Raw genomic sequence first — 66,913 nt, forward strand, 5'->3', positions numbered from 1 at the left:
CTTTAAATATCATTTCCTCCAAAAAGGAACCAGAACTTGCAGAAATGGCTGATTCCACACTTGGGGCAGGAAATGTATCAGATAAGCCTGGAACAAAATAATGGAGAAGAGGAGAGTGGGAAGAGTAATGTAAATGAAACAAGACTGACATGATTTGATAATTGTTGAAATACACTGTTGGAGTATGGGGGTTCTTTATTCTATTTTTGTATATTTTAAACTTTTTCCATAAAAATAGTTTAAGGGAAGCTAAAAATTATTCCATTTTTTAAATTGAAAAACTAATAGTACACACAGGGTAAAACAAAAATTTTCTTTTAATAATGCATACAAAGAAAAGCTAAGTGTCTCCCCTGCTCCAGACCTTCAGCCCCCTTTCGCATGTATTCATCAAGGAAATTTCTGTAAAAATATTAAAAATATATATGTACATACACATACTTGTATATAATACATATATACATAATTTTTTAAAACCACAAGGGGTAGCATATTATACACACCCTATGCCTTATGAAGTTTTTAGTAGCTCGTTCTAATACAATGAATATGTCTACACGTTACAATAGCGTGGATTTTTATGCTTCACATATTAGGCTTCTTTCAAGTTTCTTTGATCTAATCAAGAGATAAAAGGCCCACACTTTCACATTCCTCAGAATGGCTCAGGCAAGGATAGATAGGTTGCAGTCCTAATGTTGAAATATTTTTCAAGTTTGCGTTTCAGTTTTGGAGCCATTACTGTTATCTTGAAAAATGTCATGTTCGAAAACACTTCACATCCTCTACTACAGATTGGATCTTGAAAGATGTGGTTGGGGAGAGGATCAACGCAAGAATCCTCGTAACCTTTGCTCTAGCGGGTAACTGGGAGGACTGCAGAAAGCCTAACCGCTGTGATGAACTCAGAACTACCTCCCTTCACCAGACAGTGAGCACCGGGGCATGGGATCCACCTGTCTGATCTCGGTTATCACCAGCACCCTGGACATAATAAAGGTCCATGGAAAGAAGGAAAGTTGAGTTTTGAAGCGAATAATTGAAGGAGCCAAAAGAGGTCGATTTAGGGTGGCAGCATGGTGTCTGTGCTACTGGATTCTAATTTAGAATAAACGTGGTGGCGGGAGGTGCGAGAAGCCACAGGCAAAAAAAAGTGACATATCTGCAAATAAATTTCACTTGATTATTTTAAGGGAAGAAGCACTACGTATGAAAACATATCACGGGACTACAGAATACGAAACCCACATGGATTCGCAACACAAAACTGGCCGCCCAAAGACACGTCCGCGGTGGCCCGACAGTTCCGGCCACGCAAGCGGGCTGCAAGACTGGCAGCGTCGGTCACTCCCCTTGGTTACCCGGGGTGCTTGGGCGGGAACGGGGAGCGCCCAGGAGAGCCAGGCTTCCTTGCGAGGGCCGTGTCTTCGTTCCGCTGCTTCCTAGCTCGCGGGGTCCGCGTCTCGGCACTGCCCCGGGGCGTCAGCGTGACCCGGGGCTTTGTGAGCCGCGAACTCCCGGGCCAGGTCTGCCCCGCGGGCACCAGTGACAGCCGACTGCGCTTTCTCGTGCACGGGAAGTGGGGCTTTTTCCGGCTGTTCGGGCAGCAGCCAGAGGGACTAAGATGGTGTCCGTTGGGCTCCCTGGGACGGCTCCCTGGGGGATTCGTGGGCCACGATAGGAGGGCCTGCCCAGCCCCGTGTCCGGCACAGGTAGATGGTGGGGAGCCCAGAAGTTTCGAGCCGCAAGGGCTGAAGCACAGACAACTAAACCATAGGACCAAACAAATGTTTGAGGGGAGAACGCCGAAAGCGCGGGGAGGCGGGGCTGGCTCGCAGTCACCATCTCGCGACATTTAAGAGACGGCGCACAGCAAACGCGCCTTCTTTCACCTTCAGTCAGCCTCCTCTGTATACGGGCCTAGCCCTTTAAGCAAGTGATGGACAGTTATTTCAGCCTATCAACTTCGTCGTCAACATCCAATCAGATTTAAACTTCTTTCAGCCGCCGGAGGTGTTGGAAGAAAGGGGTCGAAAGAGGGCGCTTTCTGTTTCTTGCGAGATCGATGTGAGCCGGCCTCTCAGAAAAAAAAAAAACGCCAGAATGGATGGCCTGACTTCCCAAATAGTGTGTTAACGGACGGGATCACAAGCCAATGAAAGGGATGAGGAGGTGTGCTCGCTGCCTTCACCGCGCACGAAGTACCGTTACAGGGTAGACTTTTTGTCCAATCAGCGCCTCCAATCTTTGGGTCAGGTGACTACAGTGCGAGGGGCAGAGCTACAGCCTGGCGCGAGGAACCGTTAAGATAGACAACGAATGTAACCAATGAGGTACTCTAACTAAGGCGTTGGGAACCCAATAACAGTGGTCGGGCGGGCGCCTTCCCGGAGCGCGGGGAGATGTTAAGACAGACAAATAGTTTTTCCAATGATACTGTAGAAGAGAGAGCTGATTGACCAATGAAGGCTGCAGGGCGGGATCCTTTGCCGCGGCGGAGTCCAAGATGGCGGCGTGCGGTTCCCCTGTGTGAAACGAGTGCGGGGCGGCGGGTTAATCAGCTCCGCGCAGACGACCTCCGACGACCCGTAACAATGAAGGGGAAAGAGCGCTCTCCAGTCAAGGCTAAACGCTCCCGTGGTGGTGAGGACACGACTTCCCGCGGGGAGCGGAGCAAGAAGTTAGGGGGCTCTGGTGGCAGCAATGGGAGCAGCAGCGGAAAGACCGACAGCGGCGGCGGGTCGCGGCGGAGTCTTCATCTGGACAAGTCGAGCAGCCGAGGTGGTAGCCGCGAGTATGACACTGGTGGGGGTAGCTCCAGTAGCCGCTTGCATGGTTACAGCTCCCCAAGCACCAAAAATTCCTCGGGCGGGGGCGAGTCGCGCAGCAGCTCCCGGGGTGGAGGCGGGGAGTCACGTTCCTCTGGGGCCGCCTCAGCTCCTGGCGGCGGAGATGGCGGGGAATACAAGACCCTAAAGATAAGCGAGTTGGGGTCTCAGCTGAGTGACGAAGCAGTGGAGGACGGACTGTTTCACGAGTTCAAACGCTTCGGTGATGTAAGTGTCAAAATCAGCCATCTCTCGGGTTCTGGCAGCGGGGATGAGCGGGTAGCCTTTGTGAACTTCCGGCGGCCAGAGGACGCGCGGGCGGCCAAGCATGCCAGAGGCCGCCTGGTGCTCTATGACCGGCCTCTGAAGATAGAAGCTGTGTATGTGAGCCGGCGCCGCAGCCGCTCCCCTTTAGACAAAGATACTTATCCTCCGTCAGCCAGCGTGGTCGGGGCCTCTGTAGGTGGTCACCGGCACCCCCCTGGAGGCGGTGGTGGAGGCCAGAGATCACTTTCCCCTGGTGGCGCTGCCTTGGGATACAGAGACTACCGGTTGCAGCAGTTGGCTCTTGGCCGCCTTCCCCCTCCACCTCCGCCACCATTGCCCCGAGAGCTGGAGAGAGAGCGAGACTACCCGTTCTATGAGAGAGTGCGCCCAGCATACAGCCTTGAGCCAAGAGTGGGAGCTGGAGCAGGTGCTGCTCCTTTCAGAGAAGTGGATGAGATTTCACCCGAGGATGATCAGCGAGCTAACCGGACGCTTTTCTTGGGCAACCTGGACATCACTGTGACAGAGAGTGATCTAAGAAGGGCTTTTGATCGATTCGGAGTCATCACAGAAGTAGATATCAAAAGGCCTTCTCGCGGCCAGACCAGTACCTATGGCTTTCTCAAATTTGAGAACCTAGACATGTCTCACCGGGCCAAACTAGCAATGTCTGGAAAAATTATAATTCGGAATCCTATCAAGATTGGTTATGGTAAAGCTACACCCACCACCCGCCTCTGGGTAGGTGGCCTGGGACCTTGGGTGCCTCTGGCTGCCCTGGCACGAGAGTTTGACCGATTTGGCACCATACGTACCATAGACTACCGAAAAGGTGATAGTTGGGCGTATATACAGTATGAAAGCTTGGATGCAGCTCATGCTGCCTGGACCCATATGCGGGGCTTCCCACTTGGTGGCCCAGATCGTCGCCTTAGAGTAGACTTTGCAGACACAGAACATCGTTACCAGCAGCAATATCTGCAGCCTCTGCCCTTGACTCATTATGAATTGGTGACAGATACTTTTGGACATCGGGCACCTGATCCTTTGAGGGGTGCTAGGGATAGGACACCACCCTTACTGTACAGAGATCGTGATAGGGACCTTTACCCTGACTCTGATTGGGTACCACCCCCACCCCCAGTTCGAGAACGCAGCACTCGGACTGCAGCTACTGCTGTGCCTGCTTATGAACCACTGGATAGCCTGGATCGCAGGCGGGATGGCTGGTCCTTGGACCGGGACAGAGGTGATCGAGATCTGCCCAGCAGCAGAGACCAGCCTAGGAAGCGAAGGCTGCCTGAGGAGAGTGGAGGACGGCATCTGGATAGGTCCCCTGAGAGCGACCGTCCACGAAAACGTCATTGTGCTCCTTCTCCTGACCGCAGTCCAGAATTGAGCAGTAGCCGGGATCGCTACAACAGTGACAATGACCGATCTTCTCGTCTTCTTCTCTTGGAAAGGCCCTCTCCTATCAGAGACAGACGAGGTAGTTTGGAGAAGAGCCAAGGTGACAAGCGAGATCGTAAAAACTCTGCATCAGCTGAACGGGATAGAAAGCACCGGACAACTGCTTCCACTGAGGGAAAAAGCCCTTTGAAAAAAGAAGACCGATCTGATGGGACTGCACCCAGCAGCAGCACTGCTTCCTCAAAGCTGAAGTCCCCTGCCCAGAAACAGGATGGGGGGACAGCCCCTGCAACAGCAGCCTCTCCCAAACTCTGTTTGGCCTGGCAGGGTATGCTTCTACTGAAGAACAGCAACTTTCCTTCCAACATGCATCTGTTGCAGGGTGACCTCCAAGTGGCTAGTAGTCTTCTTGTGGAGGGCTCAACGGGAGGCAAAGTGGCCCAGCTCAAGATCACTCAGCGCCTCCGTTTGGACCAACCCAAGTTGGATGAAGTAACTCGACGCATCAAAGTGGCAGGGCCCAATGGTTATGCCATTCTTCTGGCAGTGCCTGGAAGTTCTGACAGCCGGTCCTCCTCTTCTTCAGCCACATCAGACACTGCCACATCTACTCAGAGGCCACTTAGGAACCTTGTGTCCTATTTAAAGCAAAAGCAAGCAGCTGGAGTGATCAGCCTCCCTGTGGGGGGCAACAAAGACAAGGAAAACACCGGGGTCCTTCATGCCTTCCCACCTTGTGAGTTCTCCCAGCAGTTCCTGGATTCCCCTGCCAAGGCACTGGCCAAATCTGAAGAAGATTACCTGGTCATGATCATTGTCCGTGGTGCGTCCTAAAGTCCATGTGTAACTTGTATTTACTGCTTTGACATGGTTCCTGTTTTGTGATGTGTAATAGGATATAGTATCAGATGAAATTTTCTTTTTAATTAGTTTAATTGTAGTTTTTTCTTTTTTATATTTTTATAAACCTCTTTAAAATAGAAGTCAGGACTGTTTAGCTTTTATTTTAAGTGAAAGGGATGCCCTGAAGGTAGCAGACAGATAGATTTGCTCTAATTAGGAGAGCCCATCCTTATGAATAACTTTTTTCTCTGTTTTGTTTTTCTTTTTTAACCTTGAGCTTAAAAAAATCCTCAAACCAAAATTCAGAAAAATCAGAATTTGGAGAAAAGAGCCCACTGACTATAAACATGGTAATACACACCTAAAAAATGGCTTGATTGCTATGTAGGTAAATAATTCTTGTACCAGAAATGCTATTTGGTTAAAATTTGATAAGGGATTTCAAAAGTGTATGCTGGTAAATTGTATAGCAATGTACTTCTTTTAATCAGGTATTTGAATATTTCTCTTAAAATACAGTTTATTCTCAGATAGTTTGCTTTAACACGCATTTTTACCATTAGTTTTTGAATTTTGTATCCCGCATATGCACTTTTGGTTTGTAGCTGTAAATTTGGTAAAAATTGAGGACTATGTTACAAACCATATGTGTCTTATGCTTACACTAGTATGCAAGAAGTGAGTGGGTGCTTTTAAAATCAGGATTCTTTGGTCAGTTATTGGTGTGTGGTGGTGATTTTACTGATTTTTTCAGAGAGGTATAGCAGGTACAGTTCTAATTGTGCGTATTTCAGAACTAAGTGTTCTTCATCAAAGATGAGTTTTTGTTTTTGTATCCATTCAAATTTCTGGTTTCAATAATAGAAAGAAGAGTTGTCTGCGGGCTCATAAGTCATCTTTTGTTTCACTGGGCATCAATCAGCCATATCTGGATTGCAGAATTAAAAAAAAAAGTAATCATAAAATGCCTTTGACATGCGCTTTTAAAATTTTGCTTGTATTTTTTATTTTTATATTTAAATAGTAGTGCTGACATTATATTACTGAAAATGTTTTGAATATCTTTGAAATTTCATGTTTAATATTTTCACTGCTGTCCAGCCACAGAGAATTGAAATGTCAGTGTCAGAAAACCCTTTTTTGTTTTATTTTCCCAGATCCCTGGAATTAATACAAAATAATTTAACCCACCCTCATGGTTTTGTTTTTTTTCCACATGCTGGGGATGATATTGACTTCTGGTTCTGAACAGAGGCTTTTGCTGCCTAACAGTAAAGGATGATTTTTTTTATTTTGTTTTTTCACCTATCCCTTTGCCCCTACCCCTAGTTTCTCAGGTCATGAGTAAGTATATTTTTCTCCCTTGATTTAAATGCTGAGGACTTCATCTAAGGCCCTCGATATTTAATTATGATTAGAAACTTTAGGACTTTCTGGTTCATAGTCATGTTTCTATTCTGTGAAAGTGACTTATTCAAAGCCTGGCAGAACCCAACTGTTTTCTTTCTGTTATCAAAGCTGGTAGTTTTGAAATAGCACCAATAATAACCCAGGGAAATGTCATGTAACTTTTATTTTTCGTTACTACAGGTGTCTAATGCATGTCAGCACCAAAGCCTCATCACTACTGTGTTATCCTTTTTGATTTTCATTGTGCATTTATAAATTTTTTTTTTTTATTTGGAGATTTTTGTGTTTTTGTTTTTAAACTGGAAAAACGAGCCATTTTGAGAGAAGGAAGGAACTAGGCTTTGAGCACAAAGGTCCTTGGTGTGCCTGTAGGGAAAATATCTGAAATCCTACAAACAAGACTTTTGGGTGCTTTTTGCTTTTGAAAAGCAGTTCTTGGCATGGAGTAGACACCTTTTCAGAAACTAATGTAAGTGTGAAGTCTGTGTATACATGGGGTCAAAGTACAATTTGTGGCTAGATACATTTTTCCAGTTTAAATAATCTCACTAACCATTAACTTTTGATTATCTTTTGATAAGGTAGTTGGACAAATGATTTTACTCTTTTGGAGAGAGAAGTCCATGACAACTAATTTTTCTATAATCCAAAATTTGTGTGGTTTTTTCTCTTTTTTTTAAAGGTCGGTGTGAAAGTTTATCAGAGAGTACTGTGGTTTTTGCTCCATGTTTGAATCTTTTTCTGACATTGCTGCTTATGTTAGATCTGGGCAATTTGTGCTTCACTGTTTTTGAAGCAATGGCTTGATACCATTTCTAAATGTATGTATTGAAAAAAAAAAACTAATTATGTTTAGTTTGGTGCTTACCTGCAAGGTGCCATCGTCCAGAGCAATCTCTTATTTATGTTGCCCATTCCATTGTTCAGGTTCATGATATCCATAAACGATCTACTTAACTCTTCAGAATTTGAATGAAAGCAGTCTAAAACTGATTCTAATTCTCATTAGCCAGAATTTCATAATTCCAACATTGGGTGTTCTTTGTTACAACCAATTTTTTTCTGTTTTTTCTGTAATTACTTTAGCGTAGTTGATTTTTCTGGAACTCAGTTAAAGTGAACGGAAAGAAAATTTAAGTATGTCATTTAATGACTTATTAAGTATTACTGGTAAAAACATCAAGAGAATTAAGACTTTTAGATAAACAACTTCAAAGTTTATGGAAAATTAAGCAGTCACTCAGCTCTTAGCCAGTACTTATTTTTTTGGTATTATTTTGTTAACTGTAACTGGGATTCCTGTAAAGAATTTTCCACATGAAAATTTAAATTTCTGGTTTAAAATGTGTACTTTGACTCTCAACTAGGCATAGATAGAGTTTTCCTTTAAGGATTACATCTTAAAATGTCCATTCTCTGGCTAGTACCGGCTTTTGTCACATTTCGAAGGTGATATACTCTGGCCTTTGACTCGCTGAGATCATTTGAGGTACAGTAGTAAAAGTCAGGTGTTTGGTTGTTTTCAGAGTCAGACATTATTCAGTTTTATTTAAAAACTATTTTATGAGCAGGTTTTCACTGAGAATACTTTAACAAAAACTTAAATCCACTTTTTTAAAGGAGTAAAATTGCTCATTATGCAGGCACAGCTTGAACTGCAGTTTGGGTCCATATGGGAACTGTGCCCTGAAAACTCTGTGGTAACAGAATTAGGAAATCCTCTTGAGAAGAGGGCCTTAATGACCTCTTATGTGAAAAAAAATTTTTTGGAGAGATTTTCTAGACTTTTTTTTTTTTTTTTTTTTTTTTTTGTCTCTGCCACAGTGTTTGGTTTTGAAATAGGAGTTAGGTATGAGAACAAGAAGAGAAGTGGAGCTGAACCTGTTAACATTCTGGTTATAGCAATGTCTCTAAAGGGAGAAAATGATTTCAGGTAACCACAGTGAATGTTAAGCTAATGATTAGAGTTTTATATGTATGATTTAAACAGAGTTGAAAAGTGAGAATCCGTAAGCGTTCTTTGGCTATGTAGCAATTGTATGAGTGTTTTCTTAAAATAATAGCTGCTGTCTTTGGTAACACAGATGAAGGTGGATTTTTAAATGGCTTTTTATCTTGACCCCTTTCTGCAATAATGGAGTAATCTGTGTTGCTCCAATAATGGAGTAGTCTGTGTCACTCCATGTAAGTTACAGGATGAAAAGAAAGGGGGTAAAAATTTGACTAAACTCCACCTTTTTGTAATTTCACTTTTTAAGTTATATTTAGAATATAGTGATTATAAATTGATTGTAAACTTGCTTTTTTCCGAATTTTTTTGACATGTTTTACTCAGTTACATGAGTATAAAGGATATTTTTCAGTCCTATAATCCTCAATTGCAGTCTTTTAAAAAAACCCACCCTATTGTTCTACTTGTTATTTGTCTATTCATATAGTAAATTCATTTCAAGGTTTGTGCCAGTGGGTATTATTGGTGCTTTTTGAAGTCAAGGTGGACTATCCAGGAAGGTCTCGTTAATGTTATGTTCATCTATAATGGCATAGGGGAAATATATATATTTTTAATATTGTAAACATTTGTACTGAATAACCTTTCTTTCCCCCCCTGCAAGCAAAACTGGTGAACAGTGGATGAAGATACGGAATTCAAAGCTCTAATGGACCTTTTTGAAGAGAAGTTGTGGCTTATGTGGAGTTTACATGGGCCTCTGATGGAAGAAATCTAATCTGTTTAGTATTTGTGCATTTTACTAAAATGGCAGCTTAAAGTTGTGTATCTGCTATTGTGATGCCAATGCCGGTGTTTTAAGTGGAAAAAAAATGACCTCTTTGCTTTGTGCTGTGTACACAAGATTTCTGGAAAAGTAAAGAAAAACCCTTTTTATGGCTCACACAGCTTAAAAGTAGCTGTCACTCAAACGTGCGCTCACAGTTGAGCTGCTTTTGTTTTATTCTAAATAAATTGTTTCTTTTGAGGAAAGTGTTTTTCTGCCTGGAAGTGAATTGACGGCAAACCTTTGACCCCTTTGTTTGCAGCCAAGGGGGTACTTGCTGCTGCTCAGATCTTGTATGTCTTGAGCAAGAAGCAGGGAGACCATCAATTTCATGTTGACTATCACGGTGTGTCAATTCTGAAGGATCACTAGTGTTACTGTGACCCCCTTTGTTTGCAGTGAAGGGGATCATTTGCTTCTCGGTCCTCAACGTGATGAGGAAATGGTGCTGTTGGCTGGCACACAAGAAGCCGGGGCAAGCACCCTAAGCCTCACCACAGTGCACGAGTCGGGGGCTTTGCTGGTTTGAAGAGCCGGAGTTGCTGAAATTTAAGTTTTGATTTATTTTGTTCACCCATCACGTTTGGCCTTAGTTTCATTTTTAATTTGAAGAAAAGTTTGAAATTGCTTTATCTTGCACTTAACATTTGCACCAAATTGCCAAAAGAAGGAGAAATGCTCCGTTTGCTTTTTAAATGTTAATGATGATGTTAATAAAGCCTTTCCTGACACACTTGAGGAGCTCCTTCTTCGTCTCCAGGGGCTTCTTACCAGAGTTATGCAGTGATGGGTTTAGTTCTGAATGGATGAAGAGTTCCTGAGAGCTAGCGTTTGTAATTAGAACCGTTACTTGGTTTCTGTACCTTATTTGACCTGTGGTTCCACATGCCTTGGATGTGTATGCACCGTGACGGTTTCATAGGTACGAACGCACACTCAGGCCCAGTCACTTCGGTTGGTAGTACAGATTGTGAGGAAAAAAATGGAGGCATCCTTAAGGAGGAAAAAGTTGTTGCCTTTAGTTCCTGCATTATCCTGTACAGGGGCTCCTGAGCTTTGGAAGCCTGTTCCCAGTACAGGAGAACAACTCCCCTGTTTGCAGCAGGAGACTTCAGTGCACAGTGACAACGCTGGAGTTCAAGAGGAAGCCAGCAATGCTGCACCATTGGCTTCAGACACCATTGTTGTTGTTTGCCAGTTTTAAACTTAACTAGTTGCAGACGAAGACCACCTTGAAATGCAGGCTTGTTGGGCTTGTTTTGAATTTTAACCTCGGATGGAAGAGCCCTAGTGCTGTCTGTCTCCATGCGGGATGATGATTGCTAGGCAACAGGTGATTATCAACAAAGGATGCCACGGTTATACTCTGCAAGGTGGTGTTCCAGTGGCAAACAGCTGTATAAACTCTTGTAAACAGGTAAGAGGGTTTTTAGAGGTCAAAAATGCATTATAATTAATAGGGTGAGGGCTTTTAATGTTTTGGGTGTGATTCTCTGGATGGAAGTCTTTAGGCACTCTGCTGCCATTACTAGCTTACTTCCCTCTCTAAAGAGTATGTTTACAAAATTCCAGACCAGAACTTTTGTTCTCCTTCATATTTTATTTTTAATTTAACATTTGAAAATTCTAATCTGGGAGCCAAAGTTGTGATTTGGATTTGGACTTATGGCCGTTATGTCCTTTAAAATTTTGACATTTTCCATTAACCTTGGCTTTTACCCTTAGTTGTGATTTAATGGTGCAGGAGGATTTACTGCTATAAAATGTTGCTCGTTTACAAACACATTTCTAAACTTCAGAGTTAAGAATATTATATTATATAACAACAACAAATGAAAGTATGCCGTCATTGGGAATGATGGATATTTTAGCCAAAATGGTTTGTTTTTTTCTTATCTCACAAAGAGATTAATTATAAAATTAGGCAACTGCAACTTTAGGGAAATGAATAGGCAGTGTTGAGAAAAGTCTGGCTTTTGTCTGTTCTTAATATTAATTTTCATAGTCTATTTAGTCTTACCAGTCTTCTGAACCCCCTCTCCCCAACATTTATCAAGTATGACGCTTTGGCACCTTACCACAAGCACAACTTTTTTAGTATATAATACAACTCAGGTTTCCTTGCTTTATTTTAAATGGGATCAAAATTTTTGAATAGAATTTTTCTTTTTCATCTCTTCCAGAAGACTTATAGTATGTGGTAACTGCAATAGTTGATCTATACTAGCTACTTTTTCTACAGGTTTGATTGTGTACCCTGGATTGTTGAGCTCACCAACTTATGTACCCATACTTTGATATAGTAAAAGGGGAAAAACAAAGTCCAGTGGGTTTTTTCAGTTCTCAGTGTATCATTTACTAGAGTTTCCAACACATCTGTTTATGAGGTGACTGCCAGTTAAGGCTTTGTGAAATGATCTCTCCCCTTACATTTTATACCTGTTGGAAATGTCAGTTTTCAGTCTATTTTTTTAAAAATCTTGCTAGTCTATACTGTAAGCCCATTAAGTAGTTTTTCCAACTAGTAAGCAAATATTTTAAGTCACTATGGGGATTTTAGGAAGATTATGTTACACTTTCTACATGTTTGGTATCTTTCTAAGGTCTCAGGCTTCATTTCTCAAGTAAGACAAGAAAAAAGTTGCAAACAGGGCATTTGTTTATTTGTATATAAGACCTTAACATGCAAAATAGGAAGATACACAGCATGAAAAATTTTGAAACTATTCGTGAAATCATTTTATTTATTCCCAGCTGTGCCATGAAGGACAAATTAATTGGTGTTAATTTGTCCAAGTGTTAGATCCAGAGTTCCGATTTTATAAATTGGGAACTTCCCTTCTGAAGTATTTGTATGGTTTTCCAGTGTCTTTCCTGTGATTTTTTAAATTTTGGGGTTCTGTAGGCCTAGCTGCTTAGTTCAGTTTGTTAGAGCACAACACCAAGGTGGAGGGTTCGGATCCCTCTACCAGCCAGCCACAAAATCAATCAACCAGTCAATAAATTTGGGGTTCTATAAAGGAAATAGTTCCAGCAACACCTCTGAATTGACTTAAGTCTCATTTTGAAAAGATTGGCTATGAGTATTAAAATTGAGAATAGGGATTACCCTGACTTAAGTAGAACAACCCAGATTTTATAAATTGCCACTTCTGTAGCTTAAATCATATAATTGTTTACAAGCTCTTTATCTCGGTAATAAATTTAGTGCTTATGGCTTATACAGCATCTATTTTTCTTTTTTGCTATAGTATATCTGATTATGGCTTCTCTGACCACTACCTCCATCTCCCACTCCAATTTACTTTCTTTGAGCTTCCCTGTTTAAAAGATCCTCCCCCCATAAAAAAATTTTAAAAATAAAAGATTCCTTTCACTTAATAACTTCAATTATAATCTAGTTTTAAATTCTTAGCAGAGGAATTTATTGAATAACAAAATGTCTTCAAACCTCAGACAAGATTGGTCTCAGTAACTAAGAAGAGATTTTTTTTTTTTTTTTTTTTAAAAGATGACTGGTAAGGGGATCTCAACCCTTGGCTTGGTGTTGTCAGCACCACGCTCAGCCAGTGAGCAAACCGGCCATCCCTATATAGGATCCGAACCTGTGGCCTTGGTGTTATCAGCACCGCACTCTACCAAGTGAGCCACGGGCCGGCCTGAAGAGATTTTAATTGACGTAAAAATACCTAATGTGCTTCAACCCAAGTAACTAATATTCAGCTTCAGTTAGGTTTTCTCTAAAATCATTTGGATGCTGGGTATATATTAGGAACTAAGGTGCTAAGAATATAGAGGAAAGTATCAAATAGTATCTAACCCCCTCAGCAACCTATACTCTTAATTGGGGAAACTAGATATAAACAAGTAAATAGCTAAATATCAGGCGGAAATTGAATTGTTTGAGACAAATATAGGAAAGATGTCACAGGCCAATATTTGATTAATAATGAATTTTTATAGGTGACATGGATATATGAATGAGTATATGAACAGATAACTTCCAGCTGGGTTGGTCAAGGAAGACTTTCCAAAAGAATTTGTTAGTTGGAGAAGGACATGTCAGGCAGATAAGCACGAGTAAGAATATAGCAGCTGTGGATCAATCAAAAAGATAGGATACAGACAAAGCCTGGAAAACAGGGAATCCTGAAGGACAAGTCAGTTTGAAGAGGGTGGGAGGGGAGATGGATGATCAGTTGGGACATATTGATATTTACTAAGTACCCACCCACTTCAGCCCAAGCATTCTTCCAGGTACCATACACACATTGTCTTATTTAAGTTTCACCACAGACCATAATCTGACAGCTAGTAAGTGATACAGCCAGGGTTTCAGCCAGGACTTTTTCCCAGCTATGGTTCTCCTGGTCACTGCATTGTTGTACCTCACTTCTTTTTTCTGGAGGGTAGGTATAGCATTAAAGCTGCAAACTTGAAAACATAGGCAGTGGATTTCAAACTATAGTGTATCAACATTTGCAGTACTTGGGAAACGTACAGGCCCTTGGCACCACCCATAGACATTTTGGGATTTGTTAGGACCAGCATGACCAAGGAGATTTTGGTTTTTTACAGGCTCCCCACATGATTCTGATATATTCTGTGGTGAGTGGGCTACATGTTGAGCAACACTGGCCCACAGATGATAAGAGTGCTGAGGTGTAAACCTGGGATGATGTTTTATTTGAGGCATGAGAAGAGAAGGTGGTATTGGAAAACAGCCTAGGTAGGAGAGCAAGAATAGTGTTTTGTCTCAGAAGCTGAGAGGAGGAGCTTCTAGAAGATAAATTCAAAGCTGCTGCAACAGACAAGAAGAATGAAACTGCAAATGCCACGGAATTCATCACTTAAAAGTGTCACTTAAGTAATAGTTTTCTAGTCATGTAATCATTTCTCTAAGGGATTCAGTCTAGTATAGTGTTTCATTTTGCCCCATAAAATTCTGAGAAGAAGGGCCACTGTTTAGTGTATGAAATGCTAAAGGGACACCAGGAAAGTTTTGTTACTTGACTAATGAATATGTAGCCAGGAACTGATTGAGATATCCTTGAGTTTTCAGATGTTAATCTAAAAATTATGTCACTGTAGTCTAAAATTAAAATTGATTCTGGGATTGAGAGAGAGAGAGAGAGAGAGAGAGAGAGAGAGAGAGAGAGAGAGAGAGAGAGAGTGTGTGTGTGTGTGTGTGTGTGTGTGTGTGTGTGTGTGTGTGTGTGTGTGTGTGTGTGTACACATGAAAGTTATTTACATTAATGGACCATGACCTATGGATCTATTACCTCCTAACTAGGTTACTAATAGGATTGAGACAGAAGGGAATTATAGGTGAATTTGAGCGTAATTTGGCCCTGTAAATGATTGAAAGATATTTTATTTTGAATTATTTTTATTGCATTTATGTTTAAGTGTAGGTAATTAGTTCTTCAAATATTTGAGTATCTGTTATATACCAGGCATTATTCTAGATCTTGGGAGTATGTTGGTGAAAAAAAAAAACAGACAAGTTTCTCTTTTCTCACGGAGCTTATATTCTGGTAGAAGAATGGAGGTGGCAAACTATAAGTTAGGGCCTTGTGGCCACAGGCAAAGAGATACTGAATGCAGTGCAAAGGCATTGGAGGTTTTAAGCAAGGGGTGTAATATGATTTGATCAAGATTTGACCACGTGTATCAAAAAAGTAACAAATTTCCTTCAAATGCTGAGGAAAATCAATTATAAGCATTTCAGATTCTCTGTAAGATTGTCAATATCAGTTCAGTAATAAAGATTTTATTTCTGGGGCTGGCTGGTTAGCTTGTTGGTTCGAGTGTGGTGGTATAATACCAGGGTGAAGGGTTTGAATCCTTGAACCGTCCAGCTGCCAAAATTTTATTTTAAATTTCTTAGGGCTCATAACTGACCACCCTGAACTTTCTTTTTCTTTTTTTGATGGCTGGCCAATATGGGAATCTGAACCCATGGCCTTGGTGTCATCAGCAACACCCTGAACTTTCAAAGCAGCCTTCCTTCTAATGCATCCTCATTTTCTCAAGTGCTGCTGATTCTCTGTGCTTTCAACAAATTTTCATGACATTGTAGTCATATATGATTTCTGATACAACACACTGGCCCTGCTTTCTGTATTTTATAACTTGCAGTTTTTCTAGTGGTATCAAACCCAACTTCTATGCTAAAAATTAATTTAGGTGGTCTTTTTGTGAAATAGCTGTCATCCTATGCAAACCAGATACATGAGTGTATACAGTTTTTAAGTGCTGAGTTTATCTGACCTTTCTCAGGTGACCAATAGGTAACCAAAATTTTTGTGCATAAGCATAAGTTGTTACATCTATAACAACAACTATCATAGGCAAAATTAACAGTTTGAGGTGCTTTATACATGTATATTTTTTATTACACATTTTAAGGCACTGGGAAAATTGATGTCCCATAAAATTGATTTGCTTTTTAGCATGTAGAAATTGACTACCGATAGTTTTACCTGGCTCCCAAGATAAGTATGTTATATACTCTAGTTTGTGTATATTTTTTACATACAGAAACACTTCAGTAAACTGGACTCCCTAATTGGAATTTATAAATGTCCTGGCTGCACATTTAGAATCACCTGAGGAACTTTAATACTAATAGCTGGGGCCCTCTCTCAGACATTCATTTAAATTGATCTAGTCGAGTGGGACTGCCAAAGGCCCAGGTATTGTTTTTGTTTTGTTTTGTCTGCAGCCAGGGTTGAGAACTACTGCTTCAGAAACAGATCTCATACTTACTCAGAAACACACACAATCAGTCTTTTAGGGATTGTTTGAGAATCAAAAACGAAAACTTTCAGAGTATCATTTGGGTTCAGTACAGTTTGTATATTGCTTAGTCTTCTAGAATTCCTCAGACCTGCAACATTGGTATTACCTGGAAGCTTGTTAGAAATGCAGAATTGCAGGGCCTTACTCCAGACACGCTGAATGGAATAAGATTCCTGGGAGATTCTGTGTACATTAAGTTTGAGAAGCATTGCTTTTCATGTAGATGTATAAATATTTTGTGATTAAAATTGATAATTAGAATCTTCCTCGCGTAAGATTCTCAGATTTGTGCATTAGTCAATGACATTTAGTTTAAGGCATTAAAAAATTTTCAACAAGAGAAGTAGGAACAGAAGAGTTCTTTTTTTTGTTTGTTTTTGTGACCGGTAAGGGGATCGCAACCCTTGGTGTGGTATCGCCCGCACCGTGCTCCGAGCGCATGGGCCATCCCTATATAGGGTCCGAACCCACGGTCGCAGCACTACCAGCGCCGCACTCTCCCGAGTGAGCCACGGGGTTGGCCCAACAAAAGAGTTCTTAAGTAAGAGTTCTTAAGTTTCTCAGGTGACCAGAAAATTACCAGAGATCTCTGTCACCAAGACAGGGAGACGAGTTACTATTGTCTACCCTAGTTGGTTGGTTCTTGATTATTTTGTTATGCTTATATTTTTTCTCTCCTTCCCATTCTGTACTGGTCCACTCTCCATTGTGAGATAGAATACATGATTTTTTTTACAGGTATCAGTGAGGATATTTGAGACACTACCAATAGGTGCCCCATGATTTAGAAAATTTGGTAGAGGTAGGTTTAGAGCTTTCTATGGGGGGATGGACATGGGCAGGATTGAGGAATGGTTTGTAATTGACTTTGTTTTTTAATCGTAATCTAATACTAGATAAACTGATTTTTCTTACATAGCAACAAGAATCAAGAATCTAATTCATATTAAAGGATAGAGTGACAAAAAATAAAATAAAGATTAGCATTCATATTTATTAAAGGGAATGTTCCAGTATTAATGTTCAGAGAATGCTCTAAACTCTAGTATATCAATTTAGATGCAGGAATAATATTTTTGATTTGTAAGTTTTTATGATGGAAGACTCTAAAATCCATATCCCCAGCAACCATGTTGGTATTAAATGAAATTGCAGTGAGATTATACTCTGGTCACACAGTTTTTTAATTTTTAAATATATATGTGGTCTGGAAGGATTTTTCACCAAGCACAGCAATGTCAACATCTCTAGAAACTTTTCGAGGGTTCATTTGTGATTTATAGATTTCTTCTGAAAAATGAGGGGTTTGGTTTTAGTGGAGACTAACCTATGTCGTCATTTATTTCTCCTGACAAATTTGATTTGTGAAGTTTGCCCTCTGCAGTGTTAGAATCTTACTGAAAATTCATTGCACAAAAGGAATGAATTTATCTGAACTTAAGGTTTGGTGATTGGTACTACTTTATTTCTGTGAGAAATGAGTACATTCTTCCTTTAATGTAGTGGTTTAAAGGTATTTTGACACTTCAAAGACAACTTTTCATCTTTTTGCTTGCTGCTCCTTAAGTTGAGTGATGTCTGAAGTCCTAATAAATTTTTTTAACATATATACTATTGGATCTCCCTCCTCTACTTTTTTAATAGCCAAGTTTAAAGGGAGCATTTCTAAGTACAGTAATTGGTTAAACATCTCTTTTCCTCCTGGGTTTCTTTTTAGGAGCTACTGACAATCAAAAACCTATAGCCGACTTTGGGATCTGGCTTTATTATTCAGCAACTAAAAGATGAGTTCTAGTTGGCAGACTTCTGGCACTGGCACTTGTCTTCCTGTTTCTGTAGAAACTGGGTTGGAAGTCAGAGCTGCACAAAGGGAAAGGGTAAGTTTCTTTTAATTCCATATTTGTAAACCCATATCTTATTAACTGGCATGGTGTCAGTTTTCAAATAAGGATATATACATCAGTGAACTACAACGCAAATACAAACTACTAATTTTCACTTGAGTGGAAACTGACATCAAGTCATTAAATATAATAGGAGGGTTTAAATATGGATTTATTTTTCTCATGACTCTGACTTCACATTTCTTGAAGCAGTGAACTCAATACTATACTTTTCACTTTCAGTTATTTTTAGTTTGGGGATCATAAAATTGATTTTTATCCTCTTAGATCTTATTTTTTATTTTTCTGGTAAGTGAAAATTGGAGTATAAAATACATACAGAGGACATTTAAAAAATCTGCATGAATTTTAAGTCTCTTTGTAGCAAAGTCTGATTCTTCTTTCTGTTATAAAATAAGTACTGTACTACTGACCAGCTTTTTTAGCCTCTCTCCTCTCTTAGCCAAGCAAGATGAGTTTGTCTGTTGGGGCACATACATTTTTGTCATCTGGGCAGATACCTATTATTCGTAGAACCTAAGACACCTGCCAGTTGGTGAGTCATCTTATTGCTATGCCTTCTGAGGGCCGCGCGGCACAACATTTAGGCTTGAAATTGTTTAATTAACTATGATAAGCAAACTTCTGATTTACAGGTTGGTGTATGTAAATAACATATTAAACTCTGACTAGCTTTGAGATATTGGAAGAAAGACAGTTTTAACTCTTGCTTTTTAAAAGTTACCTTATTTCCGTGGTCCTGATGTACTACTATTAAGGAGTGGACTTCTTTTCCCTGTTAAAAAAAACATGTTGGTTGACACAAACCAAAGAGTGGGACACCTTGATTTTATTTCCTCTCAAATTGTCGCTTGTAAAAAAATAAAAAAATGATGGAAGTTTGTCAATGGGAAAAGTAAACTCATTTTTACAAATTCCACTTCACAAGTCCTTTTGGTCAATTAATGCTTAAAAGTGGATTTTCATTAAAAATATTGTGTGCCTCCCTTGTTAGTTTTTATTTTCTTCACTGAGGCTTGCATGAGATAAAAATAGAATTGAATCTGTGAATTTCTTTTTGGAAGGTAGCTAGAAAAAAACTTTAGTTTTTAGCTGTGTGCTATCAGATATCCTGATGTGTTGTTTGCTCCTTAATAAGAGTGGCCAACTCATCCCGGTTTTTTTTTTTTTTTTTTTTTTTTTTAAAAGATGACCGGTAAGGGGATCTTAACCCTTGACTTGGTGTTGTCAGCACCAGGCTCACCCAGTGAGCTAACCGGCCATCCCTATATGGGATCCGAACCCATGGCCTTGGTGTTATCAGCACCACACTCTCCCGAGTGAGCCACGGGCCGGCCCCAACTCATCCCGGTTTTAAAACTAAAAGTCGCGTGTCTCAAGAACTCCCTTTACATGTATTGAAATATAACTCTGCACCCCATAAATTAATGTGCAATTAATACATATCAATTAAAAAAATAAATTAATTAGGAAAAAAAAAACTCCCTCATTTTCAGCTAAACCCAGACAGTAGGTTACCCTAATCTAAGTTCATTCTCTGCACCCCTGAAAAGGCCTAACTAGGTTGTTATTGATTATCATTTTGGATAAAAGGAGACTTTCACAATATACTAGCTTCTATTGGAATGCACCAGGGATTAGTTTGTTTGTTTGTTTTTTTTTTTTTTTTTTTTTTTTTTTTTAGAAATGTCTTGTTTTATTTGTTCCAGTGATCCTAGGTTTGACTCTCATAGAAATAAAACATGAAGAATTTTAAACTGATTTTAAAATTAATCCCAAGCACTTTAGTTATATTTCATTTATGTGTATATGTTAAAACAATAGGTGATAAATGTGAGGTATTTGTGGCAAATGAGTAGCCATATTAGGCAAATATATAGAAAAGCCTCATACAAGATAGTTCTGACTTAAGAGAAGCACTCAAGGTGTTAAAATGAATTAGGCTTTGGTTTTATATAGAGGTCTTCTGAGAAACCAGTGTCCAAGTTTTATGGTATGTCTGTTAAAAACAAAATAACATACTAATATATGATTTTTTTCCCCCATCATCTGGAAAAAGCTGATTTACAGTTAGGCAAGTTTATTTACTAAGGAGTTCATTTTTTGCAAACATAACATCACATACTCATATATTAATATGCCTAGATTATTTGAAAATTATTACTAAATTGTCATTTCAGTACATTTAAGTATAATTGTTGCTTTTAGTAAATTTGAACTCCTAGAGAATCATTAAAGAAGAAAAGTCAGGGGCCATTATCTAATCAGCGGTAATTAGGTTTTAGAATTGGCTTCGTTAAGGACTAGCTTTGTAACCTTAGACAAATACCTTGGTCTTAATTTGCTTTTGCTCCTTATGTACAAAGTAGGAATAATAATGTTTATCCAAACTTCCTGACAGAATTGACATGATGATAACGAGGTAATAGAAGGGGAAAAACTCCAAAAAGCCTCAAGTACGATAAAGCAGAGTTTCAGTGTCAGAAATAGTATCTTACAATCAACATATATAGAAAATTCTGTATTTTATAAACACTGGTGTGGCATTTTCTTAGAGTAAGAATAGCAAGAAATGACAATCTTAACAGTTTTAGATATAACCCAATCAGTAGCTAAGAAGAAAGTATACTGAACTGTTATTTCAAATTGTCATAGCTCTACTTTCTAGTAAGATATAATTTATATATATATATTTCAAGGCTTACAATTCATAAACATTCAAACTAATTCCGTATTAAGGAATTATAAGTGCCCTGTAGTTAGGCGTTACCTTCTTTGATCAGGTTTAGTGAATATTTGAAAACCTAAAAAAGTTAATTTTCTTAACAACTACATTGAAACTGCATTGTAGCAGATGTGTTTTATGGGTTTTTTTTCTTTTTCCTTTTTGGTGATGGGGGGTTTAGATCTTATGTTCTTTGCATTCTTTTCATTTCAATCTAGAAATTTAAATTTTAGGTCAATTTGAGTTAGAACAAATTTATTATATGATAACTGCTTTCAATTAAACTAGCTTCATAATCTGTTAGTACTGCCAAGAAGCCAGGGTAATACTATAGAGGGGAAAGTGGAGGGTTTTGTGTCTGATTGTGTTTGAATTGTGACTTCACTACTTACTGGGTATTTACTTTCTTTGACCTTCAGTTTTTTCATTTGTAAAATGGCCATTATAGTATCTGCTTCCAAAGGTGATTATGAAGATTAAGTAAGATAATATATAAAATTTGCCTTCCTCAGTGACTGGTATATTATTAGATGTTGAAATGAAGTTATTCATCACCCCAAGCATGTATACTTATATAAGTCAAGTCTAATATTTGTTTCCTCTTTGTCTCATAGGGATCTCTTGAGGGGGCAGGAAAAGGAAAATCAGTGATTATTGTGCTTTTCTTGAAACCCCATATATATCTGGGATGATATTCCTATTTTATGGATTCTTAGAAATGTGTTGTATGACATCTTTTAATATTGTCCGTGAAAATGACATTATAACAAGGGAACAGGAACATCGTAAGTTAATTGTTACTACGATGAACACATTAGTTGTAGGAGTCTTGAGCGTCCATTAGTCTCGAGATTCAGGCTTTCTTAATTCACACTACCCAGGTTTAGAGGGGTTATAACCATTGAGTGGGATGAATCCTATGCAATTCTCTGTTGCATAGGATTTATAAAGCCTAAATCAGAATTCAATTTGGAGTTCTTTAGTTGGTTCTACTTAAGATGCACAGTTGGCATAGATGGGAGGAAAGAATCCAGTTGCCCTAGGTAAAGTCCTTTTTGGAACTAATTACTGCTCAAAAGGGAAGGGGGAATTAATGCAGTTGGTTCCTAGTAAATTGTTCATTTCTTTTATCTTCTGTTTTGACATAGAGAGCAGAAGAAAGGGAATTATCGCCTACTGTGTGAAGGGTATTTTGCTTGATACAAGAACATTTTCTTTTCTTTTCTTTTTTTTTTTTTTTTTTTTTTTGTCTTTTTCGTGACCGGCACTCAGCCAGTAAGTGCACCAGCCATTCCTATATAGGATCCAAACCCGTGGCGGGAGCATCGCTGCGCTCCCAGCAACGCACTCTCCCGACTGCACCACGGGCTCGGCCCCAAGAACATTTTCATTTAATCCTCACAGTACATCTGTGAGGTAGGTTTGTGGTTTTACCTTGATTTTATGGCAGAGAAAGTTGTGGCTCAGAGCTTGAGTAACTTTCATGAGGTCATATGGTAACAGGTGGCAGATTAATTATTATTTATTATTAACTATTTTTGCTGTTTGTGTGTGTGAGAGGTGTGTCATTTTTGTTTTTTCATATTGTCTTACATGTAAAATGTAGAAAGAATATCAGACATTTACATTTTAATATAAAAACTACATTTTAAATAGGACTAGCTACTGTTTTTAAGATAACTGAGATTCGAACTCAGGTTAATTTGGTTCCAAAGATTATGGTAGGCCTTGGGAAATACAAAGATGAAGAAAACATCATCTATCTTTTGATCTTGTAGACTAATGGAAAAGATTGACAAGTGAGCTCATATAGTACTCTGTTAAAAGTTAGATGGAGGGGGCCGAGCCCGTGGCACACTCGGTAGAGTGCTGCGCTGGGAGCGCGGCGACGCTCTCACCGCAGGTTCGGATCCTATATAGGAATGACAGGTGCACTCACTGGCTGAGTGCCGGTCACGGGAAAAAAAAAAAAAAAAAGTTAGATGGAGGGCCGGACCGTGGCTCACTTGGGAGAGTGTGGTGCTAATAGCACCAAGGCCACGGGTTCGGACCCCTATATAGGGATGGCCGGTTAGCTCACTTGGGAGAGCATGGTGTTGACAACACCCAGTCAAGAGTTAAGATCCCATTACTGGTCATCTTTAAAAAAAAAAAAAAAAAGTTAGATGGGGTTCCAGAATGACAGTGCTGGGGAAGGTTTTCCAAAGGAGGTAGCTTTGAGTGAGTCAGACTGTGAATGATAAGGGAGAAACTGCCTGGTGGAGAACGGCAAGCTGGTTGGATTGTAGCAGGTGGCAAAGATTGCACAAAGACATACATAGGGAGTCACAGTGTATGGTATCTTGGAACTAAATACAGGCTTTCAGTTTAGATTTTTCTCTATAGGGAATCAATAGACATTTTAAAGCAGAGAGGAATAGAAGGGTGGAATAATGATGACAATGATGATAATTTAAGGAACATTCTGAAGGAGATTCTAAAGGAGGTTGGTCTTGCAAAGAAGTCTAGCTGTTTTTTTCTTCTTAAAGATCACCCAAATAATGAAGGGCTCTCTATTCACATGTAATTGCTTAGTCTAAGTGACATTATTAGTTAGTTAATGTAATTATTCTATATACATATAAGAAACATCTTTTTAAGTTAAATATATTTCCTATTAAAACCATCTATTTAACTTGCATATGAAACTTGTAGTTCTAAAGAGACATCTAGGTATTTAGCATAAATATTTTAGGTAATTAGTTGTAGTGAAAATGTAATATTGTTTGGATGGGCAGGAATGCTATTCAAATGATCTTGAAATAAAGAGTCTTTTATAAAGCAGTTTTTATTTATTTTTTATTACATAGCAATACATGCTTATTATAGAAATTTAAGAAACAGTAATCAAAAGAAAACAAGGATTACCTCTAATCAGTAAACAAAGATAAACTTTGTGTGTGTGTGTGTGTGGGGGGGTGCTATCCCACTCACTAAGCAAGGTTTTTAATATTCACTAAGATTCCCGAGTTCTAGTCAATCAATGGCTATATTTAATACTTCTTTAAGAAAAATGGTTTCCATTTTCACATATTTTAGTGACTGAATTACTATGGCACAATTGAGAGTTTGGATTAATTTATTTTCACTCTGATTTTCATTTAATACTTTAGGTAGTTGCTTCAACTGATTAAAATTTTAGCTTATCTGATTAAATACTAACAATTTATGTTGCTAGTACATTAGACATTAGACATTCCTCAGGATGCTAAAGCAAGAAGGAACCTTAAAAACCATCTGGTTTACTTTTCCATTTTACAAATGAGGAAACTTTTCTTCCAAACTATTGATGCTATTAGTTTAGGTTTTCTTTTTTAAAGTTCTCACTTGATTGTAGTCCTCTTTCTTTCTGTTTGAACTGTTTGTTTTTCCATCTCTCAGCCAGTGGTACAAAGAAAAAGGAAACTGAGGAGAGGAGATAGCATGTGCCAGAGAAGTAGAAAGAGCCGGTATATGTCTGGGTATAATCATATAACAAGCCTGGAAAGAAGGAATGATTTCTTTTAGTGAAACAAATCTTTCCATTAGTAATTCTCAGCCATGGACTACCAGAAGGAAGGAGCCTCCTTTACTTACCAGTCTGTAGTGTGACCCATAGGAAAGTTAGTCAGGCTTCTTACCTGTCTTATTTTTCACTGATGAGGTTGAAACAGTTCCATCTCAGTTAGGAACTTAAACCTGTGAAAAGGTCATTGTAGACTTGGAACTCATCTCCATTCTCAGATTGGAAGTTGGAGAAAATTAGGGACATATACTATCTTATTTTATGATTAATCTTATTAGAAGACCACTATTTTTACAAAGGAAATAATTACAAATTACTACTATTTTCCAAGGGAAAAATGTGAGAGAACTTATCTTTTTCCTTCACTGAACAAACACTTGAGTACTTCCTATGTTCCCAGCAATATGCAAGATATTGAAGATACAATGATGAGCCAAAACAGACATGGTCCCTGGCCTCACAGAGCTTACAGTTCAGTGGAGAGATAGATAGTAATTACATAAATTACACGTGATAAGTGATATGAAGATAAGTTTCAGGGGGCCATGAGAGCATATGAGAAGAAACCAGCTGCTTGATCAAGAAGGTTAAATGATGACCAGTTCCCCCTGAAATCTAAATGCTTTTCTAAAGCAGGAGTGGAAGGGTCCTCAAAAATCTTTTGGATAATGGCACATACTAGAACTTCAGTGAGACACTTTTGTTTTAAAACTGATTGGGTGATGGCAAAGAATATTTGTGCTAAGGCACCAGCACTTAAACATTGTTGCAAAACTCAACACTGTGGAAAAAGGCAAATAAATAGTATCGTTATGAAAATAAGTTTTGACCTATGAGCTCCCTAAAAAGTTCTCAGGAACCTCTGGGGGGGTCCACTGGCCTTACTTTGAGAAACTTTTTTAGAGTATTGTATGTGTATTATACCTGATTACTTCTCAAAAAATTTTGGTGCGGTATGCCAGCATAGTTCTGGGTTCTCATGGGATACACTCATGAACAAAATAGATGAAAATATCTGCCATTGTGGAGCTTATATTGTATCTCTCGATTTTTTTCTTCTAGCTTAGACCATGATGCCTCACTGGATGTATAGAGTATACTCCGCTCTGACATAGACCTAAATTTTTCATTGTTTTAATAGTTTTATGTTTCCTATTCTTAATGTAATAAATGAATGAATAGAATGTTTTATAGCCTGTTAAATTCAACTAACTTTAAATTGCTTTTTACTTATGGAGTCCTTGATCAGTGACCTCAATCAAATGTTTTTTGGAGTTAAGCAAGAGAGTGGAATGAAACCAACTAGGACAAGTCTTTGTATTAAGTTGATTGTGATTGACCTATATAGATCTCTTAAGAAATAGGTGACCAGTATCTGGACTCTTCTAAAAATTTCTAGAAAAGAGGGAGTTTGGAATGTACCCCCTCTTATCCCTTGTCATTCTTGCCATTCTTGGTCCCACCAGCACAGCAAATTTACTCGTATGTGTGTGTGTGTGTATATATATATAATCTGAATTATAAGACGGGTACCAGATGTAATCCTCTGGGAAAAGAGGAAGACTAGGAATTCTTGGATAAAGAGGTAGGTAGTGCTACTAAAATGTCAGGAGGGCACAGCTGAAAATAGTGAAAATGGATTGAAGATAAAACTACTTATCAACCTTTCAATTTCATACATACACACACATTTAATGTCATAATGTTGTTTCTGAAACGTTAAGGATTAAATATATTTAATATGTTTCCTTAGCAGGGCGGGGAATCATTTAGCATATTTTAGAACTATTTCCATGCAAAATTACATGAAATAATTTGTTTTAAATATGTTTCTCCCATTCATGCTTGATAATTGAGATATTAGTATTTTTTAAATTCTTATTAAGGTCCATTTACCATTCAGTAGGATAACAGTGTGCAGTTGAGTATTTAGTTTTAGAGTCCTGTTTATAATAGCAAATGTGAGGTGAAATGTAGGATGCAGAACTGTATCATATTACTGATTGTCTTATAAAAGTATTAGTTGTCATAATCAAGCTTAGGTTTAAGTGGCTATGGGGTAAGTTAAATTTTGAGCTTTGTTGATATTGAAACATCTACTCTATTTCGTTGGAATAACTAGTCTTACTTTACCACTTAAAGTAAGAGAAGATTGTATATTTGGTCTGATTTTATTAGATTTCTGTACTTTTTTTTGTAACAGCATGAAAAAGCTGTATGCAAATGCATCTCCAACCCTAAACAGTTTAATACTTCTAAGTAAACATTTTTAAAAGAAGTTATCATTGGTGGTTCAGAAGCCACTGTATTCTGTTTTGAATGAAAGCACACACATAAGTTGACATTTAAAAGACTGGACTCCTTTGTGGTCATAGCGAAAGCATTGTGAAAGTCAGAAAAAGACAGGATTATATACCAACCACAATTCAGGGTAACGAGCATGCATCTGAGTGTTCACTCCATGCTGAGTATTACTGTATGTAGCCAACACTCTGAGGACTAAACTGGCAACTGATGCAGATTTACTAAGCTGAAGAACTCTGTAAGCATTTCCTCAGTGTCTCCAGACTACCTGTATCAGATTTACTTGAGATGCATGTTAACAACGCAGATTCATTGTCTTCCCTCAAGGATACTTTGTCCTGGGTGGCACCCAGTTGATTCTGATACACAGTCAACTTATTTATTATTTAATAATATTATTTTATTTTAAATGATTATTTCAAATTATTTCCTTATATCTGTGGCTGTAACTGTTGTTTTGGGCAGGAATGTCTAATAATGTTTTCTGTGATAATTTAAAAGAAGAAGATTGGGCCGAGCTTCCTCAAACAGTTTTGCAAACCAGTTTTCTTATAGTTGGCAAAAGAGGGATAAGAATAGAATAATCTTTTCAGTTTGACATTTAATACAGTAGCCCCCCTTTCCACAGTTTCAGTTACCTGTGGTCAACTGTGGTCTGAAAACAGGTGAGTACAGTACAGTAAGATATTTTGAGAGAGAGACCACCTTCACATAATTTTTTTACAGTATATTATAATTCTATTATATTATTATTGTTAATCTCTTACTGTGCCTAATTTATAAATTAAACTTTATCATAGGTATACATGTATAGGAAAAAACATAGTATACAGAGTTCAGTACTATCCATGGTTTCAGGTATCCACTTGGTGGGGGGGTTCTTGGAACATATCCCGTGCAGATAAAGGGGGACTACTGTATAGGATTCTAAATTCATTTTTTAGAATGTCAGTATTTTTAAATCATTCTGTGTCATTTACATTTAAAAAGGAGTTTAGCCCCCTCCCCCCCAAAAAAGGTTACAGTGCAGCCTTATAACACCAAGGTTCGGATCCCCGTATCGGCCAGCTGCCAACAAAATAAAATAAAAAAGGAGTTTAACATCCTGTCTAAAAAATATTCCAGATATCTCAGAACTTGATTATTGAGTTGACTTATGAATGGTTTTTATTAGGATTACTATTGTAAGTTTACTATTAGTCATTTTGTTAAAACTTGAAATATGCCCAGAAGATTCTTAATTCCAGAGTTCTTGAAGTTGGTTCAAATAAGTGATTGAGAATCCTGTAAGTGAGTGGCCAGTGTTCAATCAGAACTTCCAGCTGTTGAGCTGTAGTGTAATGGCAGACTTCCAGGGTATACACAGACAATGATCTTCTCTTACCACTCGGGCCACTGGGGCTACCAGCTGGCTACTAGCAGCCTTGTCCTTTTACTTTGGCTGTGTTGTGCAAAAGTTTTTATGTGTGCCATGATGAAAAAAATCTTGGGAAACACGGTTTAGCAAATTTAAACCTCAGGGCTGTTTAAGATAGAAATTCACTAACTGCCCCAGGATAGAAATTTGCAATAAGATTTATTGGAAGTGCGTTAAGTATTGGCTTTCTGTTGTAAGTTTTATTAAAAGGATTGTGGTCTCTATTACGATTTGGAAGTTTGATTCCTTGGCCTTGCAAAGTGTGTTATATTTGCAAGGGAAGGACTGCTCCTCCCCACTTTTTAAACCACAATAGAGAATTATTTGGAATTTATTTACTTATTTATTTTAAAAGGATGACCGGTAAGGGGGTTTTAACACTTGACTTGGTGTTGTCAGCACCACGCTCTCCCAAGTGAGCTATCCGGCCATCCCTATATAGGGATCCGAACCCTTGGCCTTGGTGTTACTAGCACCACACTCTCCCAAGTGAGCCATGGGCCGGCCCCTAGAATTTATTTTTTATGTTTTTGTTGGTATTCATCAATCTTAGGAATACTGGATCAAAATAAAATTCTGCGAGGCTTTATTGTTTGTGGAGAAGATAATTACTAGATAAATAAATGATTTATGTTATTTTCTTTTGCCTCTTCAGGGTGTAATATTTTATTCAGAAGGCTGAGTTATTTTTGTTTGTTTGGTTGTTTTTTTTTTTCCAAATAAAATTTCAGGTCATAGAGAAATTCTCAGTTGATAGGCCAAGATGACTGATAAAACTGTAGAGGTCGTGGTTGGTAAAGGTGCATTCAGAACCAGATGGAATTTTTATTTAATGTTATGTCTGAAATGAGGAGGGAAAAGAGATAAGGAATGGCCTGTCATTTCATGAAGAGATGACTTATCTGTGTTAATGGGACAAGAGACAAGCTTAGATGGATGAATTGCCATTTTAACCATTGTCTTTTCCTATAAAACACAGAGTTGATGCAAAATTACCATTTTCACTTCATGGTATTTCTGATGAACTGTGAGATTGGCAAATAATAGCAAGAGAAAAATGTACTACTTTTTTAGGAACTAGTACAATCAATTTATAGCTATTTGGGATCATAAATGGTTTTCCTAGAGTTTGTTGGAAAAAAAAAATCACTATTGTGAAGTATCTGCTAGATTGAGTTAAACTTCAACATATTTTAAGGTCTTTCTCTTATTCCACATCTCAGAATATCTCCAATTAAAGATAAAATAAAATGGAGAGATGGGTTATAGTCGCTTAACCAAATTTTCAATTAATGAAGTGGAAGAAGATGCAAATTCTAACAGTTCTCAGTTTTAAAAGGTTCTCTAGACTGTTGCCCTTAGTATGAAGTCCCTGCAGTGTGTGTGGCAGAGTGACTGCCATGCCATGATTCATTGAGCCACAGGAGGATTTTGACAGAGTGACTTTTGTCTTCTCTCTGTTCCATGTAGCATCTAGCAGAGTGTTATGCTAATAAGTTGCTTGATCATTATTGAATGAATACTGAGTTATGATCAAATAATTATGGTGTTTTAAAGGAGTTTTCAGAAGATATTTGTGGTTGATTTAAATAAATATTTATTAGCATAATATATTACTATATATTATTTTATTATATTATTATATATATTAGCATAATATATATGATAACTGCATATGTCAGTTGGGAATGGGGACTGTATGGAGAAAAGGGAAACTACACTTAGTTTTATTTTACAGGCAGCTAATATGGGCCCTTGGTGGTTTTATTTTTAAATGAAACTGAGCCTTTAGAATTTTGAGCTCACATGTCAAATGCCGTGGAGGCAAGATTAGGAATTTCATGTCAGTAGCTTACATCTGACTTGTATATTGGAGGATATGATTATATACTTCCTTTTCTGCCCAAGGCACTATTTTATATTTATATTGCTTTCTGCAGGTTTACTTTGTTAACAGGGGTCTACTAGAAATATGCGAAGGTTTTAAAATATCAATATTTTTCATTTTTTTGCAACCTTCCAAGGCTTCCATCTTTGTACCAGTGTGTAGTTCTAGCTGCCATCGACTAGCAAAAAACATCAGTTGGGTTTGGGCAAGCCATGACCTTTGGCCTACACTTAGGTCTCCTGACCACCCTGGGTCAGGGAACCTACAACAACCCTAAAACTGACTTAGTCTAATTTAGTCCGTGTTCTTAACTCAAATTGAATTTGTCACTGAGTGTTGGAAAGGGATAGAAGGGATTGTGGGGTAGAGTGGGCAGGTTGATGCCTTACAAAGAAGGTGTGTGAGTGTCCAGGGGGTAAGTTTTAACTTTCAGTGTTTCAATACCTGTCAATGAGTTTCAGCAAAGATCTGATAAAGAATTTTGTTGCTACTGTATTTCTTATATTCACGGTTGGGAAAGGTTCGTAAATAATATTCTTGTCCATGTGCTCTATTTACATTTTTTAAAAATAAAAAATAGCTATATGATTCCTATGGATTTCCTGTTTTCTTTCCTTGAATTATTAAAATGTGTTGTATAGAACTAACTTTTTTTTCTTTTTCATTTCCATACAGGAAAGAGAAAAATATTGTTCATGTAATCAGTGTTACCATTTTTAACTAGTGTTTTGACTGAGGATTATTGTGAAAAATTTTACCATTTGCCAGATTCCTAATTAAAAATGCCTATAATCTTTTATAGGAATTTCAACTTTTGCAATTTGGTAATAACAGTTCTAGGTAAGTAAGAAATGAGAATCTCATACAGTTCAAAAGATCTAAGTTTGGTTGAGAATTTAATACTTTATTATCACCAGTAAGCCTTCCGATTTAGTTAATGCTACAGACAATAATGACTGCCCATGCCTACTGAGAACAGAGTTAATCTGTAAATCAACATTTCTGATGTTTCTTTGGTAGTTGTTGCAGGAGTCAGAAGTTAGGAACAAATCTAATAGTCTTTGTAAAGTCCTCCTTGTCATTTCACAGAAGAATGGCATACAAGAGCAAGGGCTTTCCTGAAATTTCTCTTCAACAAGAGGTTTAGCAGCACGGTTTTGTAGTCAGTGAGAAGGAAATTAAACTGAATTATATATCATCATAATCTTAAGATACTGTGACCAACTCCTGGACTAAAAATCTTTACGTAAGCTTTCAGCAACAGCCTTATCATTTCCTTTGACATTTTTGTAGAACTTATAAAATTTATGATTGTCTAAGTAATATCCTCAGAATTAGTGGGTAAAAAAATTTATCATGAGCTCTCTTTATTGTCAATCAAATACAGTACTAGGGTATTTTGTACTTTGGGTAATAAAATCTAAACTTTATTAGACTGATAATATTTTTTATATCATATATTTTACATTACATAGATGTGTGTGTGCATGAAATAAAAGTTTCACAATAAAGTGATGTGTACTGTTTTCTTATCTGCTTTGTTGTAGTCTATCATTTTGCATTAAGAAAAAGTAAGAACAGAGCCCATGGCGCACTCGGTAGAGTGCTGCGCTGGGAGCGCGGCGACGCTTCCGCCGCGGGTTCGGATCCTATATAGGAAAGACCAGTGCACTCACTGGCTGAGTGCCGGTCACGAAAAAACGACAAAAAAAGAAAAAGTAAGAAAAGATCATGACACAACAAATTGATTTCAAGACCCACATACGTACCAATAGAGTTTTCTTTTCATCTAATGGTCCTCACAAACCTGCTTTGTTTTCTCATATATTGAACTCTTTAATCATTTTTATTTTAAGAAGTATACAAAAACATATAGAACATTAAACATGTAGTTTTGTTACTTGCCTTTATCATTCGATTAAGATTATTCTCTGCCCTGGTATTGTTATCTCCCTATATTTTTGGCCTGACAGGCTTGAAAAGTTCCAAAGCACCACTGGGGATGGCCAGTGAAGAAGGATCAAGATTGAAAAAAGGTATCAGCAAACTGATCTGTTTTCTGTATCTCACTGCTCTGCTAGGCCCCTCTATTATTTGGCATCCTTTTATCAGGCCCTATATACCAATTCTGAGCTTTACTTTAAAATTATAGCCTGCTTTCCAGGTATGAAGTGTAGGCCAAGAATTAGACAACATGGTAAGTGGAGTGTTCATAAATGCAAGTAAGAGTTGCTTGTATATCTATATAAATTTTTCTTTTAGAATAAGTATGCCTAAAATGAACCTCAGATAGCGATGTGCTTTTTCCTCCCGGTAATAATTATTGTTATCCTAAGTTTATATTCTTTTTCTTTTAATATTTGCCTTTTCTAAGTCTTAAGAGGTGCAAACTTAACATCATTATAAACTTAGTTTTTAGAAAAAGGGTTGTGGGCAAGATCAGATCCCTTCTCTGTTTCACTTCAGGACTGAAAGAAGCAAAAGTGAGTTTTAGGCTAAGTTCCTTTTTGTGGATGATTTGAAATACTGTACTAATTTGTACATTCAAATATATTAAGAACCTATGGTGTATAAGAAACTAAAGTTTAAGCCTGTTCCCTAGAATATTTCTGTTTTAGTAGTCAAATTTTTAATAGTCTTGGATTAAATGTTCAGCAAGCACAAAATATCCATTAGGTAAAAAGTGAATGTAAAACTACACTTCAGTCTTAAAGTTTAATCTAAATAATCAGAACTCCCCAAATATTTACTGTACTTGTATATAATGTGTACCAGTGGCTCCAGATATCCTCTCCACAGAGATTCTGGCCCTTAGGCCAAGTATTCTCCCACCCTAGGGGAGACAGAATGTGAAGCGCCTCCATCCCTCTTTGAAAAGAACAGATACTGGGCAGCCCTAGACTGCTCTGTGGCACATTGGAAGAACAAAGGTGTCAGGCTTGCAGTTTTCAGACTCTATAAAAATGACTTGTTTAGCTAAAGACACTAGTGGTTCTATTTTTTTAAAGCATCATGGGTCTTTGAAACTCTGATAAAACTCTGGATGGGCTCCCAGACAAGTAGACATACATCCAATCCCTGCTCTAAGACTCCCAAGGAAATATAAGAATCTGCTTAGGGCAAATCTGTTGAAATGACACTCAGATTTTCCTGTATTGGTGATGAAGTGAGAGTAGGTACAGGAGGGACTGAAATAGCAGTTTCCTTTAAACTGATACTGTCATTACATTTTACCATGAATCCCAGATCAGTGTTTTCTTTTATTGCTATGGAAATTTGCTCAGAATGTGGCTAAGCTATTACCTGCTACAGGTGGTCCAGAAAGGACAGCCATTCCAGCGAAGAAACCAGCAAAGCCCAAAAACCTGTGTACTCCAGAATTCTTAGAAAGGTCAACCTGTAGGGATTAGAATTCAGTGTTAGCCATATTAAGAATGCAATTCTGTAGAGAACTATGCTTACAAAGGGACAAATACTGTTTGTCATTTCAAACTGTGAACAGTTGACTTCTAATATTATCAAAGAGAGCTGCGGTCAAATAGGCAAGAGTAACTTTGCTAGGCAAAGTTTTTAGTTTATTAGTAAGAAACATTGGTTTTTGTTTTTTAATCTTTTAGGTAGTTTGGGAGTACTTTTTTCCCCCCTAGTCTTATTGCTCTTCTCTGTTAGGAAATGGTATTTACAATCTTATCTGACAGTGACATTCTTGGCTCCACCTATGTCTGAGTACTGACCACTGGTTTTAAGAAATCAGATACCACAAGGAGTTGATTTCAGCTTTAGGAAGTTTGATTTTTGCCCAAGCCTTATATAGTATCTCGTAGCACTTATGCTAATATTGATATCAGGCTAGAAGTTTTACAGGGATTCTTTTTTTTTTTTTTCTTTTTGTCTTTTTTGTGACTGGCCGCACCGCGCTCAGCCAGTGAGCGCACCGGCCATCCCTATATAGGATCCGAACCCGCGGTGGGAGCGCTGCCTTGCTCCCAGCGCCGCACTCCCCCGAGTGCGCCACGGGGTCGGCCCCAGGGATTCTGTTCCAGCATTGAGGACCTGCTTCTAAGAAGAACCCATGGGGTTCTAAGGAGTTCCAAGAAGTCAGAAATAATTAAGTACTTCATTTTCATTTGGGTCCAGGACTTTGAGTCACCTTTGGAGTAAAAATGTAGAGGAGGTAAAAACAATGTTCCTAAAAAGTACAGAGGCTCAAGGCAATAACCTCAACAAGAGAGAAGCCACACTGGCCAGGAAAACCCTTTTTCTCTTAAAGAGTTCTCAGGGAACTCTTCAAATGAGTCTTAGAAGGAGCCAGAGAAATTTCTGGAACTGAAGGAGAGAAGTGAACACAAGCCTAACCTTTTGTGAGACTGATAAGCAAAATGGAATCCTGCTAATCCCTTTTTTGTTTTCAGTTCTTTCCTGTCCTATGTGGATAGTTTTCTCCCCAAGGTAAGATGAATAACTGGACAGGATATATATACAGGGTTTCTGAGGCTTTTGGTATGTTTTAAATTACAAAAATGCAAAATATGTACTCTCTTTTGGTCAGATTGTTACTGATACTTGCTTTTGCTAAATAGTTTAACAACGTTATGAGTGTGTCTACTCACCACTACAGGAATTATCAGTGCCAGGTAACCACCAGCGAAAATGGAAAAGAAGATGGTGTAGGTCATAAGTAGTGGAAATGTGGTGGCTAATGGAGCAAGCAGGTTAGTGATGCCACAGAGAATGAGGTAAGACTTGTAGTAATGATACTTCTTGATCCAGTTTCTATCAGCAACCCATCCAGAAATAATCTGACTGACTGCCTCAATGATACCTGGAACAGTATTGGAAAAGTCTTATGAAATCTTAATTCCATTTTTCTAGTCCCTTTGAAAAATGTGAATAAGGCATGTGTTTCCAAGTAATATGACCTCATCCTGAGTTCAGGATACGTGAGGGAAAAAATAGCTTCATTTGTCACCAAATAGGATCTCTCAATTACTTACCTATTCCAAATACATTTAATAAAATACCAAAGGCTCCTTCAGAGTTGGGTAGAAGATCCATCAAGTTGTCAGGTGTTTTTTCTGACTGTTTGGAAAGCTCATACCACCAACCTGGGAATCCCTGGTTACAGAGGACCTTGGGCTCAGAAGGCCTTTCTGTCCTTTCCCTAAGAGGTCCTGCAGGTGAGGAAGTGAGATTTTTAAGACTAGTGTGCCCTCAGGTCTGTGTACGGTGAAGACTGGAGTATAAATGAGAAAGTCTTATGTTAAAAAAAATTAAAAAATAAAATAGATGTTGGGGACTCTTTCTTGTAATTGCATATGAAGTTATGGAAATTAAGTCCTTCTCCAAAGGTCATTGTGCTTAATTTGAAAATATGTAGGAAGTCTGGAAATAGGAGATCATATTTTGAACATTGGAGCTGTGGTGTAACTTGAATAAAATTCATTTTCCACTCAGTTTCTTAACAGCATTCTTACTCTTTTCCTGTTATAAGCTATTGTAGCAGTTACGCACTGAGATTTTCACCAAGAGTAGTATGAGCTCCAGTTGTTTTGTACTTCATATTCTTCCTATGGTTCAAACATAAATTGCTCCATTAAAAAAGGAAATAAAAAATGCATACTACCATGTCTATATCTGTTTTTACAGTTATTTCCTAGGGTGCATATTGAAACTTTATTTTATGTTCTTTGCGCCCATTAAATGGCCCTAACCTGATCTAAATTGATACTACCAGACATTTTAGGAGAAAAAATTAGTTTGGCCAGGTATCTTTGTCTTGTGTATACAAGCTTTATTTGGGTGAAGTGGAGTATCTTTGCAATTGTAACATTTGAAACCGGGAGCAGTCAGTTTTGTAAGGGCTTGGTAAATCCACTTTTTGTCAGGAAATTAGTAAGAGAAAAGTTAATGTTGAAATCTTGAAAATTTCTAGATAATTAGAACAAACCAGTTCCATCTCATCCCTTTTCATTTTTTGGCTCCCTTTTTGCCAGTTGAGAGAATGCATGTATTCTGGATCAAACATTCTGTCTGCAAACATTTTTGTGAATGCTCAACTAAAATGATTGTTCTTATTTTTAATTTACATTCTAACTTATTTTAAATATCAGTCCATTAGTGAGTAGCCTTAAGTCATCTTTATCTGTCTTACTATGAGTTCCAAAGGGAGAAATTCTTAGTTACAAATATTAATAGGCCATTATTGAATGCTTACTGTGTGCATTATTCTAAACTCTACATACATTACTTTTTAATCCTGACAACCTTATGAGGGTGGGGACTATTATCCCTATAGTACAGAAAAGGAAATTAAGGCATAGAGAAGGCAAGTAACTTGCCCAAGGTCACACTGCTAGGAAATACAGAGCAAGAACTTGAACCTGGGAAGGCTAGCTCCAGAACCAATTCTTTGAACCACTGCACTATGCTGTCTACCTAGGATTGTCTGCTTCCGAGAGTGGCTGTTGCCACTGAGCACCAGCTTTTTGAAATTCAGCATTTATTCAACAAATAATTCATATCTACTGAGTCAGACACTGATATATGAAAATGAGTAAGACTTGGTTTGGGGTCCACTGTCTAGTAGGAAAGCCTGTGTGTAAGTTGCAATGACAGATCTGTGCAGGGAAATGCTCTGGTGCTCTATCTAGCCGCAAAAAACTTGCTTTTCCTGGCCCTCCCACAACTCTTGTTTTTCTTCAGCTTTTAAATAAAATTTAGTAAACTTTTGTAAAATTAAGTTCATTTTTCATTTTGGGTAGGAGGTTGAAGGTAGGCTACAGTTTCTTACCAGCTGCAGAAACGAGGTAGGAGGCATCCATGATTTCAATCCCCAGTGTTTTGGCTCTGGCTACCAGGTGAAAGGTAAGGATGAAATATGCTAACTGACTGAGGAGAAAAGACCAGGTAAATATGTAGAAGAAAGGATTCCCAAAGAGAGAAATATAGAGTTTTTGTTTGCAGCTCCATGAAATAGCCTTTTTCTGGTAACTTTCTTCATTACTTATTAGTGACAGTCTGTTCCTGTTAGGCCTATTGTTGAACTCTTCACTTTTATTTAGTGAGACTATTAAACTTTTAACAGGTTGCCCAGCTTTCTGCATAGTACTGTCCTTGATGGTAAACTCTTGTGTCTCATCGCAGTATGATGTTTCTGTCCCACACAGTTCCTCTGGACTACCTGCAGACAAACTGCTACCTTTAATATCAGAATTGTTCTCGCTTTTGATATGGATGGGTCTTAAGAGCATACTAGAAGGTACCAAATTCAATGCGATTGCTCCAAATAATATAAGGGCACCTAAATGGGAGAGAGAAATTGAGAAGTTAATAATAACCTCTTGGTTCATGATATTTTGTGTTCATAGGCTCAGAAGAGGCCTCACCACATAATCCAAAATTCTCAAAAACCTACTTGGCCCCCTGAATTTACATGAAAGCATTTTAAGTCTGTTGACATATACACTGTTGTATCTCTGTAAAAATGGAGTCCTTTGGAAATAGGAAACCAGGAAGCTGCACCAGTAGATGGGATGGAAGGAGAGGTTGTTATTGTGCTAAATGAGAAAACAATAAAAGTTTTTCTTGGAAGGTGGGGGGTGGCATTTCAAATGTTAAAAAAATTATAGTGTGTTTTAAATAAGGATTCTAAATATCCTGAAATGAGGGATTTTAGGCACAGAAAACAGAATTAGACAATAGGAATGATTTGAGAATAGTCTTAGAAAAGGGGGCAGCCTTTCATCCCATGACATTTAAAAAAATTTCCTTGAAAGAAGATAGATGCTAGTCTTGCCTTTGAGGCTGAGCCATTGCTTGATTTCATCATCTGCTGATCAAAACTGACTTGTGTATGGTGCTTCTAGAGATAGAATGGGCTGTAGGCTCTGCTGTCATGTCTTATGAATTTGTCAGCTGGTCCTATTCACCATAAGACTACTGAATAGTTTTTTTACTCAGGAAAGATTAAGCAAGACTGCTATGTAGATAGAAATAAGCATATGAACACACACACACACATGCACACGCACGCACACACACACACACACACACTTTTTCCAGTAATTTAAGATTATTTTAATCCAAATGTTATCTCAGGTACAAAGAAAATTGTGGGGTGAATGGTTTCTATTTGTGCAAATTTATAGTTGACAGTATATACAAGATTATTAAGAAACAATCATCCTTTTATTAAAGTATTTTTTTCTTTTTTGTCTATTTTAATAAGTCTGATGGAAGAGGCATTTTTTAAGTGCAAATTTTTTTCTTAAAGGGAAAATATGAAAAATGAATGCTTTGGTGGAACGAGAGGAAGGGGGGAGCCTTGTTTCCCCAGGGTGTCACTTTCATTGCAAGGTGTTTCCAGCTGCACTGAGTGACCTCCATTTCCTCAGACACTGAACACTATGGTGAATTTTGAGTTGCTTGAGTGAGTTAGCAAAGTCTGCAAGTAGTTTAAGAGCTCTTCTGCTATGTATTCTCCAAGGAAGAAGAGAAGCATGTTTCCTTTAGAAATCATGCTCATTTCCTCTCTGGCAATACCTTGTGAAATCATTTCCAGTCATCAAAGGGAGAGAGAAGAGCATTAAATCTTGCAGAGTTGATAGTTCAGAAACTTAAAATGACTCACCTGTCCAGTCGTATAGGTCTATCAGGAATTTTGTAAAAGGTGCCAACAGAAACGTCAGTCCCATTCCAGAACGGGCAATAGCTATAGAAAGAGCTAATCGTCTTTTGAAGTATTTGGTAGTTACCACAGCAGCTACTTGGTACAAGAAAGCAGAACCCACACCTAAAAGAAAAACAATAGTTTGGAATCGCTTTCACATTACGTGAATTAATGCCAAATGAAATATTCTGGATCTGAGATGATATAACTAGGCCTTTTGGACACAGGGACAGTAGAAGAGAAGGTTCCTTTTACATCTTTTATAGTCTTGTATTTACAGTGGACTCACCAGGTAAAAGTCCCATAGTCACACAAAGAAAGGGGATACTTGTAGCCCAGCTGCTGATCATATATCCACCAGTAACAAGGAGAGTCCCAAGAATGGAGGTAGTTTTTTCTCCAAGTATGTCACAAATAATGGCAGCCAGGGGACCTTAGGAGAAGAAAGAAAGGCAAATACTACATAACTATGCTCTGGCATACCTTATACTCTGATGCATGACTTAAGTCATTGAAGAAGAAAAAGAGGACTCTGGAGTACTGTGTATCCTTCAAAAAATGTGTTTGTATTGTGCTTCTAAGTAGTACCAGTCCCACGCTATTTTGCTTTTTGGAAGGAGAATGAAAAAAAAAAAAAAAAAGGATCATAAATATGTAAGCAGGTTTGGAGAGGAATCCTATGACTAGAACAAGGTTGAATCACTAATCTGCTCCTCCACCATATTACAGCTCCAAATAAAACTACAGGATGAGAAATTGGTTCTATATTTTGTTTTTGGTAAGCTTAGATGAGAAGAATTTCATGGTCTGACTTCCAGGTTGAGAGCCTAGCTCACTGAACCTATATTAAGGCATTACCAGATTGTGGAAAGAAACAAGGCATGAAAAATTGAATCATGGAATTAAATAGTTCAATTAATCAACTTTCTTTGTTTGAACCCTAGTTTTCCCATTTTAGTCTCCAAGGCAAGTGGAGGCTAAACACTGATTCCTTACTTTCTCAGTATTACATACTAGTAAATGAACCTAAATTTTAGCAATGCCCCAGTCTTAAGTGACTGACAGAGGAGTCTTCTTGGAATTGCCCTTTGTGGTCCTTCTCCTTGTACATACAGCAAGCTTATTGCCAGCTATATACCTGCAGAAAAACGAAGCGATGACATGATAGATCCAATCCAACCAGTTTGTTCTGAGGTGCCTTCAAACTCTTCTTTAAAGACCACAAAGAAAATTGCAAAAGTCTTGATCATTCCCATCACAAACACATTTACCTAAATCAAAGCAGACCAGAAGTCAGGTGAGCTATTACGGAGGAAGTTAGACATCTATTAGAGGTTATGATTCCTCCAGTACTAGTATTTGCCAGTTTAATTTATTGGTGGTTCTTTATTATACATCTTATAGAGGAGTCATCCTTTTAGGGCAGCTAGGAACTTTACATAAAAGCATCTCATTTAATCCTCATCTCAAGGCTACAGAATAGGTTTGTAAGTATTGTATTAGAGTTGACCCAGTTGGTTAGAGCATGGTGTTGATAACTACAGGGTCAAGGTTTCAGATCCCCATACCTGCTGGCCACCAGGAAAAAAAACATCAGGAAGTTGAAGTTTAGAGAGACAAAGATTTGCTTAGGATGCAGGTGCTGGAGCTGAGGTTTGAACCCAGATGGACTAGCTCTAAACCAACCAGTACTTTACAGTTGTTAAAATAGCATCTATTAAAGACAGCTAATTCTAGTTACCTTTGTGGGAAAAAAGCGTTTGTGAAAAAAAGAATTAGTCTGAGCTGGCCCCGTGGCTCACTCGGGAGAGTGCGGCGCTGGTAGCGCTGAGGCCGCGGGTTTTGATCCTATATAGGGATGGCTGGTGCGTTCACTCGCTGAGCGTGGTGCAGTCCAGCACCGTGCCAAGGGTTGCGGTTCCCTTACCGGTTTAAAAAAAAAAAAAAAAAAAAAAAAAAAAAAAAAAATATATATATATATATATATATATATATATATATATCAGTTTTTACTTTAGCTTTGCTTTAACTCTGTTCCTGAGCTGATTATTCTCCCTCACTTGATATATAAATAGGGTGACCATATAATTTTTCATCTAAATTGGGATACTCTTGAGATCAAAAGGGAGCGCTTAATTATGCCAGGACAGCAAGAGTTAACCAGGATGTATGGACACTTTATGGTTGGGTCTTGTGCCCCATCTTTTTCTCTGTCCCACCTAACCCTCCTTGCCTGCACCCCCCCACCCACCCCGGAATCGCTTCTTTTGAGGTCAGGTTTTCTTTCTTTGGAGTACTGTACCAACTTTTGTTGCTTGGAATTCTGATTAGCCTGGAGGCAGTGAAGAGCTATTGCTCTTTTCGCTTTTTGCTTAATGCCAAACTTTATCCCCAGCAGGGGTCAGGAGGGGGAAACTCAAAGGGAAACCTAGCCTGGGTCTGCACTAACTCAAAGCCTAGAAGCCACCAAATACTCACTGTTTTTAGGGGCTTCCTAGCTTCCCCTTTCTTTTACTTGTTTCAGTAACATTGGCTTTTCCAGTCCACTTTCTGTGCTTTCAACCATGCCATGCATTGCTTAATAACCTCAGAACCCTGTGTTCTCTTTCACTGATTCCATTTTCCCTGTCCTCCTGGTAAATATTTTTCCCTTGTGGTTCTGTACTCATGTCACTTGATACCTGCTCCCTGGACAATCAGTTTAATCAATTTAATTACCACTCATTCATGGGGGTGTAGTTCTGATTATGGTCTTGCAATCAGCCTGCTTTGGCTTGCATCCTGGCTCGGCTTCCTACTAGGGGTGTGACCTTGAGCAAGCTACTTTGCAGAGTTAACCTTCTTTTGTAAAGTGAGGAGAATGAAGATTACGTAGCTCATAGGACTCTGGTAAAGTACTTAATACTTGGCACTTAATACTCAACTATGATTTTGTTATTTTGTATTACCATTCTATTTTCCCAAGAGCTTCAGACTCATAACTGTCTACCAAATCTTTCCCTTATCCAGTGCCTACTCTTCAATTTTTTTGATTAGTACCATTCACCCATTCACCTGAGTCAGAGACCTGCTTCCCATTAAGACACCTCCTTTCCCTCAAACCCTACCTTCTAAATAATCATCAAGACTTCCTTTCTATTCCAATCACTAGACTCTTGTTTTCGGACCAATATTATTTCTTGTCTGGAGGTAAGGGACTAAGAATTGGTAGCAATGCACAGTGGTTGCAAAAGTTGGGGTGGTGAGGAGGAAGTCCCTTAATATGCTTTTTCCCATTCTGACTTGACAGAAGATAGAAAACTTTCCTTATTTAGAATGAACAATACTATGGACACCTGGGCTATATATTCAAAAGTGCAAAGACATTTTATCAGGCCCCGATTCAGGCAATTGAAACCATAATTTTCCTCCAAGACACTTCTGTCAGGAAATCTGGCTAGAAAATATAAATATACTCAAATCTCAACCTAGACTTGTTTGTCTTAGTTCAAAATAGAGTGGTGTTTATGTCCTCTTGTGAGCAAGGAACACCAAAGTGAGGTCATTCTGTAAAATAAGTTTCCTTTTCTGTGGATGGGGGTTCTGTGCTGGCATCTGCAGGATACTGACCTCTGTGTTCTTAGCCACCTGAATTTGGCTAGCTACTGGTCCCCTCAGTTCAGAACCTTTCCTTTTTGGTCTGTCCTTGATGTCTGGGTGTGGTAGCAGTGAATGGATATGACTTGTCTCTAATAACTGGTCTGTGTCTTCCATTCTGTGTCAGGAAGGCCAAAGGCAGAGCTTTTGTTCCCCTCCCTTAACCCTAAACCTTCCAACTTTGTTTCTGTTTTGACTCAAAGGTATTAAAAATCTGTCCTGAGGTCTAGGTTTTCCCTTAGTTAACTAAGCAAACTACATAAATCTGTAATCCTACATAATCCATGCGTAGGACCAAGCTTGGTGGTTTTAAGTCCTGTCACCAGAGTCCACATCAGACATTGTAAATGGGTTCACCCCAAAATAAAGCAAAAACCCTAAAAATTTTCTAAAAGTTTCCTCATTTCCTCTTTAAGAGCAGTTAATTAGTTGAACTGGGTAGGAACACCTTAAGCAGGCCTCCCTCCCCCAGCGAGAGCTCCCTCACCAGATCATTCTAATTGTGTCCGGAAAGGGGGCTGGATCAGCCTCATGGCCTGTTTTGTATACAGACAGAGCACTAGGCTTTGTCGCAGTTACTTTTATTTAATAGCAAATAGCTTCTTCCTACCCTGTGCCCCTCTCTAGTATCACCTTAGCTCTTCCTGCCCTTCATAGACAAGCTTCTTTAAGGATAATCTTGCTCTTCTCTTACCAGTCCACTGGAAACTTAAGTCCACTAACTTCAGCCCCCACCACTCCACTGTGACGGCTCTTATCAAAACTATTAGAGACTTCTTTGTTGCTAAACCAATAGACTTGTGATATCTGTCATATTGGACCTCATCCACATCTGCTCATCACTTTTTCCTGGAAATTTCTGCCTTAGCTGCTGGGACACTGAAGACACTAAGTGCTGTGACATTTCTGGATTGTTGTTTACTTCTCTGACTGCTTCTTAGTTTCCTCTGGGCTATTCCACCCATCTCCCAGACATTGATTTTTCTCAGGGGTCTGCCCTAAATCCTCTTCTCCTTCCTTCTGCCCCAAAGTTCTAACTATCATGTATGCTGGTTACTCACAAATTTCACTATGCAGGTCCTGTGCTCCAGATGCGTATAGACAATGCTGAACACATTACTGGTTATAAGCCCCTCAGACTCAAGAGTGTTAAAAATTAAACCATCCAAGCCATCTTCAGATTTTCTCCCCTTCTTCCTATGTCCTCCAACTCACTGAATGGCATTCATCATCCTCCAAATTGCCCAAGCCAGCAACCCAGAACTCCTTGACTCCCTCTCTTTGCCTGACATCTAATTCCTCTCCAAGTCTTACAGGTCTACCTCCTTGATATTGCTCAGATCTGTATTTCCTCTCCATCTATATTGTTACTGCCTGAATTTGGGGCCTTATTAATATAAGTTTTCTTACCTGGATTATTGCAATATCCCTCCAGTGAATCTTCCTGCTTCCAGGCATAACCCCCACTAAATCCATTATTCACCCTGCAGCCAGAGCTATATTTCTGAAATGCAAATCTGATCCCATCACTCCTCTACTTAATTTTTCTCATTAGCTCCTAATAACCTCAAGATAAGAACAAATATTCTTAGCATGGCTTACAAGGCCCCTGCCCATCTCTCCAATTTATCACCTTTTCTCCTTCTGATTTGTTTATTCATAAATGTGTCTGTCAGTTTATCCATCCATATTGGTGCCAGCTATGTTCCAGTCTAGTATAAGAGCTGGACTTAATAGTAGTGAGTATGCACTGGTGAGCAACACAGATATGGTTCCATGGGGATGGAACATTCAGTCTAGTGAAACAGAATACAGAAAACAGACATACAAATACATAAAGTATGGTAAGTTAGTTAAAATGAATCCCTTTTTTTAAAGTAGGGAGGTCCCAGAGAACATTCAGTTATTTTTCACTCACCTTTTCAGGAGTTCATCTATTGTAGAAAAGTGCACTTGTAACTCAGAGAAACAAAAGCATAGTCATCTAAGTATCCACATTACCCCTGTGGGCAATTAGCTCCTGAGTTCATTGCTAACATTTTGAGGATCCAGTATATTTTTGTGTGTTTTAATAACCAGGATTATACTCAAAATATGGGACATTGTTTATTAATCTGGTTATTAGGCATTTTTTTCTTACCAGCAACTAAATTGGTCAAATAACTTCCTTTCATCAGAAGATGGTGTAGGAAATGTAAGGGTGGTTACTGGGCTGAAAGGTGGGAGAACTACTGACCCTCACCAACAGTTCTGTGAAGCCTATGATTTGGGGAGGTGGCCCAGCCACAGGAAGGGCTCTCAGACTTAGGTCATTCTTAGTTTCCCTATTTGTAACATTTCTGGGAGGAAAAAAGATTCCACACTCTGGCAATGAAGTTATTGTTTAACAAATAGTGTTCTATTTATTAGTTTTGTACCTCTGCCCCGCTTTTCCCTTCTGTGTTACTATAGAGGAGGCATGATGTTTTCCCACCATTCTGTTTATAGAGGTCTTAGTTATCCATATTGTAGACAACAGGATCACTAACAGTCACCAGGACTTGTGCTCCCCATCCCTGTGAGCTGCTTACTGCAGGGCTGAGCAGGGGAGGAGCATCAGGAGGAAAGGGACATTTTTGTGAGAACATCTCAAAGTTAGAACTTACCTGGGAACACTTAAGTATTATGGAGCTGGTGCCACTCTGCAGGATCGTTTGGGGGCACAGCTGTGATGGCATTCACCAACATTGTAGAATGGGCATGCTGATGATGCCGATTACCACTGTCTCACATAGCAACCCCAAGAGCTTTTCAGAAGATGAGGGAAGGGCCGGCCCGTGGCTCACTTGGGAGAGTGTGGTGCTGGTAACACCAAGGCCAGGGGTTCAGATCCCTATATAGGGATGGCCAGTTAGCTTACTTGGGAGAGTGTGGTGCTGACAACACTAAGTCAAGTGTTGAGATCCCCTTACCAGTCATCTTTTAAAAAAAAAAAAAAAAAAAGATGAGGGAAATAATTTTAAAAATGGAATGCCTAGTCCAGTTGCTTATGGATAAAGGAGAAAAATCAGGCACCCATTTCAGAATCCACATCCTTCTCTCTTTCCAGACATATCAGAAATAGACATTGGGTCTAATTCTGGCATAAGTTATAGTTAATGGGAATGGGTTGGGGAGTGAACAGCAGCCTGAATGGAGAGGAAATGTTCCCCTCCCCTATCAGTGAAGGGAGCTGCTTCCAGCAGTTTGCATAATATGCCAGGCTGAGCTGGAGAACCTATCTGCAGAACACTTTAGCACTTAGTTCTACTTCTGGGATTGTCCCCAAATCGTAATTGCCATGCTGCCAGGGCAGAACTGCTGATCTTGACTGGAGAATTCCTAGGTTTAAGGGATAGTAGGGAGGAAGAGCATAGAACTGAATATGAACATTTCTGCTTTCACTCAAGGGGGATATTTTCAGCTTTTTCCTGGGTTCAGCATGGGCCTCTGACTTTGGCAATTATTGACAGTTCCTGGCCTCATTCTGCCACCCTTTTTACTCAAATGCCAAGTATTTCCTTAGTGATCTTGTTAGGCTGCTCTGAGCCTTTCTCCAGGGAGCCTTCTTTCAGACAGTAGGAAAGGGGAAAGCAACTTCTTACCAGGAAAAAATGAAGCACAATCATCCATCCCCATCCTCCATCCAGAGTTTCAGTGTAAGATTGGGCCTTCCCCTCCTTCTTCAGCATGATTCCTCTTTTAAATGTGGAAGATCCCTGTGACAAATCCATAGCATAGTTGATTCAGCTGACCAGAAACTGATCTAAACTTTTAAACTTTTATTTTTTTCTGTAGTATAAAACCACTTGTACCATAATTTTTTTAAACTTCTTAGTTACACATGAAGTCTGCCTGATGTAACTAAGGACTAAGTTAACTACAAAGCCTGATCTCACTGATTGTGGGGTGGCTGCTCCTAGAACTGTGCTCAGTGTCCTTCCCGCCAGGTCTGCAAGTAAATTCCTAGGGGAAGCTGTGCATCACCCTCCTGGTCAGTGCTAAAGTATTTAGGAGTGAAGTGTCATAGTGTCTGCAACCTTCATACAAATGATTCAGTAGATGCAAAAAGAAAATGTCGATATTCTGAGGGGGGCGTGAAGAAGTCATTTCCTACTACCAGGTTGAAGACAGGCCATTACTGGAAAGGAGAATCAGCTGACAGGGTATGTGGAATGGCCATCTGGTGAGTAGGCTCGACTAGGGGAGATGCCAGTCATCCAAGACATAGAAAACTAACCCAGCACACACTCCCATTTCCATCTTACCTTTGATGTGGTGTTCAGCAAAGGAATCCTCCACAGATGAAGCAATTTAGGAAGAAAAATACTATTTTTTTTAGCGTGTTACTCTTGCTATGGCATTTCATTCCACTCTACTATGAAAACAAGTGAGCATTGTGAGAGCTGAGGAGGGCAGAGCTAATTTAGGCACGACTGCCAGTGGACTTTACTTCCTGAAGGGAGGAGGAAAGGCTGTGATTTGACATCATCTCAGGCCCTCCACCCACCCTTGCTCAGAAGGTAGAATTTTTTACCGTGGCTCAAAAGCAAGCATTGGAGTAAACCAAGGGGAAAGTCCTTTGCTGACTATGCTCAAGGCAGGGGGATGGGGCCCCAGAAATAATACATGTGTCTCTGAAGTTCCTCAGGGAGATTCTCAAGACATGCTTACTTTATAGGAGAAAGGTGGGAAATTTCCTGGGCCACAAATGGCATTCTTCAGTAAGTTCAGCGTATTTGTGTGGCCTTTTGTGTGTTGACTAAAGATTCTGGTTACTAATTTGGAGTTCCAGGCTCCATTTTATCTGCTTTTTAGATACTGATTATCTTAACTTTGAACACCTCCCACGAAAGATGTATACTTGTAGTAGCTGTAATAATTTTTTTTTTCCTTATTGTGTTTTGGAAATGGTTAAGGCCGAGTCTCCTAGAAAATTACTGGGATAATTCAGCTTTCTTTCCCCATTTCCTTCCTCTGCTCCACCCTCCACGTTAAAAAAGTGAAGTTGAGAGGAAATTGCCTTTTATCTCCCTTACACCAACATTCCAGATTTTAAATTAGTGTGTATTTTAGGCAAAAGTGTTTTTCTTGTTTTATCTGGAAAATCTGCACATATTTATGCATGTTCCTTTTTAAAAAACAAGGGCTCTCAGGCTCTTAAAACCAAACTCTATAATACTTTTTGATTAAAGTGCTTGCAGAAGGACAGTTTCATGGTTTGGGAGAATGCTCTCCACGTGTAACAATGGAAAGATTATGCAATTATGTGGTGCTGGTGGTAGGGATCAAATAAACATTCAGCAGAAGGCAAAAACCCAAAGAGAGAAGATGAATGCTTTTTAGAGAGCTGTTTGTAATTACTAACACACTCCAGAAAGCATTTTTTAATAAATAGGATGATTTTTTTTTAAGGTGGCATGCTTGTTGCTCTTTTGAAGTGGGGCTGTCTATGACTCATCACACAATAAGATAAGCCTAGGATTTATATTGATGCTGAGGGCTGGGGTCAGATTTGAAATGTGGCAGAACAGTGAGTCATTCATAGTGGCTAAGAGGGCTATAAAGTCCTCAGTGATGAACCCCTTCAAACATGTCTTTCATACATGTACCTTTACAAGAATCTTCGAGGTATGAGGATATTTCAGAAAGATCGTGGAAAAATAGAATTAAAAAATAATTCACACTTTCTATGAACTTTTAAAAGTACCCTCATATAGGGGGACATGGCAGACCTGGTTAGAATCTCAACTTTGCCGTTTTTTAAGCCTGGAGACTGGGCAAGTTACCCTCTCTGAGTTCATTTCTAAAACTGCAAAATATGGCTAATTTTATTTCGTAAGGTTGTGAAGATTAACAATATATATGTAAAGTGACTGCACATTAATAAACCTACTGTTGGTACTTGATTCATTAAAAATGATTCTTGTTAATCAGTTGGGGCCTAATAGTAACAGCAAAGAGTTCCTAAGCCATCTTTGGGATATTAGTTAACATTTTGGCATCTTTACCCAAGTGGCTTAATAAAGCTTATAGGGTCTTTAGCTAAACATAAATAGTTCCCTCAACCTCTGACCTTCTAATGCTTGGCCCTGAAGATATTTAGCAAGAATGCAGCATGATTTCATAAGTCACCACTGTTACCCTCATTTCACTGCCAAATACAGCCCATGAATAATTTTTAACACTTGGGGACTTAGCGTTTAATATAGCACTAACATCTGGAATTAAGAGATTTTATTTTTAGCTGAATCTTTCCATCTTCGTTGAATCCTTGTGCAGAGAAGAGTTAACACAGCTGGCCTGAGACTCCTGTTCCTTGAAAGGACTGCTTACAAGGTTGGTCTTTGGTGGGGATCTGGGAACTTAAATTTCAGGAGGGTTCCCACCATTCCCTTAATGATGAGTGGATCATTGTGCCTAAACTGCAAAAATATGGTTTATGCTGAACACTTGCTTTCCTTCTGAGAATCTGGAATTTTGATATGTACCAGGCAAGAGGGTGCTTATGTGACCAGCCCCTGTATCCACTGAGTCTATAATGAGCTTCCCTGGTTGGCAACATTTCACATGTGTTGTCACAACTTATTGCTAGAGGAATTACGTGTATCCTATTTGAGTCCACTGAAAGAGGATTCTTGAAAGCTTGTACCTGGTTTCTTCTGGACTTTGCCCCATCAGCCTTTTCCCTCTGGTGATTCTGCTTTTTATCCTTTCGCTGTAAATAAACTACGTGAGTACAACTGAATGCTCAATCCTATGAGTTGTAGTGAATCATTAAACCTAAGGTGTTGTATTAGCTGGGGTTCTCCTGAGCAAGAACTATTTTTGGGGGGTTGGGGAATATAGAGATTGATGATTGATTTGCTATAAGGAATTGGCTCACATGATTGTGGAGACCAAGAAAACCAAGATCTGCAGTCAGCAAGCTGGAGATTTCAGGAGATTCAATGGTGTAGTTCCAGTCTGAATCCAAAGGCCTGAAAATGAGGAGAGCTGATGGATGGTGTAAGTTCCAGTCCACGTCAGAGGGCCTGAGAGCCTGGAGAGTGAGATGCTATAAGTTCCAGTCTGAGTCTGAGTCTGAGTCCAAAGGTAGAAGACTGATGTCCCAGCTCAAAGACAGGCAGAGAGAAAGAATTCTTTCTTAGGCTTTTATTCTATTTAGGACTTCAATAGATTGCATGAGGGCCACCCACATTAGGAAGGACAGTTTTACTCAGTTTACTGACTCAAATGTAAATATCAAGGAACACACTCATAGGCTAATAGTTTAAACAAAAATCTAAGCACCTCATGGCCCAGTTAAACGGACATAGAATTAACCATCGCAGGATGGTTTTAGGAAACCCCCATAAATCATACCTCAGTCAGCCTTAGTTCTGTACAGCTGTCTCCATCCCTAGCTCTTTACAGCACATCTTGTTTCATCAAGAACTTGGATACACTATCCTATCTCAAAAGGTTGTTGTGAAGAATATTAAGAGTGTTAATTTATTCATTGTATTCAATAAACAGTTGCCTGTGTGCCAGACACTGCTAGACAGGGGATTTGTGATAGGCAGAGGGTGGCACCATATGTGGCACAACGGGTAGGCAGGGGCTGGATCATGCAGGGGTTGGAAGACAGTGTTAAGAGCCACAAGTTTTGTTCTAAATACAGTGAGAGGCTCCTGAAGGTGGATTTAGCCTGTGCCTAGAACAGTGAGCACTCAATACGTTTGTTATTGAGCATTAGCACCAGGATGCCTTGTCAGAAATTTCAACAGACGTAGTCAAACCCAGTCATCTTTTCTCTGTAATCCTTCCCTCTATTTGAGTTGACTCCTTCCTTGTAAGCACCGTTCTTCCTGTCTCCTAAAAAATTCAATCTTTAATTCTTCATTCTTTGTTCCCTTTCTGCCTGTTTATTTTGTCTCGTTTTTGGTCGTGAGCTAATTATCTTGTTGCACCTATTTCTTCTCTAAAATGGGGATAATACCTAAGATTGAGGATTAAATGAGCTAAATGCATGTAAATTGCTTAGCATGTAGAGAAAACTCACTAAAGATGGGCTCGTTACTTTGGGGTAGTAGGAGTTGGAGATAGACAAGCAAGAGGAAGTTTTTCTCCTTCAAAAAAATGAATTCAGGGCCGACCCCGTGGCGCACTCCGGAGAGTGTGGCGCTGGTCGCGCAGCGACGCTCCCCCGCGGGTTCGGATCCTATATAGGGATGGCCGGTGTGCTCACTGGCTGAGCGCGGTCACCAAAAAAAAAAAAAAAAAAAAAAAAAAAAATTCAGTTTACAGATTAATCTTAAAGCTTTCTTTTCTCTCACCTGCTCCAAAACCTGCTTTGTTAACACGGTAATAGGATTCTTAAAAACCAGATATTCAAGTTCCTTGAGTTAGCTGTCCCACCTTCCAGCTTTTTCACCTACAGACCAAACTATAGCTTTTGCTGTTACATAAATACTCCTCTTGACTTATCTCATCTTTGCCGTTGCCATTTCCTCTGTCTGGAAACCCCTTATTCCTCTTATTGCAAGTATTCTATCTTTTGAAGCCTAGTTCATACCACAAAACACTTGGATTATTTATTCAAGTATTCAGTGCCTACTATGTGCTAGGAACTGTGCTTGAGATACATCTGTAGTTAAGACTCTTGCCCTCAAAAGGTATATGCTAGTGGAAAAGACATTATAAAACAAACATATACTGTATGTCAGATATTGGTAAGTATGGTGAAGACAACATACATACATATACAAGCTCAAGGGCTGGAGCCATGTCTTACTCAAAATGTTTATTCTCACATAGCACATATGAGGTGCTCATACTTTGCAGATGAATAATATTTTTGGATAAATAACATTCTGGAGATTTTTTTTTTATACTGTCAGATGTTAAATTGCTAGACGGCAACAGGAACTGCATTCAGTTTCAAGAAATTGAAGTCTTTTGTGCCTGTTTGTACACAGTTCTGTTGTTGAGAACTATAAAGGTTGAAAAGATAACGTTGACTTATATTTTCAAGTGGTAAAAGGTTATTTTCTGGCCAAACATGCCTATTTCTTTGATGGTCTGGGTGTTAAGAGTACAGGCTCTGGGTTGGAGTCCTGAATTAAATGGTGACTCTGCTAATCCCTTAGCCTTCGTTACACAAATGTAAAATAGGGCAAATAAAAGTAACTATGTATAGGGTTGTTCATGAAAATAAATAAGTATATATTTAAGTGCTTAATAACATCGGCTATTATGCTGTTGTTCTGAGGTAGGAGTATATATGATTTAAATATCCATGGACACTTCTGTGAGAATATAGGTATTTCAAGAAGCTTCTGAAATAGAAGTTAGTAGTTAGGAACAAAGACCTTTTTGGAAAAAATTACAATTTACTAATTGAAAAAAATGAACATTTGATAAGAGTTTAAAGACTCCAGAAAAGATCCAAGCTTTCCTCCAAACAGATTTATCGAACATAACAAAATTCTATATATGAAGTGATCTGCTGCTTCAAAAGATGATCCTTACTGACTTATCTTGATAGGTCAGTCCACAGACTGTTAAAAAGCAGCTGACCCTAAAATAGAACAGTACCCAATGCACATTAAATGAATGGCCTAACTTTAATAGTTCTATAAGTTAATTAACACAGGTAGAATTGAGTCCTTATGACAGGCTGCTGGAAAACTGATATGAGATGTCAAGAGGCCATTTTGTGTACTGCCACTGTGATGCCATCATGTTTCTGGATCATAATGTTCCTGAAAGGCAAAGAGGAAAATATTCAGTAAAATATTGCAAGTGGGACTTCAGTGCAGGATTAAAATGTTTGGTTTAGGATACAAAAATATTTTTCCATGTATAAAAGCACTATATGAACACAACAAAACATTTGGGAACTATAGGAAAGTATAAAATATAAACATGAAATGAATCCTTAATTCTTCTACTCATAGACAACCACTATTAATAATTTCCTGGTTTTATCTGCATGTACACTATATACATGTTTTTTCTCTTTTTACAAAACTGATTTTACTGTGCATAGTTTTGTATTCTGAGTTTTTCCCTTTATATTATTCTGAGGACCGTCCCTTGGAATAGCTTTAGTATTTTTATTACTTTAGAACTAGTTTTTATTCTTTGATTAGTCTTCCTTTGTGCTATTTATTACTTCCTTTTTTTAAATGAACTTAGTAGTTCATGACAATTCTTACTCTTCATCTAAATGTATTGTGGCCTGAAAATCAGCACATTAGCTTTAGTGAACAGTCTATCTGCTCCTGTGGTCCAAAGGGTAAAAAACCTCCACAGTATTTTGAATAGGGAATCACTGACAAACCCAGGGCAGACTCCAGTCAAGTTTCCCAGGGATTTTCCCAAACAAAAAGGAAGGGATCTGCTGACATCTACTCACCCATTATCTGATTCTAGACATACCACCGGAATATCAGTGGGGTCAGAGGTTAGCTTAGCTGCTTGCTGGGCTAGAACAGATATCACCCCAGCATGCTCATCTGATAGGGTCCCACGGCCTGGAAAATAGGATATCATGTTAACTGATTGTCCACAACTTAGTATAGAGCTATAGTAGGATCTCTCACTGAATTAGTCACAAAAAGAACGTTCAGTTCATGGTCTCTTAGGTTAGGTACTGATATGAAAATGATTTTTCCTTAATACTCACTTGGTTACTTCAGTGAGAAAGCCAGACAACAGTTCTTAATAAAGCCATAAGTGACACTCAGTTTTCAAAATCATTCCCATCACCATCTCTAATTACCTTCCTAAGCATAAAAGGAAGCTGTAATTCAAGTCAACCTGAAAGTTAAATTCACTTTGGAGTCAATAAGGGCAAGAGACTTGTTGAAACATTCATTCCTCATGGGAAATCTGATTTCCTTTTACTGAACTCAACCTCAAAGGATATAAAAGTCTTTACTCAGGAATTCAGATCACCTTGACAGCACATGTGAATATTCTGTAAGCAATTGTTTCTGCTAGAATAAGCTGGCTGGCTGTTTTCTAAGGTCAACGGAACTGTCTTTCTACTAGCGTTAATTTTGTATATAATAACTAAAGCTGGATCCCAGGTACAAAAAGTAGTTGCTAAGTTTAGTTTACAATATATTTTTGTATTCAAAGGCAGCAACACAAGCTTAACTATTCCTGAAACTAAGGGAATGGATATGCCACTATGGCATGAACCTATGGATTTATTATTGTTATATAAAACATTAACTGGCCAGAGACAGTGCACTCTTTCGGGCCTTGAAGGTTTCTTAAAGGAGCTCATTTAGTTTTAGATTTCCACACCCGAATTTCAGCCTTTCCATCAGTGAGGTTGGCAAGTGCTTCAAAAAACTTACCTTTTTCCAAAAAAAAAAAAAAAACTTACCTTTTTCCTCCCAAATGACTTATTTGTGTGTAAAACATAGTTGAGTTACACAGATTACCTCTTTCAGTTATCCATTCACCAAAAATTCAGCACTTTAAAACTCCTGCATTAGGAGTAAGAAGTCTTGGGTACTAGTTTTGACATTCATTAACTGCTTTATTTATTTACTTTTCTGGATTTATTTCCTCATCTGTAATTGCTACTATTTATTGAGCATTGTGTCTAGGTTCCGTGCTGATTGTTTTACACATATTATATAATCTTATAGTATTGTGATGAAGAAGCTTTGGAGCCAGATACGAACTCTAACTCAACCACTTACTAGCTGTATGACCTTGGGCAAGTAGTTAAACTCTGTGCCTCGACTTCTTTACTGCACAGGTCTGTTATGAGGAATAAATGAGTTAGTATATATAGAGCACTCAGAATGATGCCTGGCACATAATAAGAGCTCAATAAATGTGATTCTATAATTACTACCATTATTAAACAACAACCCAGCAAGAAACAGGCTCTGAAAGGTTATTTTTGGTCCAAGTTCATACTACTAGTAAATGGAAGACCACATGGTTGAACCCAGCTGTGTCCAACTCTGAAATTCCCCCTTTCACTGTCTACTCACTTATTGCTAAATGTAATTGGATTAAAAAACAGCACCAAACATCTTGCAGGGTATTGTGAAAATTAGAGATAATGAATATAAAGCCTAGTGGTCCCAGCATATGGCATACATTCAATAAATGTTAACAACTGTCATTATCTAAAGTCCTTCCTAAACCCAATTTAAAATGATTCAAATATTATTTTAGTAGAAACAACTGTTTAGTGCTAGAACTGCAAGGAACATTTCTACCTTCATAAATATCAACTGAAAAGTTTCAATTTTCTAATCTTGTTATTTAGAGATAATCTCTACTCTCACAAAAGTATCCAGAAAGTGGCAAGCAAGGTAACAGGAAATAAAAGCCAGAGAACAGTATCACACCAGGGTCCAAATCAACATCAGATGCCATGCAAACTACCAAAGGGTTGGTATGAGATACTTACAGCCCAGATTAAGTCCTTGTGAATCTGTGCACAGGACCCCAACAATGGATGGATTCTTCATTCTAATTCCAGGAACACAGAAGAGATGGAGCAGATGATGTGAGAAAATGGATTTAAAGAACTTTAACACATACAGGCTTTCTATGTACCAGGCATTAAGAGCTTTAAATCAGTGTTTCTCCATTTTGTCTTCATTATCACCTACCCCAGAGAAAAATTATAATTAAGTAATTAGACCAATTTCTCTCTTAAGAGAGAAACTTGTTAAGTACTGCCGAACTTTGGAGGGCCGCAAACATTGCAATATCTAGAATTTTTTCATTTTTGTTAAAAATGCACGCTTTAGTATACTAACTCATTTAGAACTGTTGAGAAAACTAAATAACACAAGTGGCCTCCCGGAGGGGAAGTGGGAAGCTGAGGGACACTGGTGGGAGGAAGGTGTCTCTCTATATGCCTTCCTATACTTTTCCAATTTTGAATTTTACACAGATACTACTCATTCGAAAAATTTAAGGGATTATTTTTATCTCTTTAAGCAGTAAGTAACTGATAGGAAGGAGATACAGGTGTGTTTGTTCACACTGCAGGGCTCGACTCGGCACATCCTTCTCAAAAGTTAACCCATTTTCTAAAACTCCCGAAGAACCACCCTAACCTTATAGATTATTTCAACAGCATGACAGACATCTTTAGCCTCCTGCTTGGGCCGGGAGACGCGCTGTGTGACGGAGTATGCGGGGCCCGGCGGGATTTTAATTCCGGGTCACCCGCCCCGCCCAGAGGCCCCGGGGCTGGGTTCCCCCGCTCATCCCGTGTCCCGGGTTTCGCGCCGCGTTCCTGAGACACCCCGGCCGGCACTCGCAGTCCTCGCCTTTGTCCTGCTCAAGTTCCCCCACAGCGACCTCGGGACAGGCCGAAAAGGACCGCTCTACTCACGTGTCTTCCAAGTGCTGTTCCAAGGTCGCCTCCATTCTGCCCACCAGGTAACCCGGCCCAGGTTCCCGCAGCTCGTCGCGTTCTTCCCCCACCACAGGCCTGGGTCACATGATGCAAGCGGGGCGAGGACCGGGACGGCGCCGCCAAAGGGACATAATTCATTGCGGCGCAATATCCGCGTTCTTTATCAAAAGATATCTCTGCGCTTCCGCCCCACAAATCCCGTCCAGGAGTTGAACTGCCCGCGAAGCGACGGGCGAACTGACCCGCACCGGCTCCCCTGCGGACACAAGCGGCGCGGATTATTCCCTATCCGGGAGAAGGGTCCTCAGTGCCTCGCTCCCTAGCCTGGCCTTTTTATTCCTTCTGTTTGCATTTCCTCTCCTGGCACTTTGTCTCAGCGATTTTTAACCTTTGGATTCCAGTTCAACCGACTCCGAACCTTAGGGGCCAGATCTTAAGTTTTACAATAACCTGGCTGGTCGGCGGGGTCTGATCTAGGCGGAGGGCAGGTACGAAGAGAGAGACAGGACCGCTAGGAAAGGGTCCACAGGTGTGTGGGGGCAAGACATACACACAGGCGACTAAATTTTAGGACGAGATGGAACAAGGTTGCAACTCCTAACTGGGTGTTGGCAAGGTGTTGGAATTTTAACGAAGACATTGGTACTTCCTATGGCAATGACTCAGGAAAGTTTTGGGGAAGAAAGTGGCCCTAACTGGTAACGAATACTAGGTAGGACTCCTTAAAAATAACGTTAATATTTTAATTATAAAAGCAATGGTAAAAATAAGGAAAGCAAACCACCGTAGTCCCTCTGTGCAGAGATGACTGTTAATCCCTTGGAGAATATTCTTTCAGATAGCTGTCTTTGCAAATGTACACATTTAATTTTTTTTTCTTAAGCAAAATTGACATACATACTGGACATACAATTCTATAGGTGGCTTTTTTTTTCCCACAGAATTTAGCATAAATGTCTTTCCATGTCACTAAATTTCATTTACATCCTTTGTAATAGTGAAATATTCCATGTTATAGATATACCTTAATTCATTTAACTAACCCCTTATTAATGTAAAGTTAGGTTGCTTATAGTGTTTGGGGTAGGGGGCACTATTACATTGCTGGGTGAATATTCATATAGTTAAATATTTGTGCAGTTTAAAATTTTCCTTATGATAAGTTACTATAAATGGAATTACTGTGTCAAAGGATACAGTCATTGTTAAGACTTTTGATATACACTTTAAAATTTACCTCCGGAAAGATGATGCCAATTTACACTCAGATTGGTGGCATTTTGATGAAAATGGGAGTATATCGACAGGCTCTCCTTCCCCCATAAGCCTCTACCCATTCCTGTGCATCACTCCCAGTACCAAGTTTCCTCCAGCCTTCTCACCTATAGCTTTTACTTAGTCTACTTTCAGATCTGGGGCCCAGCTCCGAGGCTCTCTGGACTTGAATTCACTCTCTCTTCATTCCCTAGCTGTCTTAGTGAAGCTTGCAGCAGCCTTAAAATTCCAGTTCGAATGTTGTAATTCAGGGATTTTGGACTCCTGCTCTAGAAAAATTATTTATTATGTGAGGGGTAACACAATATGGGCCATATAAATTTTAGAAAAAGCAGTTTAAAATTGCCCTTAAAAGATAGTATTAGAAAACATAAGCACTGAAGCACAGTTTGTGCCAATTGTCTGGGAGCCAGCCTGCTTCCTGCCCGAGTCGTGCCCTAGGAAACTCGGCGCAGCAGTACCGCCCCCTTGTGGTCCCATGCGCTGTACAACTTTGCTGGGCTAGGGCTTTTCAGCTATGGTTTTCAGTCCTCCACAGCACCGTCCAAACAAATATGTGAGCCACATCTGTAATTTTAAGTGATCTGGTGCCCACAATAAAAACTAAAACAGGTGAAATTAATTTTAATAAAATTTTATTTATACAAACATATAACCAAAATATCATTTCAACATGTAATTGATAATAAATGCTAATGAGATATTTTACATTTTTTTCTCCCATACTAAGTTGTCAGAATTCAGTATATATTTTAACACTTACAGCACATTTCAATTCAGTGCTCAATAGCCACTCGTGGCTAGTGGCACGGTCTTGGCCAATGTAGCTCCAGGGTATCTCAGATTATTTCAAAGCCAGATGATGAAAGTATTCTTAGAAAAGATGGTGTTTAGTTGTTAGACTATAAGGAAGGCTTCTGAATGGAAAACAAGAGTAGGAAGAAGATGATAACAGGCCCACACATCCGTGCCACATAGAAGGTGAGAGGGCAGGCTATTCCATACCAGCCCTTTTTCTCTGCTCTGCTGCCCTGTGCAGGCAGGCAGAGGAAGGGGCAGGCGCTGGGGGCTGGGATAATGGTTGGAAGAGGTGTCTGACCCCTAACTGTTTTTTACTTTCTTTAGTTTGGGGGATGTTTGATGATTCTTTATTATTAGTTTTGAGGGCTGGTAACCATTTCTGGGGTGACAGGAAAAGTTCCAGGACACAGAGCACTTGCCTCATTGTATTGTAATTTTTTACATGCTTACTTTTGAAAGACAGGGAGAGCATCTTTTCCATGTGTGCATCCTGAGCACCACAGCACATAGGAATACATCAAATATTCATTGAAGAGTCTTGATAGAGTCTTTTGGGAAAAGGACTCTATGTAATGTAAAGAACCTTTAGATCCTGCACTTTAACCACCCTTATCCTCTTTTTCCCTCTTTCATAAATAAGCTCTTGGAAAATGAAAATCCAGGAGAGTCCAACAAAGAATGCCCATGCCCACATGTCCCAACTGGGAAGTGGGAGATGAAAAGCAGGGAGGGGAACCTAGACCTTACACATCATCTAACTGCTGTTGGCCCAAGAGACCCTAACCCCTCTTCCTTGACCCATCAGAAGCAGAAACCTCCTGAGGGGCATCCATTTAAGAAGTGCAGTTCAGGGACTGGCTGGTTAGCTTAGTTGGTTAGAGCATGGTACTGATAACACCAAGGTCCAGGGTTCGATCCTTGTACTGGCCAGCCCCCCCCCCCCAAAAGAAGGGCAGCTCTGGTATAGGGTCTAGCTTTCTCTGGGTGCAGAGGGCTGTCTGCACTAGTTGGAGGGTCACTCTTCAAATGCTTAGGGTCACAGTGGAATGATCCCTCACATGCCACCAGGGGGCACCAAGGCCACAGAAAACATTGCTCAGATGGAAGTTCTGGGATGAGGGAAGGGATCCACAAGTCTACTGAGCTGGTAGAGCATGGTGAGGATAGGATATGCTAGATCAGTGGCCTTGGAGTCAGACAGATGTAGATTTGAATCTTGGCTTGGCCACTGACTACCCATGTGACCACACAGCCTCAGGGGGCTCATCTGTGATGTGAGGGTACCGTTATCTGCCTCATCAGGTTGAGGGGAGGATTACATGAGATACTTTATGTAAGAGGGGTGGTGTATTGTGGGAGTCAGTAAATAAGCTTTGAAAAATCTGAGTAAGAAGACCTGTTTGTTTCCTCAAGTTACGTATGATGTAGGTGAGTACACATGAAAAAATAACAGTTCAATGACTGTGAGAACAAATGATTGTTGTAGAGCTCAAGTGGTCTAGTGTTCATGGGAGAGGGAGATTGCAGGGCTAGATTTACATGGCTTCTCTATAAGGCTTGCTAAGTGAGATAATTCTATCATATTATTTTTATTAGACTTTTCTGTAGCATAAAAATTATAAAGTGAGAAAAAATCACCTGAAATTCTAGCCCTGCCAACACCTTGATTTTGAACTTCTGTCCTCCAGAACTGTGAGACAATGAATTTCTGTTGTTTAAGCCACCCAGTTTGTGATACTTTGTTATGGCAGCCCTAGGAAATCAATACATTCATATTTATGGATATAAATAAAGTCTACAAGTTAAGGATATCACAGACATTTGACAGCCCTTCATTAGTAAAAGGACTGGTTGGGAGGTTCACCCTTCCAGAAGCAAAAGGATAGGGCACATAATCTTTGCACTTGCTCCCAACATTAATATTTAGCTAAGATATTTTTCTTTCATTGGATGTTGGCTGACAATGGTGGCAGGACCATTTGACTGTGACCTTCTTGAATCTGTTTTGTATCTCTGAGCCTGGACTATAGAAAGTGCTTAATAAACGTGTGTAGAGAGAATTAGTGGGAAAATAGGCTCCTGGCCACTCTAATCCAACCCTCTCCAAACAGTGGGTTGGGCAAGGGAGTAGGAGGGTATGGGTTGTCAGTGGATGGAAGCTGAAGTTGGGCACTCTCTCCTAAAGTTTAGAGCTGAGCCCAAATTCTGGAAGATACGGTCAAGATAGATTTTAGATGACTCAGGGTAGGCTAAAAAAGTTCCAGTACAAGAAGCTATTTTTTTTGCTGCTTTATTAATTTTGCTACTGAGGATAAATGAGATGCAGACTCTCATATCCAAGTCTTCATTAGATGCCCAATTAGTGCAGCCATGACAAATGGGAATGAAGCCCTTTTGAATAAAAAAAAGATCAACCCAGTATAAAAACTTGTAGACGGAGAAAAGAAAATTTAGAGGAGCTGGTAAAATTCCCTAACCTTAATTAGACTGTCCACATCACATATCATGTCAGCCTTAATGCCAAGATTTGTTGGCCTTGGAATTGGGTAAATGAAATAAGTGCTTGCAAATGAATGGAAAAGAAATTACCTGTGTTAAAATGTATTTGGGATGCAGGCCTCTGCACGCTGAATCTTTTAGCTGAATGAGGCTTACAGCTTCTTTTGCTCCACATCGCTCTCCACCTGACAAACATGCATCCCCTAAGTCCCAGGTGGATTTCTCTTGGCCCCAAGAGACCTTGTTTATGGGGTAACAATGTACCATTGTCAACTATCTCTGTTAATGTCCTGGAAAAACCTTTCTTGGACAGTGAAATTCTTCTTTGTGTCTTTTTTTCACCATCTGTAAGTTTATTAAGGTGTTACTGGTTCTTACCTCAAAGAAGAGAATGTTGTGGAGACAAGATGACCTGTTTGGTTCTGCCAACTCCACATTGGAGAGCAGAGCACAAAGCTTTCTTCTTGACTGCTACAGTCTACCTTGGAAATCATGTTTAGCTTCTGGAACTTATCTATTATCACAACACTTAATTGTCCTTTTGTAAGACCTTGGACAAGTCCTCTGATGCCTTGATAATCTCAGTTTTTCCCCACTACAAATGAAGGTAAGAATAGTACCTACCTTGTAGTGTTGTGATAATTCCATGAGACTGTGCATATGAAGCCCCTAGCTCCATCCCTGGGACCACTGCAAGTGCTGAACAAATGAAAGGTGCTATTGTTAGGGTCCCAGGAAATTTGTAGCTGAGGCAAATTTGAATTATACTATATCATTCAGGGTTCTTAGCTGCAAGAAACACAAGCTGACTCTGGCTTCTGGAAAGGAAGTTATTAAAATGACATTGGGTCGTTCGTGGAATTGTTGGGAGAGCTGGAGAGCTCAGTGTAAGCTTCCCATGTCAAAGTCCCAAACTACACATGAGGAATATGCCCCTGCCCCTGGCCTGACTGCATCCACAACTGCCTGCAGCAGCAGGGCCACTCCTGTGGCAGGAACATAATCCTACAGCCACTGCTTCCCCTGAAGCCAGATACCTCTGCTACTGCCCTTGCCAGAAAAGTGGAATTTTCCCAGAGCTTCTGAAGTCTTGTGTATGTAAACTTGAGCTGTGGAGCCTGGATCACATGCCTGGCTTTAGTTACAAAGGAGGTTGGGGAGGAAATGCTCTACTTTCTATAACTGTCTTGAAAATGCCCCAAAGACAGCAAAGCCATTCTTATAGGGCTGGGCAGCAAGAAAGCATTCTAAGTGTCTCCTCCAGAGGAATTCTTGCTTTGCAAGGGGGAGAACACAGGTAGGTCATCCACAGCGCTTTCAACAACTCAGAGAGCAACCTTATTGGGCAGCATTCTGCTCCATGGCAAAGGGGAAGGGAGTGCTTTCTCTCTCTGCTGCATGAACCTAGTCTTACAGGGGATGTTAAATAAAAATTATAGGAGGCCATTATTTTGGACGAAGCTTCTGCACTTGGCCTCTGCAGACCAGACTAAAAATCAAAATGGAGGAATCCATGCTAAAGTTCCATGTTACCAAAGCCAACTTAAGTTGTTATCTGACCTTTCAAGAAATCAAGAAAGATAACAGCCAATTTCCCAAACAGGCCTCTTTAAATCAGTAACAGGCATAATAATGAAGTTTCTTCTGCTTTAAGCCTTACACAAAAGAAGTAAACTGATGTTAACCAATCAATTATTTTTCTATTCTGTCTCCCTGTTCCTACAAGGAAAATAACTTTGAAATGACCAATCCAATTTTTGTTCTTTGTTTCTGCTTTTTTAGCCCTTTTTCTGTCTGTAAAGCCAATCTTGCTCAGCTCATTTGGAACACTTAATTTATTTTATGGAATGAAGTGTTGTTCCATTTGAGAATCACAATAAAGCCAGTTGAGATCTTTAAATTTATTGTAATTTTGTCCTCTGACAGGAATTTGAGAGTGTTGGTCATTTTAGTTTGTGCTCCTAGAGATAAGAACCATAAAAATGGATCTCAGAGTCTGCATGTCCATCTACCAACTTCATGCCATGGCCGCACTGTAGATCTCCAGTTCTATTCTTTATCGATTCCTTACCCCTGGTTGGCCAAATTCTATGCTGGGAGCAATAGTAAATTAGGCAGGGCTTCCTCACTCAAGGAGCTTGCATTCTGTATAGTAAATGAGCTAGAGATAATGAGAAAAACCAAAGTTGAATTTTGGGTAAGAGACAATTTTCAGACCAAGAATTATTATCAATAGCAGCCTCTATGCTCACCCTACTCCGAGCCTGGGGCCACCACTGGTGTTTCCAGGTGCCAGATCCTGAGGAGAGGACTCAGGTGGGACAGGCATCTCTCCATCTCCATGCCTTTCAGGGACAAAGCTGCTTCTAGGAGGGAGAAGAAGACAGGGAGGGGAAGGAGGGTGGAGAAAGAAACACCAAACCTTCAGGGTCAAGGCCTTTTCAAAACCTGAGTGTTTTGTCTTTACCCTTCACAGTGCTTAGAAAAGCATCTGTCTCATAGAAGGTGTTAAATAAATATCTGTTCTATTAGTGAAGGAATTCCCCTTGGAACTCTCATAGGAAACTGACCCTCTCCAACCCTCCGTCTGTACATTATTCCAGTTAGCAAGAAGCCAGTAGAAATGGGGCAATGACAAGTGTCAGCAACCGTGATGTGGCAGACTCTTTCTAACTGACTTGAGTGCAGGAGTTCACCTCTCTAGGTCTTACTTTTAATACCTGTAACCTTGGTCAACTTCTTACTCAAGAACATTACATGTACTCACGTACTTAAAGATGAAAAAAATCAACGTTTACAGAGCACATCTGTTCACACACATCATCTCATTTTAATCCCACAGTCATCCTGTGTGGGGTCTCTGTCCCCATTTTGTGGATGAAGTAATCGAGGTCTGGAGAGGTCAGCTAATTTACCAAGATCATAGCCATGGCCTTAGGACTCTGATAAGGCTAGGGCTGAGCACTCTCCAGGTGAGTTGGTCCCTCTGCAACTCTGTTTTCTCAACCAGTTTAGATAGCACAGGCCTGTGAGCCAGTCCCATAAAGTGGCCAAGGGCTGTTTTCTCCCCGTCTCCCCTCTCAGCAACAGGAGGACTTATCCATGAGACTTGTCCAAGCACCTTCAGACACCACCACACAGTAAATCAATTGCCACATTAGTTCTGAACCATCAGCATTTTCCCCCAGGAGAAAGTCAGAGGCAAGGAGACTAATGTCTTATTGATATTTTCAATTGCCAAAGGAGAAGTGCGAGATGGATATAATCCCATCTGCCAAGGTGAAGAAGGGCTGATTTGAAAACAGCATAGATTACTTTCAGGAGATAATACTTTATTACTCTCTGGACATGAGAATATGAAATGAGGACTAACCTTCTTTATGAGTTGGTGAAAACATTGATCAGCAAAGACAGTGTCTAGGGAAATGAACAGCAAGTTCTCTGGCCCTTGTCTTTTCCCCATAACTTTGTCTTTATATACACCCACCCACACAAACAGGACAAAACCCACCCCCACCCCTCAAGAGATAGTTAACATTTGTTGAGGATCAATTATTGCCAGACACTGTACTAAGAGCTCTATATTTACTATCCAGAATCCTTAAGTGTTAGTGAGGTAAGTGATATTATTTGCACCATTTTACTGATATGGAAACTGAGGCTTATAGAAGTTGACTAGCCCAAGGTTTCCCAGCTAGTGAGGGTGAAATCAGATACAGGCTGGCTGACACCAAGCCTGCCATCAGCCACACATAGTACATGCAGACTGCTCACCCAAAAGTGGCCCGGTCAGCCTGTGCTTCTTTCCATGCCATTTACTCCTTACTTGGTCGGCCGCTTAAGAAGCCCTGCTGACTCCAGGGGGAATGTGCCCTTTACTTGTTGCAGAGGCTGTACCACATCTGAGGGGCTGGAATAGCTGGAGGCCTCAGCTGGGGAGTCTGGACAGCTGAAGTGGCGGGAGCAAGCCAAAGGCCATGACTCTCACCAGCACACAGGGATCTGTAGGCTGAGGTGCCTTTTGGTTGATTATGTGCATGAATTTCCAGGGGAGGAGGGGGAAGGCCAGCGACAGTCTCTGGGCCATTTAGAACCTGGGACATCAGCATTTCTAGCCATAGTACAGGCTGCTGTGGCCTCCGAGAGCCTCAGAAAATGCCATGGCTGTGGATTAGGAAGTCTTGGGGACCACAACAATGTGACATCAAAAACCCAAAAAGGCATGTGTGCACCTGAGATGCTCAGAATACACAACCAGGGGCAGAAGCAGCATCCAGAGTAAAGAGCCCCCAGAGAGGGCTTTGCTTCCAGCCCTGGCCAGGGGCGCACGCTGCCGAAGCAAAGGTCACTCCGGCACTGCAGGTCTCATTCTCTGTGACCAGAAGCAAGTTTCCTAATTAATACCACTTTGGATCAACAGAGATGGCTGCTCTGTCTCCAGCTTGTTTGCTGTTTTTACTGTGATTGATGCTGGTAACATTTAGAACCTGTCAAGGAGATATTTCAGGGCTGCTCCATATGGTGGATGGAGACAGCCAGGAAATGCGATTCCCCAGTTAGAACAGAATCAGAGATGACCCAAAGTGTTGATGGAAAGGCCCGAGCCCTTTCCAGCTTCTTGTCGGGGGAAGGGGATGAGAGGGTGGCAGGGTGGGAGTATGGGGGTTTGTGCGGGAAGGTTGGAAGGGGCTGGGCTGACTTGGAGCTGGAGCAGGACTTTTCATGAAGGGCTGTGAAAAGAAACAACATGAGAAGGGTATGAAGCTTTCCCCTGGGCTTTCTCATGTAGAAGTATTACATCTGTGTAGGCCATTAGACTTGTGTGGTAGGAAGGAAAACATTCTTCCTGCCATTCCCAGGGTCTGAAATGTCTGCCCCAAACCTCCATTTCTACATACCATAAGTCCACACATTAATCATAAGGCTGATCTCAAAAGTGACAGGTTTTTTGAATCTCCCAACTAAAAGTGATCTTCACCCTGATTTTCAGAGCACTAGGTATATTGCCATCAGAGCATAATATTAAAAAATTTAAAAACATGACTCTCCTAAAAGCATAAAATGGGCATATGCCGAAGACAGTAACTCATGAGCAAGGGAACTAATAAGATAGTACAGCTGGTTCTAAGTGCATTTTGAGGAACTGGGTATTTATAGGCATTTAAAAGGAAATGTTAGAATAAAATATCTAGGTTAAAAATAAAACTGGTTGTCCTTGCATATGTAGTGAAATGATTTTTGACAAGGTGCCAATTCCATTCAGTGGGAAAAAGTTAATCTTTCCAATGATTGTGTTGAGAAAACTGGATACCTATTTGCAAAAGAATGAAGTTAGACCCTCACTTTATACCATATACAAAAATTAACTCAAAATGGATCAAATACCTAAACATAAGAACTAAAACTAAAAAACTTTAAAAAGAAAACACGGGAAAATCATCATGACATTGTATTTGACAACTTGGATATGATACCAAAAGCATAAGCAACAAGAGAAAAAGTGGGTAAATTTGACTACATCAAAATTAAAAACTTTCATGCATCAAAGGACACTATCGACAGAGTGAAAAGGCAACCCATGGAATGGAATGGAAGAAAACATTTGCAAAATATATATCTGATAAGGATTAATATCCAGAATATATAAACAATTTCCACAACTCAACAACAGCAACAAAAATGACTTTATTTAAAAAATGGGCAAAAGGACTTGAATAAATATTTTTCCAAAGAAGATACACAAATGACCAATAAGCACACGAAAAGATGTTCAACATCGCTAATCATCAGGGAAATGCAAATCAAAACCGTAATGAGATGCCACTTCACACCCATTAGGAAGACTACTATCAAAAAACCAGAAAATGGTAATTGTTGGGAAGATGTGAAAAAACTGGAACCTTGTGCATCCTTGGTGGGAATGTAAGATGGTGCAGCTACTGAGGAAAGTATGGAGGTTCTTCAAAAAATTAAACACAGAATTTACCATATCTTCTACCAATTCCACTTTTGGATTTACATCGAAAAGAATAAAAAGCAGGGTCTCAAAGGGATATTTGTACACCCATCTTCATAGCTGCATTACTCACAATCACAAAAAGGTGGGAGCAGCCCAAGTGTCCACCAACAGATGAGTGAATAAACAAAATGTGTATATACAGACAATGGAATGTTATTCAGCTTAAAACGGAAGGAAATTCTGACATATGCTACAACATGGATAAAACTTGAGGGCATTATGCTAAGTGAAATAAGCTAGTCACAGAAGGACAAATACTGTATGATTCCACTTATGTGAGGTACTTACAGTAATCAAATCAAAGAGGCAGAAAGTAGGATGATGGTTGCCAGGGGCTGGGGGAGGGGCATGGGGACTTGTTTAAAGGGCACAGAGTTTCAGTTTTGCAAGAAGAAATGATTTCTAGAGAAGGATGGCGGTGACGGTTGCACAACACTGTGAATGTACTTAATGCCACTGAACTGTACACTTAAAATTTTGTTT

At 39.4% G+C, this 66,913-nt stretch overlaps 3 protein-coding genes across 4 annotated transcripts; 1 reads left to right on the top strand and 2 right to left on the bottom strand.

Moving 5' to 3' along the window:
• The first annotated feature begins 2,462 nt into the window (after positions 1 to 2,462).
• RBM15 (RNA binding motif protein 15) lies at positions 2,463 to 10,235 on the top strand. Of its 2 annotated transcripts, none has more exons than XR_010024209.1 (3): positions 2,463 to 5,328; positions 6,939 to 7,227; positions 9,374 to 10,235. XR_010024209.1 is itself a non-coding variant. In XM_063105310.1 (3 exons), exons 1-3 carry the CDS (start codon positions 2,463 to 2,465, stop codon positions 9,417 to 9,419), a joined length of 3,021 nt encoding a protein of 1,006 aa, XP_062961380.1. In that variant the 3' UTR covers positions 9,420 to 10,235. The 2 variants fall into 2 exon arrangements, 1 of the variants encoding a protein (XP_062961380.1); XM_063105310.1 differs by lacking the exon at positions 6,939 to 7,227 and adding an exon at positions 8,583 to 8,691.
• Positions 10,236 to 24,302: 14,067 nt separating this feature from the next.
• On the bottom strand, positions 24,303 to 46,135 carry SLC16A4 (solute carrier family 16 member 4). The gene is made up of 7 exons (XM_063105805.1): positions 46,049 to 46,135; positions 39,928 to 40,060; positions 39,079 to 39,222; positions 38,751 to 38,912; positions 34,732 to 34,943; positions 33,425 to 33,518; positions 24,303 to 24,487 (listed from the first exon to the last, which is right to left on the bottom strand). The coding sequence occupies exons 1-7, from the start codon at positions 46,133 to 46,135 to the stop codon at positions 24,303 to 24,305; spliced, it is 1,017 nt and encodes a 338-aa protein (XP_062961875.1).
• A 5,897-nt stretch (positions 46,136 to 52,032) lies between these two features.
• Positions 52,033 to 55,939, bottom strand: LAMTOR5 (late endosomal/lysosomal adaptor, MAPK and MTOR activator 5). Its single transcript, XM_063105962.1, has 4 exons — positions 55,813 to 55,939; positions 54,874 to 54,935; positions 52,846 to 52,963; positions 52,033 to 52,189 (listed from the first exon to the last, which is right to left on the bottom strand). Exons 1-4 carry the CDS (start codon positions 55,845 to 55,847, stop codon positions 52,129 to 52,131), a joined length of 276 nt encoding a protein of 91 aa, XP_062962032.1. The 5' UTR covers positions 55,848 to 55,939; the 3' UTR covers positions 52,033 to 52,128.
• Positions 55,940 to 66,913: the final 10,974 nt, after the last annotated feature.

This window comes from Cynocephalus volans, chromosome 8 (assembly GCF_027409185.1).
Source record: "Cynocephalus volans isolate mCynVol1 chromosome 8, mCynVol1.pri, whole genome shotgun sequence".
Taxonomy (NCBI): domain Eukaryota; kingdom Metazoa; phylum Chordata; class Mammalia; order Dermoptera; family Cynocephalidae; genus Cynocephalus; species Cynocephalus volans.

Bases quoted from the DNA above. Each gene is read 5' to 3' on its own strand.
- RBM15 (XM_063105310.1), top strand. From the start codon at position 2,463: ATGAAGGCTGCAGGGCGGGATCCTTTGCCGCGGCGGAGTCCAAGATGG. The intron at 5,329-8,582 runs GTGCGTCCTAAA...TCTCTGCCACAG, and splicing joins GGTCATGATCATTGTCCGTG to TGTTTGGTTTTGAAATAGGA. The intron at 8,692-9,373 runs GTAACCACAGTG...CCCCCCTGCAAG, and splicing joins AAGGGAGAAAATGATTTCAG to CAAAACTGGTGAACAGTGGA.
- SLC16A4 (XM_063105805.1), bottom strand. From the start codon at position 46,135: ATGCTGAAGAAGGAGGGGAAGGCCCAATCTTACACTGAAACTCTGGAT. The intron at 40,061-46,048 runs GTAAGAAGTTGC...GCTTTGATTTAG, and splicing joins TTGTGCTTCATTTTTTCCTG to GTAAATGTGTTTGTGATGGG. The intron at 39,223-39,927 runs GTATATAGCTGG...TCTTCTCCTAAG, and splicing joins ATCGCTTCGTTTTTCTGCAG to GTCCCCTGGCTGCCATTATT.
- LAMTOR5 (XM_063105962.1), bottom strand. From the start codon at position 55,847: ATGGAGGCGACCTTGGAACAGCACTTGGAAGACAC. The intron at 54,936-55,812 runs GTGAGTAGAGCG...TCCTGGAATTAG, and splicing joins GAACAGCACTTGGAAGACAC to AATGAAGAATCCATCCATTG. The intron at 52,190-52,845 runs GTGAGTAGATGT...TTTGCCTTTCAG, and splicing joins TGTCTAGAATCAGATAATGG to GAACATTATGATCCAGAAAC.